At 38.2% G+C, this 72,089-nt stretch overlaps 2 protein-coding genes across 3 annotated transcripts; one reads left to right on the plus strand and one right to left on the minus strand.

The window, feature by feature from the left end:
• Nucleotides 1–33,155: 33,155 nt before the first annotated feature.
• PLK2 (polo like kinase 2) lies at nucleotides 33,156–39,190 on the minus strand. 2 transcript variants are annotated; one of them, XM_036848026.1, is made up of 14 exons: nucleotides 38,788–39,190; nucleotides 38,083–38,190; nucleotides 37,826–37,942; nucleotides 37,496–37,625; nucleotides 37,178–37,265; nucleotides 36,607–36,702; nucleotides 36,299–36,497; nucleotides 36,051–36,198; nucleotides 35,595–35,692; nucleotides 35,165–35,294; nucleotides 34,692–34,932; nucleotides 34,441–34,570; nucleotides 34,071–34,181; nucleotides 33,156–33,935 (listed from the first exon to the last, which is right to left on the minus strand). In XM_036848026.1, the coding sequence occupies exons 1-14, from the start codon at nucleotides 39,055–39,057 to the stop codon at nucleotides 33,744–33,746; spliced, it is 2,058 nt and encodes a 685-aa protein (XP_036703921.1). In that variant the 5' UTR covers nucleotides 39,058–39,190; the 3' UTR covers nucleotides 33,156–33,743. The 2 variants fall into 2 exon arrangements, with proteins under 2 accessions (XP_036703921.1, XP_036703922.1); XM_036848027.1 differs by lacking the exon at nucleotides 34,071–34,181 and having other exon boundaries at nucleotides 33,261–33,935.
• LOC118892949 (1,2-dihydroxy-3-keto-5-methylthiopentene dioxygenase-like) lies at nucleotides 38,197–46,563 on the plus strand. Its single transcript, XM_036848028.1, has 2 exons — nucleotides 38,197–38,374; nucleotides 45,961–46,563. The coding sequence occupies exon 2, from the start codon at nucleotides 46,015–46,017 to the stop codon at nucleotides 46,510–46,512; it is 498 nt and encodes a 165-aa protein (XP_036703923.1). The 5' UTR covers nucleotides 38,197–38,374; nucleotides 45,961–46,014; the 3' UTR covers nucleotides 46,513–46,563.
• The last annotated feature ends 25,526 nt before the right edge of the window (nucleotides 46,564–72,089 follow it).

Genomic DNA, 72,089 nt, shown 5'->3' on the forward strand with positions numbered 1-72,089 from the left:
TCCCAAGCTCCAGCACCACCACCCCCCCCCCCCCCACACACACACTCTACTTCCCATGCTTGGTAGGCTTATGGCACTGCTTTAAGCTGGCACAGTTTGAACTCTGAGGTGGCCCTACCTACAGCCACGCCTCCATCTCTCCAGCTCTCTTGGCTTCCACTGACACGGCTCCCTCCTGGTTTCCCACTGTTGGCAGTCCCTGAGAGCTTCACCACCTGTTGCTTCTTCTTCTAACTCGGACCAGAGTCCATTCATGACGGTCTCCGCAGTTACTGCTTTTGAGTGCACCATCACGCTCCCTGCCACCTCTGTCACCAGGAACTCTCACATTGGTCTCGCTCCTTTCTTCAACAGTGCTACTCGTCTTTCTTTCTCTTCTAAATGTCCCTGTCCTGGTCCCTGTCTTTTCACCTTCTTCATATTGCCTGCAGAGAGATCTGATCAAGTCACCCTCCTGGAATCAGACAGAACCGAGCCCTGCATACTTAATTACTACATTTCACCTCTCCCTGCCTCTCCCCGCTTATCTCTCCGAGCAGCGGCCATGCCCAACCGCTTGCAGTACTGACACTCAGTGGTCCTCTCACCTCCACTTTTGCACTTCAGCTGTTCCTTCTACCTCAAAGCCCCTTTATCCCATTCACACTCCCTGCTGAATGCCTACTAAATATTTGAGGACTAAGTCAAGTGTTATTTTTTCCATAGCTTTCTTGGACTTTCAGCTTCTTCCTTTTCTTACTGACTTTTTTGCCCGTCCCACCTTACTGCCTGTGTCTTAGGACACTGTGATAATTCTATCAAAACACCTATAAGATTTTATTATATTAATTTGTCCACTTGTCATTTTTTCTCCTATAAGCCCCTTGAAAGTCAGCTCCCAAAACTCAGTCAGTGAAGGCAAAACGGAGACATTTAGTACATTGAAAGGAAAAAAAAAAAAAAAAAGAAGAAGAAGACAGACTAGGGAAAGGAAATGTCCTGTTTATGTCGCAAAATATCATATAAGGTTTTCACGTGTTGCATGAAGACAGAGTGACTTTGTGAATTGCATTTGTTATCTCAGAGTTTGGGGGTGACTACTAAATTCCTGCAAAGATTTTGATAGTAGTAAGGGATGAGTGCAAATATTCTGGGGTTTTTTTATTACAAAATTTAAAAATAGAAAATTCTAAAAGTGAAATAATGCTGGAGTTTTAAAAACAACAAATTCAGAAAGAAATAAGGAAAGGACTGTTTCTCTAACTTGAAAAAAAAACCTGAGAAAACAAGTTCTAATTAAAAATCAGGATATCTGCCTTTAACCTCTTTATGGTGACCAGCTTTTATTATTGCTGTATCAAAATGGAATTCAAGACACATTGGATGGCATCACTGAAAATAATGCTAGAGAATTTACTCGAAAAAAATGAAAGTTTGGATTTAAAGATCCCATGTTAAAAGGAAAACGGTATTTATTTGACTAGTGTTTACTAGGTATCTATTCTAGATGCTAGTGACACAACTGTGAGAAACAGTAAACATAGTTCCAGTTCTTGCCATCATGGAGCTAACAGTCTAGTAGAGAAGAGACTTCAACCAAATGTTACTTAATATATATATGTCTGTTACTACATGCTAGGCACTCTTCTAAGAAATTTACAAAGTTTATTTTATTTAATCCTCTTAACAAATCTTTACAGAAATTTTTATTATAACTCCTATATTTTATTATACAACTGAGGCATAGGAGTTAAGAAAGTTCCCCTGAGTCACATAAGCAGTAAGCAGCAGAACCAGGATTTAAAGCCAGGCAGCCTGGTCTAAGAATTTGTGCTTGTAAATATCTTGCTATGTTTTACCATCTATACAGGGAATGATCAATTACAAAAAAGAAAAACCAACCCAAAATGTATTTTGGTGTTTATTACAAGCCTGAGTCAAGGGTATAGAATCAATTTACTCTTTTTCAAGACCCAAGACCTAATTAAAACTATACCACCATCATATTTCCTCTCTGAACTCTTAAGTGAACCATCTGTTGAAGCAACATTTACTGACTGCCTGGTATATGCTAAACACTATACTAGATGGTGGAAACACAGAAGAAAGATAGTCATTGCCTAAAAATGTACAGGGAGGTGGGGAAGTTTGGGTGAGAGAATAACAATACACAACAGTCAACTGTTACATGCTAATACAAATCTGCTTTCTCTTAGGCCTCAGATTTCTTTTTCACTAAGACCCTAACCAGTGACTCTGCTGATAATATGGTGGAAATAAGGGAGTCGGAACAGACTATTGCAATAAAACATAATCAGTTCTGTCCTAGCGTGTACACTGCCAGTTAAAGAGCAGAGAAGTGCGACATTACCTAGTGGGATGAATCAGGGAGGGCTATGAAGAGCAGGTAAGGATTCAAACAGTCTTAAAAGAATAAGTTAAATTACTCAAGAGGGAAGTGGGAAACCAAAATTGTTTCCAGGTTTTGTCTAAAAATACACAGTCTGATCTGTTAGCTTACCTGGTAGATTCAGACATCGTATTAGGTGCAGATACAACCACAATCTTCATGTATCATTTTTTGAGATGATGGTTAGAGAGACCACTTCACCAGAGGCAATGCAACATAGTGGTTAAGAGCTTTGATTTTAGATTCATATAGATGAGGTTTTGAGTCTCACTGTCTTTTTTTGGCTGTACGACTATGAATAAAGTTAACTTTGCTTTTTGAGGTTCTTATCTGTGAAAACTTAATTATAAGAGCAACATGTACTTCATAAGGGTTTCATACCATAATGCAAGTAAAATGTTTAGTGAATTTATAGGGTATTTGAGAATTATGCTCATCTAGATATTTATCAAAGGTCAAAGTTTTCAAAGATCTTTAGTTACTACATGAATCTTTTTCATCAACGAAAGAATTGGAGAAACGTAAGACCACACTTTTAAATATGAAAAGAAGGCCCCATTCCCCCATTGGGTTTTGTAAATATTTAATATATTCTAATCACAACATGTTTTACCTTTCTGTTTGAACTTGACTGCCTAGTCTTTCAGGCTTTTCCTTTTCTTTTTGTGATAATGGGACTTAGGTCCTAACTGTCATGGAATAGTCCCCCATATCAGAATGCGATCTTGGCCAAGTTCTACAAACTTGTAAAGCTCAGTTTGTGTCCTGATGCCTGTGGACCTTAAAGCTTACCCTCACTAAGTGAATTAATATTCATATAAATAAGTGTAACTCAAATCCAGAAAAAAATTTAGACTTGGGAAAATTCAAAACATAACAAAGGATTTGTTGTTTTGAAGCGTTTTAATATTTGGCCATGCTGTCAATATATTAATGAATGTAATGTCTTTATCAGGATCCTTTCTTTCATGATGATAATGAAGATGATGATTCACTCATCCTCTACCAGCTCTTTTGAAAATTTATTAAGCTTATTCTGTAGGTAGTAGCATTGAAGGTTGGCAGGGAAAATTCAGAATGTGTATAGAATTCCAGCAGCTAAATAGAGGTTTATATATTATCTCTATATTAATACATGCCTTATTAATTCAAGTTTCACTTTGCAAGTGAAATGTATTTTAGAAATTAAATTAGCAAGGGATGTGAAAACGATCTTTTTTATATGTTTTTGTCTCCATCTCATAATTAGATCATAATTCTACCTCCAGGTTATCAATCTGATCTAAAAGACCTAAGAAAGGAAGATTTTTGCATTATTTTGGTCAGTCACACGTTTGTGCTCAGTTCAGTGGCAGTACTCTTGAAGACTGAAGCTAAATTGCTTTACCTGCCTATCTTGCTTTCTAATGAACGTTGTAATATGACTTTCAAAATTGCATGTTTTGCAACCATACATTTTCATGCACTTCAACTGCATCTTTCAATGTATAGCAGTACATTAAATAAATTTATGATTTATCTTTTTTGATATTTTTAATTTATAAAAATTTATATATTTGGATTTATAAAAAATTATGATTAAGTAAATTTCTGATTATAATGATAACTTGCGTGATTCACTCTCACAGCTGTAGTACCTTTTAAAGTTGATAAAGACTTCCCTTCTTTAGTTGCCAATCATGAAAAGGAACAAAGTTGCCAAAATTAACTAATTTTGAAGAAGAGAGCGCTAAATCACACATTGAAATAACATCAAAAGGATGAGAATTTTTTTTTTTTTTGATCTCCCATGACTCCCCCTAGTATTCTGTCTTTGATGAAATAACTAGCAGGGGAATATAACTTACAATTTGAATCATAATGAAACTTTTCTTGTTTCTTAAGATATTCTCTCATCTTTCTCTTTTAAAGTAATGGTTACTTCTTATTACAGATCAGGCAATACTTCCTCAGGAACTTTTAAATGAAACAGAGGATCTATTGTCTGGTTTGACCTCTAAATTATGTCTCTGACAAAATGTCACACAATTAAGTGGTCTCTTTCTGAGAAGATGTAAGCTGTCATTTTGGGTGACAGTCACATGAATTCCATTACCATATGCGAATGGGGTGCTAGAATCATAGGGTCCAGGCTGGGTCATCTAGAGAGGGAAATAATGTATTCAGAGTGATCAGGAAGCTGCCCCAAAGGGTGTCAATGAAAGACTACATTAGTATATAAAGAAACTGCTAGAAAATAGTGCCCAAAGTGCTGAAATTGCCTCTCTGTGGGATTTCCCAGACTGATGATGTCATTTTGGTATATCATTCAGTCTTACCACATTCTCTTTTAAGTACGCCATGGTGAATTTTACAATAATTAATGAATAAGGCATATCTAGTATTAGGGTAAAATTTTACTTTCTAGTCCAGTAGGATCACTTATTGCCAGAAAACTCAAATTGTAAAGCATACCTTAAAAGTAGCACCCACTGAACACAGCAAGATAATATTTCCCCACCTCCTTGTGTAGGTGCATGTGGCCTTGTAAGCTGATTTATGGCCTATAAAGTGTGAGCAGAAATGATGTGTGCCATTTAGAGGTTAAAACTTTAAAGATGTGGTACACCGGCAATGTCTCTCTTCACCATTTGCCAAGAACAAAGACTAGGGGAATCCACAAATGAAAGAAGTCTGGGCTCCTGCATCGGACTTCCTACCCAACTGGAAAAATAGAATTGGGAATTTTTTAACTTAAGCATAAGTTAAATCATTGGAAGGTCTTATGCAGGGGGGAGTTCTGTAATCCCTGTGGCAGAGAGTAGATTGTAAAGAAGATGTGGCAGCCAGTCTCCAAGATGGCCCCTAATGATCCCCACCTCATGGAGTTCACATCCTTGTCTATTCTCCTCCCTCATTGTAACATGATTGATCACTGTGACCAATGGAATATAGTAGAAGTGATGGGATGTCACATCCAAGATTAGGTACTAAAGACCACTGTGTTTCCATCTTGGTCTCTCTCTCTCTATCTAAGATTACTCATTCTGGGGGAAGCCAGCTGCTATGTTCTGTGCAGCTCTGTGGAGAGACTCACATGTTGAGGAAAAAACCACATGAGTGAACCATCTTGGAAGTGGATTCCAACCCCAGTGACGCTTTCACTGGATCCAACCCCAGTGACCATGCTGTTGGTCACTCAAGCCAAACAGCATGAGTGACCCTCAGCCAAAATCACCTAGCTAAAACCTCTCCTGGCTTCCTGACACACACAAACTTGTGATATAATAAATGTTTGTTGTCTTAAACTGCTTAGTTTTAGAGAAATTGATACACAACAATAAATAACTAATATAAGAGGTTAGAGTATAAGCAAGATGATTAGACATGAGGACTATTGCAATGATCCAGCAAGAGATGGTGTGATATTAACAGATTTGGAGATACATGAGAAGATCATTTTTTTGTTTTTTTTTTGTGGTAGGGTGGAGCCTAACCTGATACAGTTTATGTGGAAGAACCTGGAAAATAATCCTATCTCAGTGCAAGATATTGATGTGATTTGAGTGCTGAGAAAGCCAACTGAGGCTTTCCCAAAGTGATAGTAGCAACTTTTGTGATGGCATGGACTGCATTTGTATGCTCCCCCAAAATTCTTATGTTGAAACCCTAATCTCCAATGTGGTGGTATTTGGAGATAAGGCCTTTGCAAGGCAATTAGGTCATGAGGATGGAGCCCTCATGATGGGATTAGTGCTCCTATGAGAAGAGACACAAGAGAGCTTGCTCATCTTCTCTCTTCCTCTCTCTTTCTCTCTCTCTTTTCTATATGAGGATATGGTAAGAAGGCATCTATCTGAAAATGAGGAAGAGGGCTCTCACCAGGAACCAAATTACTGGTCCCCTTGATCTTGGACTTCCCAGCCTCCACCACTGTGAGAAATAAATATCTATTGTTTAAGCCACACGGTCTATGGTATTTTAATTATAGCAGCCCAAACTGACTAAGAGAGATGGAAAGGTGTTTCCTCTGTTTCTTGTACTGAGTAGGCTATTCTTGGAGCGATTTTTCTAATTCTGGGTGATATACTTGCAAAGAGCAATTGAAAAAGAAGACTCATGCACAGGATGTTCCAAAACGGTAGACTGAGGGATGGTAGAATGGAAACATGACAGTGAGAAATGACGAAGGGAAACAGCAGTATCAAGCTTGGGAAAAAAAACTAAGATCGAACATGATGGATATATAAAAATATTTGGAGAAAAATCCAATCCTCACCAATTCTCTTTATCTGAAGCTTTGGAAATTTTACTGAGTGCTTAGTTTCTTAATTATAACTTCTTTCCAACTATTCTATCTTCAGTATGAAAGAGTTAGTGAGAAAATTCTGTCCCCAAGAAGAAGCCAGAATCAATTCACTGAATTGATATTTGTACAATGTCCACAAGACATGGAGAATTATAACTCAAGAGATTAAAAATGTATTAGAGCATTGTACTTTTTGCTCTAAGGAATAGTGGTAATTAAATACATATTTTGTTCTAACATTGTGATCTCATTTTTAATACCCTTCAGCAAGAAATTATGGCAAGTTTTCTCTCATTTCTAGAAATTAAAATTTTTTTTCCTCAGGAGACAAAGGTTTGTTGTTTTGTTTTATACCAGTGTAGACTTGTCTGCTCCAGAGAGCAAGGATTCATTAGTATAGCTCCCAGGAGGTAGACAGGCAGCTCACAGCTTGGTGATGAGAGGGGTCACATAGAAATAAGAAGGGTAGAGTTGAATAAATTGCACTAAGAGTGAATTGGGTAAGAAAATGTTGGAAATATTACCTGCAATAGAAATACAAGTATACTTTTAAAGAAACCCATGAAATTCACTTAACAAATATTAATTTAGCTCCTACAATGTGTCAACCATTTTACCAGGTACAGTAATCCAATGGTGAACAAAAACAAAACAAAATAAAACAAAAAAGCACTCAGTATATTGTCCTTACAAGCAAGTGGGAGAGTCAGATAATTATATGAACAATTATATAAACAGAAGTAAAATGGATGTAAAAATTACAACTTTGCCTAATGCTATAGATGATATAATGGAGAGATGCAAGGTATCATGAGAGCCTAAAACAGGAAGATTTGACTTTATGAAGGAGCTTAGGAAAGGTTTACCTGGAGAAGTGTTGATTAAGGTAAGATCTGAAGAAAGAGAAAGAGTTAACTGGGTTGAAGATGGTAGAAGTCGAGGGCATATCAGGAAAATGGAATGGCTTGTGCAAAGGCCCAGTGGTTGAAAGAAACATGAAAAATATGAAACACTGACCTGAAGCCAGAAGGCCTGTACCCAGCAGAGAAGGGCAAGAGGAAGTAAAGGATGGAGAAGAAGCTCAGGGCTAGACCCTGCAGAGTCTTATGAGTCATCTTAGGAAGTTTTGTCTGCATGCTTGCAGTGGGAAGCAGTTGAGTTTAAGTCTAGAGAGGGGAGAGGAAGGTGACATGATTAGCTTGTCTTCAGGGGAAGGTGTATCTCTGACCACAAAGTAGAGAAGCAGTTGGACAGTGAGAAGAATGGAGCAGAGCAGATCAGTAATTGAGGTGAGAGGTGATTGTAACTTGGAATGGAATAGCTATGGTATGCATGGAAAGAAGTGGATAGGTCTTTGGTAAAGTATTGACAATTCGATGTGTGAGAGAAGGAGGGGTCAAGGATAACTGGGAGCTTTCAGACTCACACAACTGTTTGGATGGGTGGAAGTAGGGGTTAATCACTGAGAAACAGAATACTGAAATAGGCCTAGGAATTAAGCCAGATGATTAAAAGTTCAGTTTTGGATATGCTGAATTTAATCGAATATGAGGCCACCAAGATGACTTTTCACACAGGCAGTTAAATACATGGGTATGGAGCTCAGAAAAGAGGTCAGAGCTAGAGATCACTGCTGTGAGTTACCTGCAAAGATGTCATAATTGAAGCAGGAGTGGAGAAGAGGTAACCTGGGACTGCACGTTAAAGAACTTCAACGTTTAAAGAGAGAAGATGCTGGTAAGGAACACTGAAAGGGAGTGGCCAGGCAGATAGGTGGATAACCAGGCATGTGCTGGGTTTAGGAAGCCAAGGAGAGAGAGCATTTCAAGGATGAAGTTGTCATTGAGTCAACCACTGGTGACAGATCAAATAAAAAGAGAATATGAAGAATAGACTCTCCCATGCTAAACAAGAAAGGTTATTTAAAGCTTCTAGAGGAATTTGCTTCAGCTTTATTAATTCCCTAAGTCTCAGAATTGTAGGAAGGAGGAGGCTTTTTAACCTCTTGATATTGTCATCAAGGACCATATGTCTCATACACCCAAGTTCAGAGAGATGGCACAGTCACACTACTGTTATTCCCAAATGTAGGAAATCACAACTTGTAAATTATGATTTTAAATTAACCAATTATTTAAATTAGGTTTAAGTGGCCTCCATAGCCATCATCCTGATTTCATTTTGAAAATGTAGAGAAACACTAACCTGCTATTTCTACAAGTTCTTTAGTAACATTAATATAGAAATAATTTTTAACAGTTTGAGTAGGAAATGAGGAGAAGGAAGAAAGCTGAAGAAAAGTAGCCTGCAAATATATCATCTTAAGACTCTAAATCATCTATATTTATTTGCTTTTATTTCTTATGAGGTATGGGGATGTATTGCTGTAGCTTAGCATATTCTTGGTACTTAATGCTTACTACACAATTTTTTTAATAGTGGAAAAGAAGAGGTAAATTTGACTCAGACAAGCCAGAATTTATTTTTAAAGTAATATTTTTAAAAATCCATGTTTATTTTCCAAAAGAACACTGGCTTACTCCTTCCAACTAAATGATGAATTATTAATATTTAGGGAAAAATATGATGTTCTTCTGATTACCTAGTACATTTCCTGATTTTCTTCCTTTTCATTTATTATAACAATGTTTGTTTTTTTTTTTTAAAGATATTTACTCTATAGACCAGGGACAGCCTCCCTATGGGGGAAATAGGAAGAGGGGAAGGAGAGCCACCATCAAATGAAAAGCTGCCCAACAGCAAGACAGAGCTGGACACTGCAACAGACATCTCACTCAGTCCTCAGGATGAACTCCTGCGTCTCCCTCATCTTACAGAGACAGAAAGTGAGGTTCTGAAAGGAATGTTCCGCTCCAGAGTGAACAGTTTTCACTCCTCTGAGCTAGTGTCCATACTCCTCACACTATATCATCTGCCCACACAGGGTTGTAAGGCTGCATGAGAGAATATTATGTCCCCTCAGTCACCATATTTACTTGGCTGTGGAAGCCTGAAGATGCATGTCCATTCCAACTTAGACGTAAAGAAGTAATACATTTGGGTTAAAACGTGTGATATTGATTTTTTTTCCTAGGAGCAGATTATAAAATATAGAGAGATAAAACCTCATTGGACATCTGAGAGGAATGGGACATGAAATAAGGGAAGAAAAGAGTATTAAGAAGGACCTAAGGGTACCAAAAGTGTCCTCCTAATTTTGCCTGCAACCAACACAGTTGAAGGCAGAGTAATTGTGTTGTTGATGGAATATTCCTTCCACCTGGCACAATTAGCAAGTTATTACTAATGGATTTGCCCCCTCACATAGTCTCTAAAATAATTTTTCTCCATTTCAGAAGCAACAACTTTAATCAGGAAATACTGAGGACCTTTGCATAAGCTGGCTTTGAAAGAGCTCAAGTTACACAGATAGAACGGCCCAATACACAATCCACTGATGAACTCTCAACTACAATACCTTGATTTTTGCCAAGGTCATGATAAAAAATAAAATTAAGAGATCAGAATAAGTTCATGACCACAGAAAGTCAGTTCTAGCTAGTGTCTTTCTCAGAATTTCCCAAATAGAACCTCTATAAATAGTCGCCCTCTACCCAGAAGAATTTGATTTGGAAATTAACAGCTGCCTCAGTGAAGAATTTTAGCCACACAGGAAAAAAAAGTTTATTAGAGAAGCAGCTGCTAATTGCACTACTGTATTTCCCAAATGTGTGACTGCTTCTGAACTGCAATACACTGCTCTTTCCTGCATACAGCCTGGCTATTCCAAAAGTAGAACATTGCATCCTTAAAGTGACTTCAGTGTAAGTCAGTACAACTACAAGACTGAATACCTGATTCAGTGAAGTGTCTTCAGTGCTCTTGGTTTATTCTACTAGCTAATCTGAACTCAGTACTTTCCTTTACTTTCACGCAGCTTTGTCTGCACATAGAATGAGATATGGAGGCTGAAGGAGACCAGAGCCCATCCTAAGCCATGACAGGTGTCTGGGGAAGAGGCTGTCTTTTGTCTGTGTGGCAGAGGTTGTTGGAAGACCATCACAAAGTTGCTATCCAACCTCTGTAGAAAATTCAACATTTGTTTCAAATGTTTCGCTTTTATTGAAATATTTTAAGTACTTTTAGAAGACATTAAATAGACTACTCAGCTTTTCCTTATTTGAATGATTCTTCTTTCTCCCTCTGTTCCTCAGATTCTAGAGTTTGATCCATTGTAGAGTTCTATGAATATCAACCAATAAATGACTAAAAACTAGGAATAGGATACATTAATACACTTCCTTATTTAATAAATATGTAGTGGGAATCTGTTATGTGCCAGATGCTGTTTTAAATTTCCAGAACTCTGTTTCTAGTCCACATTCATAAATGGCTACAATTTAAGACCATATGTAAGAAGTTCCCCCAAAAAATAGGTATAAAGAAGGTGAAATACTAGTGTAGAGAAGTGGCTGGGATGATGATCAAAGTATTCAAGAAAAGTATAATGCCTATTGTTCATTGTCAAGTTAGAACACCTTCTGTTCTCTTCTGTCTTTCCTCTGCATCTTAGGGGCTGGAAGGCTGAGAGCTGCATTTCCATGAATCCCTTGCTAGTTACATTTTGGGTAAGAGTCTGCCAGTGATAGGCACTTACATAAAACTGTGTAGGTAAAAGAGACACAAAGCCATATTATTGTTCCTTTGACAGTAACAAGTCAGTGTGTGAACTACAGTACAGTTGAGGGATTTTTTTTAGTGACTTTTGGCATTTTCCTAAGAGTCACCTACTTTCATGCTCCAGGCAGCTGTTAACAGTAATGGTAATTTCCTGTGTTTTTTTTTTTTTTTTAATATTTATTTATTTATTTATTTATTTATTTATTTACCTATGGCTGTGTTGGGTCTTCGTTTCTGTGCGAGGGCTTTCTCTAGTTGTGGCAAGTGGGGGACACTCTTCATCGCGGTGCGCGGGCCTCTCACTATTGCGGCCTCTCTTGCGGAGCACAAGCTCCAGACGCGCAGGCTCAGCAGTTGTGGCTCACGGGCCCAGTGGCTCCGCAGCATGTGTGATCTTCCCAGACCAGGGCTCGAACCCGTGTCCCCTGCACTGGCAGGCGGACTCCCAACCACTGCGCCACCAGGGAAGCCCCCCCTGTGGTTTTTTGAACTTCCTGATTCTCTGAATGTTAGCGGCAAACCTAAGAACTAGCCATAGCCTTCCCTGACCTTTATTTCCTGTAGTCCTTCAAGCACTTACATCCTTATATTAAATCCTTACTTACATAAATTTCCTACATATGGCACTCTAGCTGAACCTATACCAGTCAGGAGGGTTTGGGTATGGTTGGCAGAGTGGCAGGTGGTCAGGGGCCAGGATTGTCTGGAGATCAGGACGAGGACAAGTACATCATCTTATCACCATTAGCATCACCATCATCATTACTAGTGTTTACTATGCTTACTATGTGCCAGGTACTGTTCTAGGCACATATTTACTCAATCCTCAAAATGACTAATATAGGTGCTATTATTGTAAAAATGAGAAAATAAGTGCCAAGAGGGGTTAATTAAACCTGTGTAAGGTCACAGAACTACCAAGTGGTGAAACCAGAATTCATCATGTTTGGAAAATGAAGGGTACACGTTAAAAAAAATTGAAGATACGACCAGAGAAATTGAGCCAAAACATTAATGAGTGGTCTTAAATATTGTTGGTAAATTACTAGCTTTGTTAAAACGTTAAAAGTATTGACAGACTTACATAAAGTTGCAAAAAAGCAACAGCGAGATCCTGTATACACTTCTCCCAGTTTCCTTCAAATGATTACATCTTTCCTAATTATAATACAATATCAAAAGCAGGAAATTGACATCGCTACAATGCCATTAACTAAGCTACAGATCTTATTCAGATTTCACCAGTTTATACATACACTTGTATATGTGTGGTCCATGTGTGTTATACATAATGTGATTGAATAAATTACTGTTTTTAAACTCAAAAACTTAACTCCACAATTTTAATATGTCTTAATATATTTTCAAGACAAACAATCTTTGCTTGATACAAACTCAGTGTGAGTGCATAATACTCAGTCTCAGGCTGCCTTGATAGAAACACCATGCCCAGCCTCTTGGTGGTAAGAGCTCTACTATAGTATACACTGATTAGACCCACCCAGTTGTGTTCACCCACACCCGGAGAGACAAGACAAACTGGAGGACTTCCAGAGAAAGGAAAATGGATGTTGAAGGGTGATGATCAAGGTTCTGAAATCCCTGCCATACAAAGAAGGGCTGAGAGAATAGGCACTGTTTATCCACGAGAAGAGGTGATCTAAGAGGATGTGATATCAAGCTGCTCATCCAACCCAGGGTCTCAATTTTACACATGACACTTAGTTAAGCCAAGCACCCACTCATGCATGAACATCCATACTTTTCTCACTTGGAAAGCCCTATTTTCAGAAAGACTTTCATGATTCTTATTAATTAATCCTTTCTTGAATGTATATATAAATATAAGTGTATATATATACACACACATACAGCCTTTACCAAATGACCCACATAATTTAGCCTAGTGATTCTCAAAGTGTGATCCAGGATCAGTAGCCTCAGTAAACTTGGAGATTTGTTAGAAATGTAAATTCTTGAGCCCCACCTCAGACTTACTGAATCAGAAACTCTGGGGTGAAATCTGTATTGTAACAGGCCATCAAGTAAGCTAATGGATGTTAAGGTTCCAAATCTATGATGTAGTCCTTAACTACCTGGGGTGTTGTTGTGTTGAATATGGATATCCTCTTTCCCCAGCTACTGCTCTGTGAGGGAAGGTTCTATGTCCTTTTCTGTGTCTCCCTAATTGTGCCCAGAACAGAGCTAAGCAGTTTACTGATTGATTTAGAAGACTTATTCTATTTTGTTTGGAAAATTGTGTCTGTTTCAACATATATCTGGAGTTGGTTTCTATCCTAGAATAACAGCTTTCTCTGACTTCCTAGCATTTGATATAGTTCACTATCAAAGCCAAGACGATTAAAACTATAATATTCATCAGCAACTGTCAGTGTTATTAATGCATTTTTGACACCAAACTGAGAACATAAAGTTCTACTTTCCATTAAAGCTGTCCTATCATACAGATTTGGTATCTGTACACCCTTGGCTGACCAACAGGGCTAAAATCACAGCTAAAAGAAAGCTAATGTGCCCTTAGCATGCAGCTCTATTAGCTGGCTTCCATATCAAAGCTCAGGTCAGAGAGCCTGGAATGTGTCCTTTTATCCTAGTCTATCCTGTTCTCTGAGAACACTGGAGCTAAATGCTTCCATCATTTCCACAGAAGCATCACATAATCAAGAAGTAAATATTCTTAAGTGACAGAAGACATGGATCCTGCTCTTTTAAGAATCATTTATAGGGTCACCAGAGGGCTTCTGAGATTAGCTCAAGAGGCAATCCTTCTGCCTCCCATCTCTTCCCTGAGTCCACAGGCTATATGCAGTGAGGGCCAGGCACCCAGGATAGGAGACCCTTCGGGGTCTGATTCCAGGTTTCCTAAAGGAGTTCCTGGACTCCTTCACTGGCTGAGGGGGCAAGGGCTGTGGTTCTCAAACTTCTGTGTATTTGAGAATCACCTGGGAACACATGTAAAATGTACCTGGGTCCCTCTGCAGAAATTCTGATTTATTAGTCTGAAGGGAAGCTGGATAATCTAAGTTTTTAGCAAGTGCTCATGGAGACTCTGATTTAGGAGGTCTGTAGTTTACACTTAAACAAATTATGAGGAGAACAGCCCTACTTAAGAGTATTTAGCATCGCCTCATACACCAGGGAGATGGCACAAAGCAGAGGTCTGTTCACCACCTCTTCGCAGTCAGTTGTTAGAACAGCATTAGTGAGAGAGCATGTGCTGCATTTTCATATATATGAATATATGTCATTCAAATATTATTTGTTCACTCAACAAACGTTATCCCATATACTATGTCCAGGTCCTGTGCTAGATACTGAGGGAATGAGAGTCAGTTTCTCCATTCAGAGGAAGACAAATATTAACCGTGTCAATATCAAGGAGTCAAGTACTACAAAGAGAGTACAGCGATCTGAAGAAACAGAATAGAACTAAACTAGTGGCCAGGGCTGAGGGGGTAGGAATGGCTGATGAGGACAAGAGTTTATTCCCTTAAATTAAAATCTCACCTTCAATGAGGCTCATTTTAAGGATATGCAGAAAATCATATCACTATTGGTCTCATCATTTGGAAATAGAGTCTGAAGCAATATAAAGTCTTCTCAATCAACTGGCTAACTAAAATTTCTCAAATTTTATAAAACAACCATTTAAAAATGTGTGTGGACATATATATATATATATATGAATGACTATGCATAGAAAAAAACCTGGAAATGCACAGTGAAACTGTTTTGATCTCTGAATTCTGTGATTACTGGTTATTTCTGTTTTTTCTTTGCCCTTGTCTGTATTTTCCAAATTGTCTATAATAAACTGGTATTATTTTTGTAATCAGAAAAAATATTATTAGAAACAAAACTAAGGCAGATTCTACAATAAAAATGAAAAGCATTCCTATAAGGAAATTATGAAGAAATGTTTTGAGCCAACATACATTTATTAAGCATCTCTTATATAGATACTAACATTCCTAGAACCACAGCTTGTAGATCTTCCACTTCCCAGTGGTGTAATGTTTGTTAGACAAATTACTCTCTCTGTCCCTCAGTTTGTTTATCTGGAAAAGCAGTTCAGTCATTGCGAGAATTAAATTAATTAATGCATGTTATGTGCTTAGAGCAGAATTTGACATTTGAGAGCCCTCAATAAATGTTAGTTATTACTGTTGCTCCTGCTACTCTAAAGCGCTACTGTCTCCCCCATTTGTGAGTCACCAGGCTCTGCTGGAATATGATCAGAGATCAGTATCTCATTACTTCCTAAGATGGCCTTTTAGATTTCTGAATAGCTCTACTTATTGAAAAGGTCTGCTTTACGCTGAGCCAAAATATGCTTTCCTGGAATTTCCACCTACTGGACACTCTTCTTTCCATTACTGCACTGTGTAAAAAGATCGCTTCTCCTCTACATGATATTCCTTCATATACACAGGTTACTGCCATTTCTTCTCTGAGGCTTCTCTTTCTGCTTGGTAAACAGTTCCTCAAATGACATAACAAGAGCAGTAACACCTGCCTTAATATTTTATAAAACTCTATTACATATCTTATGTGAACATCTCAGCACATAGAATAAATATTACCACCATCACCTTTTTATAGGTCAATAAATTCAGGCTTGGAGAAGTAATTGACTCATGCAAGATCACAGCTAGTAGGTGGTGGTAGTGAGAATTAAACACAGGATGCCTCTTAAAAACAAGATGTCCAAGCCTCTCTTCTACATCACGTGTATTTTAAAATGCCATACTTTAAGTATAATGCTCCAATTGTACACAGAAGGATTCTCCTGTGTCTTCAAGTACATCTTTTATTACTGTAGCTTGAGTTTGTTATCAGCCAGAATTCAGCCAGGAAACAAGAAACCAGTCTACAACTTCCAAACACAGAGAACTATAATAGAAGGAATTGGATTCACATATGATAGAAGAGTTGTGAAGCCAAACAGAGGACATGAAGACATCCAAGAGATTCGCCAAAGGAAGAAGCCATTACCACCCCTAGAAGTGGTGTCCAGAGCCAGCTCTGCACAATAGAAGCTGGGAATCAAGATCTAGCATGATTTGAGGGAATGAGAGCCACAAGACACTAGGAATGGGGGAAAAGAAATACTCTGGCTCCTCTCTTTTCATCCTCTAGTTGTCAGTCAGGGCCCAGCATCAGCTGAACGTACCCAGAAGCTAGGGTCCAGGGGAGCTCAGGAAATATAGATCCTGAGTTACAGAACAGAGGTGGGGAAGGGTGAGGACCGGGTCTGAGAACAACCTGGCTATTAGAGGCACATATCGCACTTCTAGTTCATTCTGAGCTTACTGTCAAGGTAAAATCCAGTCATTTTTCACATGAAGCCTTAGTACACTAGTTCTTTTTTGTTTGTTTGTTTGCCTTTGGCAATTGACTTTTTTTTTTAACATCTTTATTGGAGTATAATTGCTTTACAATGGTGTGTTAGTTTCTGCTTTATAACAAAGTGAATCAGCTATACCTATACATATATCCCCATATCTCCTCCCTCTTGGGTCTCCCTCCCACCCTCCCTATCCCACCCCTCTAGGTGGTCACAAAGCACCAAGCTGATCTCCCTGTGCTATGCGGTTGCTTCCCACTAGCTATTTTACATTTGGTAGTGTATACATGTCCATGCCACTCTCTCACTTCGTCCCAGCTTACCCTTCCCCCTCCCCGTGTCCTCAAGTCCATTCTCTACGTCTGCATCTTTATTCCTGGCAATTGACTTATTGAATTTAAGTAAGGTCTTTATTTTTATCTTGCTTAATTTCATCTTCTGACTTTTGGTCAGCCTTTTAGATGCTGTAAACCTCTCGTCCCCGCTAGCCTTCTGTAATCTGGAAATCAATAAATATGATTCAATACCTATATTCAAATTATTATTAAATATTTTGAATGCGGCAGGGCTAAGGCTCGAGATCAACAACTAAGAGCGACCACAGTGGAGCACGTGAGGTACCCACCTTGGGCACAAAATTGGGGCAGGGGGAGTGCCAAAAAACTCAGTAATCAAGATGAACAATATTTTAATGTGATATATTAAAAAATCAAAATTAATGCAAAGTTCCAGGGTAAACAAAATATCAAAATTATAAATAAAAACAGACCTCACAGTGATTAACATTGATCAATTTCTCAGCCACCTGTAAATTCTCCTTTTTATGCTCTAACCTCTCCCACCCTTTTCATCTATTACTGAAGGATAAAATAAAGTATGCTGTTAAGCATCTTTCAAATGCTTTGATACATTATGTTCTTGAATCTAGAACACTAATTTACTAACTGTGTAGAGAAAGAGAAAAAAATTCAAGATCAGATCTGAAGCTGATATAAATTAATGGAACATCACTCTCTAAAGCCATTTTATACTAAATGTATTCCCAATTTGATATCACTTCATACCAAATTCCAAAAATGTGGCCACTCCAACGTTACTTGACAAGAGGTAAAGTGTGGAAAGTGGATGTGGAAAGAGACTGCGTGGTCTTAACTGATCGTGGTTAGACTATTTTGCAAACTTTACAAAATGCATGTTCTTGTGAACACACTGTGCTGCTTCCCAGGCTGTAGAAGGGGCCTTTGCAAGCAAAGTTTTATTAATTTTGTAGTAAATCCAACTCTAAATTTAGACAAAACTCCTAGTAAAATTTCACGCCCGGACAATAAATCACAGTAGACCCTTCCATTGTGCACTGTTACACAGATCTGATTTCTCGCTAGATAGAATCATGTCTTCTGAACAAAATCTCTCCTCGATAGATGAGTAGATTGGAGCATATGGTTTTGAAGATGCTCTCTAATTTGAAAAACTTACTCCATTTCATAAAATAAAAACTGGCTATTTCAGAAATAGTCCAGAACAAAAGAGACAGTCAATTTCCCCAGCATAGGTTTTATAAAAGGAAGTCTGAATATAAAGTACCTTTCTTTTATAAAATGTCTCATTTACAAAAATGTGGTCTCAATTAGGAAGAAGAGCAGTCAGTTTTTTGTTTTTTTTTTTTGTTTTCACTAAAAAAGACAAATATCCTGGTGTTGTTTAATCAAGAAACCAGAAAAGAGAAAAGTCGCTGTGCACTAAAACTCCAAAAGGTGGCCTAGATTTTGGTACTTGCTAAAGAGGAGCTTGTCTAAAAATAAGCCCAAGTGTCTGGATAAGCTTGAGGATTTTAGAGAAATGATTCCAAAATGCTAATATGAATGCTAAAAACTCAAATCCATAAATGGCTTTGTTAATAGTTTAAAATTAATTGCCTTCTGAAAATAGTATCATTGCTTTTCAAATAAGCAGAGAATGGCAAATCCCCACAATGAACATCATAGTCAATGTGTTCAGAGGTATGAGAGAGTGGTAGAAAATCTGAGCAAAATGATTGATGGGTAAGGAAGAGATATTTTGGGCCTTTAATCTTGAGATGGTAAATACCCATTTTAGAACAAGGCACAGTCGGACTCAGCTAATCTAAGTACACTGTTTTAATCACTCTGTTAAAACCACCCACAAACAAGAGGACAGGTCTTCATCACTCACATCATAATAACTTCTCAAATCTCTTCAAATTTGTAAAACTGCCAGTTGACTCTAATAAAATTACAATCAGCATAATACCCTATGGCTTGATACTTAAACGCTGAATTTGATTATTTTAATTGATGTGGATTTTTTAACTCAATGTTTAAAAGACAATTTGAAATATTAAGATTCGATAGTTTAGAAGCATGTATTTCACCTAAAACCCACAGAAAAAAAATAATGTAAAACCTACGTCATATTATCAAGAGTGTGGTGTTATTTTGACAATGATCTAATTTTTTGGGTAGCTTATAAACAATAGTTCTTTAGTTGTTGTTTATTCTAATGAATGTTATCTATTTTAGATACATTGCACAGTTTTTGATTTGGCAATATTATGTCCATTAGTCAATCTTAATTGTTTTCAGGAACATCTTTAAATCTTATCAGATTCAGTATAAATAAAATTGGATTTCATCCCTTCTCTATGGAATTGTACCTTTCAACCAGTAAATCAGTAATTGTTTGTAGCTAAACTGTACTCCTATCTTTAAATCCTAGAACCACCACTGTAGCTAAAGATGGGAAAAAATATAAAATATACTGAGTTCTGCATTAGAAAATACCATCTGATGGTTTTGAAGTTGACCCAAATGAAGGGAAAAATAGATGTTGTACAAATTATTTGTAGCAACTTGATTCCATGTGCTCTTGTTTATGCAAAAGATGTCAAGAAAACCCCTACAACACCCACTCAGTTCAGCTTTCACATTGTGATCAGGAACCAGTTCTTGTCTGTAAGATATTCAATAATTTGTGGATAGAACAAAATTTATATTAGCATATTCATCTTTATACTTTGAAATAAGTTTTGGCACTCATTGCTCATGAATAGAAAAAAAATGTTATGCAGTGAAATCCTCTAAGGCAATTAGCATAACACAGGGTTTATTTCTTCAACCAAAACCTTCTACTACTAAGGGCTTTTTTGGAAATCGAACTTAATGCTTCAAAGTACCTATGTGAAAAGAAGATGAAATTTAATTTTTGAAGCTTGTTTTTTTTTTTTATTTCACAGATTGCCCCTAGAGACAATGCAGCAGATACAATTCAGAAAATATAAAATAATTCTCTGCTTTATTTATGCTGGTAGAAATGTCTAGATTCTCATTCTGACCACAATTCATCTTTTCTCCTGTGTTCATGAAAAAGGATTAGGAACCTAACCTGACTTCAACATATGGTAATTTTCCATCTCCTGTGATGTTAATTAATTTAATGGAAATGCTTGATTTTAGAGATAAAATAGGGTCCTCAATGTTGTACAATGTATCATTATTATTTATAGAGCACTTTGCTTTTCAGAGCATTTTCAGGAGTTTTACTAGTCAGTTTTCATTGTATCGCTTACAGTTGTATGATTACTCTCATTTGACACATAGAGAAAATCACAAATAGAGACATGAAAGCTATGGTTTACACTATGCCCAAACTATGCATTTCATTCCATCAGTGCAACTAATCCAGTCATGAAGGAAAAAAGAGCAGCTCAGTCAAGATACTTAGCACTATCTGGACAAAAAAGAAAATCAAACAAAAATAAATACACACATCTGGAGCGATGTCCTAAATGAAATGGTCAGCCAAGATATAAGTTTGTTACATAACTTCTGACCTAGCTCCTATCCAACCCTAGAATTAACTCATGGTGATGAGATAAGATGAGAAGGTGACATTTTTCCTCCTGAAGAGATAAGTAGTTTCCATTCTAGGCATACAAAAAGCTCCTAAAAAGGAGTTTTTCCTATGTTTATTTGAAATTCGTTTATCTCATTTTTTTCACATTAAGAATTAGATTTCCCCAAACTGTGAATATTTTGAAAAAAAAGTGATATCTGATATTTATCGAGTCTTGACTCTGTGCCGGCCACTATTGTGGATTATTTTAACAATCCTTGGAGGGTTCATATTTCTATGACATGGATTTTATGCCTGATTTACAGTGGATGTGATAAAAGTCCAGACAGAGAAGTCAAGGAACTTACCCACAGTCACAGAACTAGTTTTGATAGACCTGGGACTTGGACTCAGGTCTGACCTTAGAACCTGTATACTTTGCCACTCCATCAGTTGAGAGAAAGAAAATCCAGGGCTCAACATGACGTCCATCACTATGATTTGTCCTCACTCTTGATTCCATAGACCCCAGATAGAGGAGATACTGTGAATGTAACCTGAAATCGTTGTTTTCACTAAAACCTCCCAGAAAAGCAATACTTCGATACCCACAGGACAGAGTGCCATACAAAACAGGAGTGTGTGGGCTCTCTCCCCTCTTCTGCACACAACATGCCGTGTGCTCCATGTCTTCAGCCATTGAAGTTTCCGGAATCTGTACTCTCATTTTGGCATCTGGAAGGTTTCAGCATAAGAGCAGGATATTGCTTACAATGGTACCTAGGAGCACTGAGTGGATGGGCCTCCTATGCATTTCTTACAGGGGCTCCAAGAGCAAAAGGAACAAAATGGCCTGTGACTAAAGCAGCTAGAAGAACCCATAGGAGAATGCCAGTGACATAGCGCCAGCAGACACCATAAATAAGTGGTTAGAAAAGTGTTTTACTGGAAGTCGCAGGTTCTGCAATAACAAGGGGAAGTAAAAGCCCAGAAAACTTTCATAACTGTTCATCTCACTCCATTTTTCACCTCTCCACCCTCCACGTCCCTCAAGGCTGGGGCAGCCTAAGAAAATACAAACTGTGAATTTCATCCCTTGACAATGTTCCTTGTACACTAACTCTCTGATAAATAACGTTTTAAACATGTCTCACTCCACTTCGGATGTCCTCGAGTCTCATGTTTTCATTATACGTGGGATCACTGCCCATTATGAGTAGTATTGTGTACTGTGATTAGCAAGGCCTGGGTTTATCTCCTTAATACAGCATATAATTGTCTCTGGCTAAAAAAGAAAATTGACATTGTAATTATACTCAAAGTTAACACATAAGTTTAGGACGTAATCCAAAGAAACAGGTCAACAAAATAGCAGCCATGTAGGTGCCAGAACAGGGCTAGACGGGGCTGTTACCCAAGCCTAATCATTGGTTTTTGTTTGTTTGTTTTGTTTCATGCTTCTGATATTTTTAAGGACCTACAGATGAGTAACATTTATTATTGCTTTTCATGGCTATGACCATTCTCAGAGATTCCTAATAGAAGAAAATACAGGTATGGTCTAAAAGATTTTATATTCAAGGACAAACTAGTAGGCATATTATGGCAGAACATTTTGAAGAGAATGATTATAGCATACATGCACACATGCATATGAGAGCGTGGTTACAGTCATCCTTGATAATCATCAGGGCCTTTGTTCCAGGACCCCCAGGGATACCCAAATCTGCAGATGCTCAAGTTTCATATAAAGTGGCGATCCACCGTTGCTTGAATCCGTGGACGCAAAACCTGTGGATACAAAGGGCCCACTGTATACGTCTCTTGGAAGAGGGATGGGCAGCTCAGTGCTGCCGGTATCAGAGTGGCAGGCTGGCCTTGGTAGACAGCTGAAACAAAGACATCAAAAAAAATAAAAAAGAAGAGAGCCATCTGAGTTTCCAGGAAAGGTTAGGTTAAAATCCAAAGGTTAGGACTCCTCTAACAGGTGTGGCAGTCAGGATCTGGGATTCACTCTAGTTACACACTGGCCGCCCAAGCATTTCCCTTGAATTTGGCTTGGGAAATAAAGAGTGACCCAGCCTTGCTTTGCCGCTAATGGAAGCATGAACTTTGGGTCCTGCATAACTCCACATAGATGTCCTCACAGTATCCTCCCGAGGTCCCTTAATAGAAGAGCTTCTGCCTATCATGGCTTTGCTTATGATACCCATAACGGCAATTAGTAATAATGCCTCATTTTGGTAGAGCACTTTGCATCCTGCTTTTGTCCATTTTACACCTGTTATTCAGTGTGATCCTCACAATAGCTCTGATGTAGAGTGAGGGTGGTATTAGCCTTGATTTGCAGATGAGGACAGACTCAGGGAAGGACTTGGTCTAGGTCCAACAGCTAGTGAGTGGCAAAGCCAGTACTCCTGACTTCAGGCCACTTCCTTTGTCAGAGCCCTGGGCTGCCTCACCAGCTGTGGCCAAGCTTCTGAAAGAGTGAGCCCCAAAGCTGCTGGGAAGATTCATCTTTCAGTTCTGCTTCTCCCAATGGATTCAGGGGCGGTATGGCCTCTTTACAATGTTGGATGAAGTGAACAAAGGGATGAACTTTATTTTATTTGCACTCTCTGTCTTCAGGTTCTATTTACCACTGACTCTGCAACAATGAACAATTTAACTTCTCTGATGATTGATCTCTCTGTCTTTAAAATGGCAAAGGTAATATTTGTCACCCACTGACATTGCTAGAATTAAGGAACCAGAGCTTCTAAAATACAGTGGAAGAGATTATTTCAAAGAGATGCTCTAGAAATATGATATTTACATTCAATACATTTAAATGTGATTTTTTAAACAGAAATTAAGGTTTCACCAAAGAGTCTTGCCACATTGAACTCATCATAATTTGTGTTTTTATTATTCTTATTATTATAATTTCTTTCTTTTTCAGTTTCAGTGACTAGGCAGTAAATGGACTTTCCAGTTTTACAGATTCTGCCATTTTATGGCCCACTGCTAAAGACGGAAATTTCATCATCTTATACACTCCACCCAAGACTTCATTTACTCAGTTTGTTCTAGCTAAGGTGATAAATAAACATTGCTTTTTTTTTTTTGCTATACAGGAGTAACAACATGTTCTTTAAGCGCTGCCTCAGAAAAAAGCATAAGATGATGAATCAGGTTTTACTTCAACACTAAAAGTGTCATTTTGCACCATAATCTAGCAATGTCACAACAGTGTTGCTGGCCCTGGTGACCTGATGGATCACAGTGACAGCCTTCATTAGTCAGGCTGGCATGTCTCCCACTCGGGGAAACTATAGGATGTGTAATCTCTCCAAGGAGAGCTGAGGTATAGCAACCAGACAGCTGAAGGCTTCTTAATGAATGACTCTAACAGTCCAGAGTTACTAGGAATAAAACTATTAAGCCAGAGAGACATCTATGGCTTGCAAATTTAATATGGTGTGTTTGTTCTTGAGAAGCCATTTTTAGATAAGAAGTGCAAACTTTCACACTGAATTGGATTGTCTAAAGCACCTGAACCAACAAAATGCTTTCCATAAAGGTGCTATTGGTTGTTGAAGTTGACCTTGAAATGATACAGAAGCGTTTTTCTGAAAGAACCTGAAATTCACAAATCAGGATTTTCATGAACGATATTATACATTATCTACTATTTCATAGGAACTAATTTTTTTCTAAATTGAGTTAGTGTCATTTAGCTTTTCTATCTGTCTCCTGTTTTCAGGAAGACAATGAATTAATATACTGCTAAAAGTCTTCTAAGAAATAAATACCTGTCTTTTAAAGACCTGTCTTTTAAACATCTAAGTGCTTCATTTAGTCCTGATAACCAGGGTCTGCTACCAAGAAAGCAAAAGGAAAACCAACAAAAAACAAGCAAACAAAATGGTTTATTTCTCAAAAGTTTTTATTTTCTTAAATACAGCTAACCCTAGCTCAAAGTGCTCAAAAATGTTCATCTTCCTCATGACATCTGCCTTATATTTTGGATACTTTGGTTAGGCTTGTGGATTTTGTGTTGTTTTGCTTTAATTTCTAAAGTGAGCAATGCCCTTCCATTAGCTTGTCAGGAAACTGGCCTTTCATTCTTCTCACACCCACTTAAAACAAGCACACAATGTTTGGAAAACAATCCACAGTACCTTTCACAGTGTCCGAAGATTGGAATATGACCAAACGTTGAGAGATTGGAATATGACCAAACGTTGAGATTCTGTCTGCTTTATTGACCTAAAATTTCCTTCATGTTGCCAAGAAACTGGCTCCTGTAGACACTTGTTACACTTTAATATCAGACTGGTACTGTGGCAATGATGCTAGGTAAATAACATCGATATGTCTAATACGTTTTCTGAACACCTCATGGTGCTTCACTGAAAAAAAGTCATCCAAACACATAGAGAACTCAATACCATGTTTGTGTAACTAAAATAAATGATATTTTTTTAAAAAATAAGTTACTTTGGCCAATTTGGTGCTGAACTAATAGAGTGCAAGAACAAGAGCTCGAATCAACTTTCTTTACAAGAATTTGGAGTATTGTGATGTGACCTGCAATATCTGTATTTTTTAAAACACAAATTTTTAGGTTTTCAATAAAAATATTGATATAACCCAAAGACTTTTAAAAAGTGTTTCTTCTGACTGTTAATTCTTGAAATCTTTACATACATGTAATAAAACTTTCATATTTATTGTTGTTATTATGACTCTCAATCTTAATTCCTGTTTTTGTTCTTCTGCCCATTAAAGTAAAAGGATAACTTCAAGAAACCATATAATGTCACTCTTATACCATGAATGCTAAGAGAAAAGCCAATTAGAATCTGGGAAACCCTAATGAAAAATTTAAATTAGCTATGCAGTCCATTCAGTGTAGTATCTACGTCACTAAAACAAACCAGCTGTTATATGCCTGATATAAAGTGCATTCTTACTTTTAATTCCTAGCTAAGCCCATAAAATGTACCAATACAATCGCAATTCTAAATGCGTCACTAAATTGACAATGTTACTAAGTTCAAGGTGAAATTCTTTTGATGTATCTAGGAACTCAGAATACTATTATTTTATAACCTCCTTTCTTAGATAAACAATTATGACATCTTGGTATGTTTAGTTAGTATTGACATTTCAGCTAATATTGACCAAAGAAGCTGGGGTGTCTATATTTAAATTCTTATTTCCGTAAGAGCTTCACCACACTCCAGAGAATATTTTAAATATTTTTAAATCGATGAGATCTATTATTTTCAGAGTACATTTCAAATTCATTCATTTTTCCTGTCAAATTATTTTTCCAGTCTATCCACCTGAATTGAAGGAAATCAATTTTATTTGAAACAAGAACTCCATATTTCTATTTCTGTCCTTCCTCTTTAAAGCCAGGATGAAATCATGTCACTGTTTAATTCAACCATATACCTCTAAGTTGAAATGACAGGTAATTGATTATGAGTCAGAGTCTGTAAAAGATTAGTGATTAGAGAAACCATATCTTTTCCAAATATGTTTCCTTCATTCTCATTTACCAGGTGGTACCTGTGTCATTGACTGTCATTAATATTTTTTACCATCATTGGCATACTGGTCTTAACAAGCAGATAAAGTAAAAAGGCATGTAATGTGTACCAGCATCTAAATAAATTTGTGTAGCCTGGATTCAGTTTTTCTGCTTCTCTGTTTAATGAGGCATAAAAATAAGGTCATAGACACAAACAGTACTGAAAAATTCTAACCTAACTTTCATAGGAAAAGGAATGGAAATCAAAGGTGCAGTAACATGGGAGCGGGTCACGCTAGATGCATCTTAGCTCATGTGGGATAGCAATGAATATTTCATAGGGTAACCATATAATTCATCTTCCAAATCCAGACTCATTTGACTGGGACAAAGTCTGGGTAAGATTTTCCCAGGTAAACAGAGGTGTGTGGTCACCCTCCATGGGTACATGCATCACATCTTTGCAGTACCTGGCTGTTCAGTATTAATGAGAAAAAACCAAATTGGACAATTAATCAATAGCTAAAACAACATGTTCCAAACCATGTAGTGGACATTGAAAGACCCTCTTCATTTGGAATGGAGCTATAAAATTATGCTCCTGGTGCAGTGTGAGATTTATTCAATTAGGGTTCCCTGACTTTTTTTTTTTTAACTGAACTGAGTTTCTATATCCCTTCTGAATATATAACTCCTTTCCTTATCATGCCATTAAAATAAGTCAATTAAATCTTGCCCTTCTACAATGATTTCACAATGAAGTTTAATTAATAAATCTTGCTCTAATGTATTCAGTATGATAGGTCCACATGCTCTGTTCAGTAGGTTCTTCACAGGAGGTGGCATATGAAGGAAGATGCTTTACATCTTTTACAACTGTGCTCTTCAGTGTAAGGAACTATCAACATGCTCTCTTCCAAACCCAAAATATCTTTTGCAAATCATAGTGAACATGGACTAAAATTTATTTTAAAGCATTTCAATGCTATTATTGTAAAGAAACAGAAACGTGCATAAGTCAACTGTAGGCGTCTCCTTATTATCTAGGAATGGAATGTCTGCACTGCAAAGCTGACGTTGTTACCTGGCCATACGGTTGATTTCTGGGCCATAAGTTTCTCCCTCTAGAGGGAAAATTTTCTTACTAAGTAAGACTGTAGAAGATATCTAAGGGCTCTGGAACTGTGATATCAGAGGTGGTGCTAAATTCCCTATTCACCTAAATATTGTCCTACCACCATAAAGATCTATGCTTTCATCCCAACCTATTTGACTGGTTCAAGATCTTTTAAAAGTAAATTTCGGTTACTAAATATGATTACTACATACATTGGCAAACTACATTCCAAGGAACATTGCTTGCGATCTTAAAAGGTTAATCCAAAACAAATAGTGTACTAGGGCAAATAAGTTTGGAGAAACCTTTACACTCTACTCCTCTCTGGAGATTCACAATGCAGGATATAGCATATTCAAGTTCCTGAGAAGTTTTGACTTAAAGAAATGTTTACATTTATTTAATTCAGTATTTCCCCAAATAATTTGCCAGTGAGTACATTTTTCAGGGAATCTTCATGATATTGAAAGAATTTGGTGTTCCTTGGAACACAGTAGAGGAATTATTTTTGAAGATAGTTGAGAAAAGACTATAACAAGAAAAAGCAACAAAGGAGGACTTACAATGTGGGAGATGTTTATGTGACTGGACTTAAATTTTGCCAGTTATCAGAAATTAAATTGCTCTCACTTTGGGGCATTCCTTACTTGATTCCTAGGAGCATGGTGAATGAAGCAATTAATAATTGAAAAGTTCTAACAATATTTAATTAGGTACAAAATATACTCTTTACTGAAGTGTATATCACATATTATATTGTGCATACTCTTATTTACTCTTCAGTAAATGATATCAATATAAAACAAAAGGAAATATTAATAAAGACAATATTAAAAGAGGGAAGAAAACTTCCAATCTGATTTCTTCTCTTATTTTTTGAATGAAAAGAAATAGCTTTTGTTGTAGGTCAAAAATGGTCACATATCATCAATATCATATTGTTCATCTTAATAGATTCCAATACAATTTTTATTATTATCCTTATTTTACAGAAGAGAAAAATAAGAATCAAGCAGTGTCGTGTTCCTGATACTCAGCATGCCATTGGCCCAGTTCAGTCAAGCTTAATATAGCTGATTAAAATTCCAAACTTTTCTTACTACATCATATATTTTTATAATTTGTTCATTGTGGGTTTTGTTTTACCACGAATATTTCTTATTTGAGGAACTGACTTTTTGCCACAAGTTTCGTATTTTAAACAAGAAATATAACTTGCATATTGTGTTTGAGGTTAACTGTAATTTCTTACACATTAGGACTTTGAAAATATATTAGCTTTCATACTTATAGTCAGCTCAATTTGATTTTCACTGCCATTTATGAATACGTTTATAAAAGTCCATTTGCAAAGATATTTTTTCATTCAGTTTAAAAATTCTTATGGCATGTTCGACATGATCCCAGCTTTAAAGGTCATTCGGCTGCTGTTGATTCCAAACAGTACCAAAGAAAGGCATTGCTGATTTTATTTCATTTAGGCCTGTTGCCTGGTTTCTTGCAGTACTAATTTGCTACAGTCCTAAAAAAGAGAATTTGTTCTAACTTGTATGGTTGGATTAAAATATCTGATCATTCAGTATTTCATAGCTGAGATATCTCAGTACATTTATTATTTTCACCTTAACTTGGTAGTGAAGTTATTGTACCTCAATCATTAAAAACAATTTTGCTTTGTATATAATTGTATTATAAAGCTAATCCCTGGGGCAAAATCTATGTATTCTATTCAGTTGAATTCCAAACACTGATGAACCATTATATTAAATTCTAACACTGCATATGGGAGTTTAACATTTTAGTTTGAATTCACTAATATAATTAAATTGTGGCAATTCAAACAAAGGGATACTTTCCATTACTAAAGTTAATACGGCATAAAGAAGTACTAGAAGAAAGCATGAGTCTATTCATATACAGATTAGAATCTCTTGCAAGTCAAGGAAAAACAAAATGGAATCTACAGGTTTCTATTTATAGAAGAGGTTATTCCAAGCCTTGGAAATATACCAACTCTACCATGCACAGAATTGCTATAAAATACCAACATTGATTTCTCCATGTACCTTATGAAAATGTATCTTACTCATTTTTAAGTCATATCTATTTTCATTAGACGAACGTCTCTGTAGTGTAAAAATGTCTGATGATGTTTCAAATCACAGAGGCCTAAAGCAAGAGTGACTCATCTTAAGGTTCCTCACTCTATCTTGTTCCTCCTCTAACCTTCCCCTGCCTGTCATCCTGCTGCCTAGTGACCTAGAGCTCTTAGCACTCATGTCACTTTGGGATTTAAGAGGAAGAGAGGATAGAGGTGGTACAAAATTAATGGAAGAGAAAAGTTAAGAAAAAAGGAAGGTATTGGCCTGTTCAAGCTCAGACCTACCCCTGCCCTCCCCTGCTTCATTCTCCAATAGAAGAATGATTCCTGCAACTACATTCATCAGGGTTCTTTTCCACTAGTGTCCAGTTCACTTGGTCAATGGTAGACTGTAGGGCAAAAGGAAGAAATAATCCAGAATATTTTATCCCTTTTCTTTCCCAACCAGATGTGTACAGGGGTTATCTCAAACAGTGACTACATTCGCTCCATGATTTCAAACTCCTGGTAGGCAGTGACCACCATAATTCTACTTTTCTGCAGAGACCCCAGTTCTGGAGTATTCCCACTTTCTCTCTGGGTCTCTCCAGCCAAGGGCATGGTAGCAGCTTCCTGCTGCTGCTTATCTCTTGGTTGCCTCATCACCTCCCATCTGACTCCCGGGCTCTTCCATCATCTATACAACCAATAGCCTCCAATAAATTCCTTCTCTTTGAAAGTCCTAAAATGACGTGTGCATTCCTGGCTCGCCCACGACTGATACAGAAAGGAAGACTGGAAGGGGCAGAAATGAGTCAGTTATTTTCTTTTCCAGGTAGCCAGGGTTACTGTCATGATGGGTGTGGAAGAAGGCAGGGGAAACAGGACAAGAAAAGGAGCAAATATTTATTGAGCACCTTTGATGTACAAGTGCTTTATTATCATTTAATCTTTGCAGGTGAGGAAACTGAAGCTTAGAGAGGTTAGGTATTTCTTGAGATCTTATTGGTATACATGGTTGAACAGGAATTTGACTTAGGACTGATTCCAAAGCTTTTCACTGCAGTACACTTCCTATCTAGCAAACATAAGGTTACATTAAAAAATAGTTCTTGAAGGGTGGGTTTTTTTTTTTTTTTACTACTTTTATGAAGTAGTTAGTAAATGTCAAATAACTCAGGATCTGAGTCCTGCCATGGTCACACCACACTTAGCTGAAGTTAGCTATTACTATGCACCAAAACTGAAGTTTTACATCTTAAAAGACTGCCTTGTATCTCAGCCTGTAGACTGCCAGGATTGGGGATGGCTAAGTGAGAAACATTCTTGAGGACCGAAGGTGCTCATCATACACATCTGTTATTTGGGAGTTGTTTTTATGGAATCCAGGGTCCTTGATTTTGAAAAGTAGAATTTATTTGGGAATTTTTTTATCTTCTTTCCTTCACTGCAAAGATTTATCAACACTGTTAGGTTTTACATAGATGTCCTCAGTACCAAAAAATAAAAATGATGCTGGGTAGAAGGGATGACAGGGATCCCTTTTTGTGTGCTCTCATCCAAAGCCTGTTTACTCCCAAATCTTGCTCGCTCTTGAGATGTAGACATGTATATCCAACTGTTTGCTGGACCTATTTGAGCATCCTCACACGAGTTTGATTCAAGCTGTCCTAAACTCACTGTATTTCCCTGAATATCAGGCTCTTCCTTCTACATTCCTAATTTATCTCAGTTAATGACCCCACAGTACACTGCCTACCAGCCATTGACTACCAATCATACTAAGGCCCACCTTCTTCCTCAGGCTCCACATTCAATAAAGTGCCAAATCCTATTAAAATCAACTTTCCAAGCCCCTTCCAAATCTACTGTCATTTATTCATTCAATATTTGATTGCCATATGCCACCGTACTGGGGATACTAAAATAAACTATTGGTAGATGGGCCAAAGGAGACACTACCTAACTCTTTATATGCTCCTTTTTATAAAGTCCTTTCTCACCTGGATCACAACATTAGTATCTTTACTGTTGGGGTCATCTTTCTCCATCTTCTTCCCCACCCATCTTGCTTATGTCCCCAGAATGAATTTAATAAAACTGAAATACTAGGTCACTTGCTTCCTTAAAATCTTTCAGTAACTACACATAGCCTTCAGTGCAGCCTAAATGCCTTGTGATGGAACTTGGGGGCACATCAGGTCTGTTTCTTCCAGCCTTTACCTATGATACTTCAGACTTACACATCCACTTCTCCTGTGAACTCTTTCACCCTCGGGCATGTATATATGTTATTCCCACTGCTTATAATACGCTTCCCCATCTCATACCTTTATTTAACCCTCACTCATCTTTCAAAACCCAATAAAAAAGAAATTTCTTCTCTGGAATCTCTTCTCTGAGTCCACCCCACGCCTGTGGCTCCTTCCCCATGATTCCTGTTCTTGGTTCCCACAACACCCAGTGCATATCTTTATCATAATATCACAGCACTTATCAGACTACTAGACAAATGCACTAGACAAATGTCTCCTCCACTCCGCTGTGACTTCCTCAAGGGCAGGGGGAGGTTTGGGCTCACTCAACATCTCCAACGCCAGGCCCTGGATTTGGCACACAGTAGACCCTCAGTACATACAAGAATGGATAAGTACCTAATTTTGAAATGGTGAAGTAATATACAACCTAACACTGTAAAACTCAAAATGAAAACACAATTTTTACTATTTACAAACTCCTACTTCTACCGCTCTGCTCACAAAGATAAAAATAGATTCTACTTTTGCACACAGAGCTGTTAGTGTAATTATCCAGTTTTCTTCAGCTATTACTATCTTCTTCAGCTATTACCATAAACCATTTAACAGAGACTGAAGCTGTACACGCGGCCAGAGAACTCCAGTCAGCAGGAGTTACTCTAGGAACTGTGAAATATCCATAAACAGTTCTCCAGATTTGACTTTTATTAATAAAGCATATCAGGTGCAGTTTGTAGTAATTTTAGAAAACTGTAAAATTACAACCACCATCTCTACACTACTCTGTACAGGATCCTAGTGCAAACAGAGCGTAACACATGAGAGAGTGCTGCTTTTCGCAGGACAATCTTTTCCTTATAGTGGGATTACAATTGAACAAAAAAAGTATTTGCACTTTATACAGGTCACTGTAAGTTCAGAGTAACAGGGAGCAGCTTTGTACACCTGTCAAAGGAGAGAGCCCACTGAAAGAGAAAACTGTCTCAGATTTACCCCTTGGATAATTTGATAGTTTAAAAGATGGGCTTAAAACCAAAGCTTGGTACCCTTACCATTCCTCATCATCCATGCACCAGAAGGAAAATGACTTATTTACAAAGTACTTCTCACTACTGGTGGCAATGGGAGTGTTTAGGTAGGTTTAAGCTGAGTTATACATTTAGGTGGTGCAAGTATTATAAAGTACAGAGTTCTGCCCACATTAAGATAAACTTCCGGTACCTATTGACACTTAATAACAGAGATCTGTTTACACAGGATTACTCTAGCTTTTAGCTCCAAGCTTAACGAGTTTTGGGGAAATATTCCAGAGAGAAATTGGTTTTGTAGTCAGTAGGAGGCTTATATTCTGGTTGTGAAAAGAGTGGTATTTTTGTTATACTCTTCTCTTCTCAAGCTAGATCTACCAGAGAGCATATGACTTCACTTCAGGTATTAAAGACTGACTTCCTAGAAATTATTATTAGCAAGGTTAAAACTCTTAACTTTCTAGCCTGCTTCTACACTCAGTGTCCTGCCAAAGAGTGCCAAGAATCCATGATCGAAGAATGCTGTGATGCAGTGCTGGTGCCATACCAAAGACAGGAGATCACTGCTTCTGCTTTTTCATACTCTTTATTGCCAACAGTCAGTTTAAAATGGTCAACATAAAAAAAACTGATAATAAATACTGCTCTTTGGGCTGTAATAAATAAAAAGTTTATTAACAAGGAATGCACTTTTCCAGCCACAAGTGTCTTCAAAAAAAAAAAAAAAATTTATATATGGCCATAGTTCACAGTTAAGCAGCCAAAAGCTGCTCCAATTACAGCCTTTAAACAACATGGGAGCGTCCTCCCTTCTCCCTCCCCTTCAGGAAGTATATTCACAGTTCCAAGTCCTCTGTCTGAAGTGCTCTCCACAGAGAGAAGTTAAGTCAATGCACCTTTCTGAGAAATTGTCTGAAAAACCTTTTGAAACAGGTACGTCAAGGAAAACTGCATTCGGGTTCGCTCTCAGCTTGTCCAATGTCCAGAACTGTGTGCCTCGGCCTGGTCTGGTCCCACCAGGTCCAGCAGGCCACGGGGGAGTTGTTTTCGTACCACCACCTGTCCACCTTCTTCAACGTGCTGTAGATCATTCTACTGGCTTCCCTGTAGATCTCACAGTGGAAAAGAGGAGCCCCATAGGATCCATTCAAAAAGTCTCTTAGTTGCATCTCTGTAGGAGCATGTTCAGAGCATATTCCATTCGATTTTTTAATTCTAATGAACAGCCAGACATCAGCAGAGTTGTCAGTCTAAACGTGGTAGATATCCTGTCCTCATTGATGTAGGTGAGAAGGTATTCTTCATTTTGGCTACAGATGATTATTTTCGTATGATCATGGTAGAAATTCACCTTTAAAAAGTAGACATAGATATTAGATCTCTCTAAGTATTCGAGATGTGAAGAGTTTTGTCAGTGATTAAATTGGCTAGGTAAAAAGCATTTTTTTAGGACCTAAACATGTGCTTTCCTCAAGGGTTCATTTACCTGAAAGGTGCCATCATTGAAGAGCATCATTAAGGCCTTATCAGATTTTAGCCACTGAAGGAGGTAGAGCCGAGGTCTTCGAACATCAGTAACACTAGGCAGATCTCCACCCTGGGAGAGATTGGGAGACTTAGTGCCTACAGAAACTTTGCAGTGTGTGCACTCAGTTCTTCTAAGCAAATGCCTATCAAACTTAAGCAAGTGCCAGAATGGCCTGGAGATTCCTGGTCCCACCACCCAGAGATTCTGATGCAGTAGATTGAGGGTGGGACATGAGAGGCTGCATGCCTTAAAGCGTTGAGGCTACACAGATGCTACTGCCCTGTGGACCGCACTGCAAACATCACTGCTTGAAAGCCACGGCACTTACGTCCATGAGGTTTTCCTCCATGTAATGAGAGAAGTATTTCAGCACCGTCACTTGACTAATGAATTGTTCAGGGGCATCTGTTGCTGGGAAAACAGAGCATTGGCCAAGCTCTGCATAATAGTGAACTGTCCTAAAGAACAGGAACAATACGGAGAAAAGAAGGAAAAATGGAAGCAGTTAGTCACTATTTTCAGATTTCCTTAGGGCAAAACTAAAGAACTGACAGGGCTTCCTTAACTGAACACGCTTACTTTTTATCTGGAAGCAGGCTCATGTGAGCACCGTTGTTGAAGAGGACGCCTACAGTGTGGTCTGAGAGCTGGTACCCAAAGCCATATTTATTAGAGTAGTCGACCCATTTGGTGACCCACTGAAAGGAAGTGCTCAGCTGCTCTTTGGGGATGCAGTCAGCTTCTGGCATGTTTTCTAGACATCCTCGAAGGACTCTTGCCACTGTGTCTGCGACACTTCCCATGGTACTGTCCTCGAGGCCTGAAAAGTCAGAGAAATTTAGAAAATAATTAACAACAAAACCTCAGGCCATGGTAGGTGCTAAGTCTCCCTTCGCTAAATCTAAGGATGGAGGACTCAAAACTGTTCCAATCCTCTAATTTTGCTTCTCCTATGTTAAATCAGGCCAAAAACCAAACTGGCTTCAGTTACTTAGTATTGAGCACTGGCATTCAGAGCGTCATTATTTAAAATGCAATTGACAACAACTTACATTCACTGCTACTGCTGCAGCTGCCAAGAGTTCCTCTGACTATCATCCGAATAGCATCTCCAATCTGCTGCTTGTTTTCCACTGCGGGTGTTCCAGATCTGGCAACTGTAGTGGTAGGTGGCTGGAGTTCCTAGAAGAGAGAAGAGCCAGGCAATCGTCAAGCATTTAAAATTCATTTGGGGTTGAGAATTCTAGTTTAAGATGAGATTGTGGCAATTAGTAGGAAAGCTTAACAAAAAGCAATGGACACAAGCCAGGTAAAAGATATTTCGGTAACTCAATTGCATGCATTGTTAAACTAAGAGATAAAATCTTCCCTTTTAAAGGGTTGGAAAGAAAACTTTAAGTAAGTATGTGATCCAAGTGATAATTAACAAAGAATGGAAATGATATAAAGTGCTTATAACTATTTTACTCTTCTTTAGCATACCTCATCTGTCCTATGTTTGCTGGGTTGCTGAGTTATCGAAGTCTTTTTCAAATCATGCCTAAGCTTGTAAATTTCTTCATCTTCTTTAGCCACTTTGTCTGTAAATCAAGGAAAAGAATTATGAGCATTATTCTATCCAAACAAGGTAGAAACAGAGCTAGCCATATTTCCTCGTCTGGCATTAATAACCAACTTAAGAGCATCCAAGGCAAAATCATCAGCTTTTACTTTTATCTTTGCCATCAGCTGCAATTATGCAAGAAGCACACTTTAATGCGTATGAAACAAAAAGCTATCAACCACAATTTGCAGTGTGGATTTATTATGCTACAAAAAGTCAAATAGTGTACAAACATACAGGCCAAATTATGTTAATATAAAAGCCTCTTTTAACTAACTTATCAACTTTATATATAATATTGGACACAGAAGAACAAAAGAAGTCTTATAACTTACTATGTGTGTCAATATATCTTGCTTTGTCTTTTTTGCCACCAAAAAGAGCAGCAGCTGCTTTCTTAAAGAAATTCTTAGCTGGGCTTGACAAGTGGAAATCTGGAACTGTATGACAACAGCTAGAAGAGAGTCTGTCTGGAGTGAAGCCCTATGAAGTAAAAGACAAGATCTTCAGTAACCTGCTGGGAAATTAGGATCAAGAGCATGTAATAAAAAGACGCAAAAAAAAAAAAAAAAAATGCACCAACCTGCAAAAAAAAATCATGTCGAATGATGTCATCCAAACTGGGACGATCTTCTGGATTTTTGGACAACATGCTGGCTATTAAGTGCTTAGCAGGAGCCAGCAATGAAGAGGGCATTGTATACCTTGCTTCTCTTATGCACCTGTAAGTTTCTTTCAGGTTTGTAGTTTCAAATGGGGGTCTTCCTAGTAACATTGTATACCTGTATGCAAGGAAACACTTCTTTAGGAACGGTCAAAAAGCAACTCTTTTCGAGTGTTAAAAATCTACATCCAAATTTGCTTTTTGATTATTTTGGTGCATTTACTTACATTACACAGCCTAAGGCCCAAATGTCTGATTCACAGCCGTGTCCTTGTTTGTTGAGGACTTCAGGAGAAAGATAATTTGGGGTACCACATATCGTTCTAGGAAAACAAAACATGAAGATCTCATTAGGAACTATTCTACTGTTTAAACTTAGCTCTCTGGATAAAACCTTGAAAGCACTATGTTGAATTTCTATTTGGAAACCTTTGACTTTTGATTTCTGGCATGTGAACAACTGACATTTGACCAAGTGACTTGGTAATTTTTTTTTAATGTGTGTACAATTTTTTTCAGCCACATGACAAAGTGTTTTAAGCCAACTGAGACCAGGTACAGCAGGGCATAATTATATATTTCAGGTAAATGTAAGACAGATTTGTTTCATTATCAACTTATAGGCATGAGGTACTCTGCCTGGTCCATAGTGGCACTGGATAAGTGTTTCCTTCAATTAACACTGTAGCGGTTTGTAGATTTTAGTATCAACTGGCTTTTGAAACATTAACTGGAAAATAAAAAGGGCATATTTGATCTCCACAAAACCCTAGCAGGATGTATCCTTCTGACTCTTACCTCCTTCTGTGTTCCAAGGGTTCCAGCCTGGCTGCCAAACCAAAGTCCCCAACTTTTAGTTCCATGGCTTCATTAATAAAAAAGTTTCCTAGATGATTAAAAAAAAAAAAGATCTGAATTCCCTTGAAAAGCTGTTCTAACCAAGTACACACACATCCACTCAAGAGGCAGGCAGCCAGTTGCTTAAAGTGAAAGCCATCATTCACAAGCAAGGTAGCACTGGTTAGATCCCAACTAAGAACATTAATATGTAAAAAAAGGGAGAGAGAGAGCACACCTCTCCGACACAAAAGTCAGCATTTGGAGTGAAAGGCTTACCTAGTTTGAGATCTCTGTGCAAGATTTCTTGCTCATGAAGGTACTTCAGTCCAGACACAATCTGCCTGAGGTAGTATCGGACTTCTGGCTCTGTCAACACCTTCCTTGCTTTTAAGATATGAGCCATGGACTGGGAAGAGGAGAAGGAAAAAAGAGAATCTGTCAAACAAAGTTACCAAAATCAGTGGCTTCCTTGTGCAGGATGAGTGATGAAAGTTAATGCTGCAGTGTAATGATTACCTCCACAACGAAATTCCCAGATAAAGCGCAGTGTGAATGCCGTGTCAGTTTGCGGGAAGTAAATGCATTCAAATAGGAGCGAACACTTACCCTTCTACTGCAATATTCCAAAAGAATGTAAATGTTTTCTTTGTCCTCAAAGTAGTGGTAAAACTGCACTACATGCTTGTGATGGAGAATTCTGTGAAGCTCTATTTCTTTGTCGATCTAAAAGAAAAAGCAAGATCAGTCTTATTAGCCTCCCTCACCTCTGAAAAGCCAGTCTTACACATGCAGAAGACATCTTCCTAACAGGGAAGGGCCATCTTGCACACAAAGAAAATACTTTACTCAACAGTCATACACACCTTTTCCCTTTGATGAGGTTTGGCTACTCTGCTGTGAGGAATAATTTTTGCAGCGTAGACTTTGTTGTTTGTCAAATCTGTCATCTCGTAACACTTTGCAAAGCCACCCTGAAAGGAAACAAAGCCGAGACGGAATTGAGTATGGCAGGGACATGGACGGCAGATTTTTTTTTTTTTTTAAGTAAGTAAATGAGAAAGAAAAGCAAAAATATGGGAGAGGAAGGGCGGACAGAAGGATGCGGTCTACTTTTTTTAAAGCTCTTTCACGAAGGGAAAAGCATTCCTGAAAACAGTAAGTTAAAACTGTGCCCCTTCTCCCTTTACAGAGAGGAGCTTTCCGGAGGAGGGGGCTTGGGGTTGGGGAGATGAGAAATAGGGTCTGAAAAGACTTGTCAAGAAAATCCTCTGGGGGGCAGCTCGAGAGAGCTAGGTCCGGTATAGAAAGCCCTCGCTTCTGGCCTCAAGATCAATGTCTTTGGGCGGCGGGACGCAGACTGAGCCGCGGCTAAGGATGTGAAGTCGATCCCGGCGCTGCCAGCGCACAAAAGCCAGAGGAGGGCAGGTGAGCAGCCCACGTCGCGCCGGGATCGGACTCCCGAGACGCCGAGAAGCGGTGGGCGCGGGGACTCGGCGGCCGGCCCGGCCTGGGAGATGCCCGGGCAGACCTCCCTCCCGCCTGGCAGCAGGGCGCCCGCCGCTCGTCACCTTTCCCAGCACTTTGCCTCGGCAGTAGCGCTTCCCCGTCGTGGGGTCGACGATAATCCTCGAGATCTCGGCCCCCGAGTGCGAGTGGTGGTGATGGTGGTGCGGGGCGGCCGGCTGCACCTGCACCTGGGGCTGCGGCGGCTGCGGCTCCTCGGGGGGCGGCTGCGGCCGCTTCTTCTTCGACTCCCCGCCGCAAGCCTTGCCCAGCGCCTGCTCGCACATCTTGGTGCCGGCGGCCGGCTGGTAGGTGATAGTCCGCAAGAGCTCCATGGTCCCCTCGCCGCCCTGCACTGCCCGCTGCCACCTCCGAGGCACGGACACGCGACCGAGCCCGGCCTCTACCCTTGAGCCCCCGCCACAGCCGCCGACCTCCCACGCCCGACGCCTTCGTTCGCTAGTGCGAGTGCAAACGCCCGGAGAAGTCTTATATATGGGCGGAGAAGGGGGCGGAGAATCGAAACGGGATGAGACGTCACGGGCGACGCCCCGCCCACCGGCCTCCAGAGCGCCCGGGACCGAGCGGGAGGTTGCGATGGGCCGCTGGCTTCCAGCTTGCGAGCCGCGTGTCGGCCGCGGGGAGGGCTCACCCCGACGGGGAGGCGGACACAGGCGTCCGCCCGTTCCCGTGACCGCCATCCCATTCTTAGAATGTTCCGAGCTTCTGGGTTTGAAGTAGAAACCCGAGGGCCGACGCCTGGCTCCGCCCCCACCCGCCCCGCGGCCGGCGGCGCAGTGATCAGAGCCCCGCCGGGTGCTGCAGTCCTCGCAGGTTCCCTCCCCTGCACAGCCCTTCCTCACCGCCCTACAACCTGACGCCTCCGGTGTCAAGGTGTGAGTGTGGCCGGAGCCACTGCACAGGCACGTGAGGCTTCCCGGTGGCCACCTGGAGACCTTCTGGGCTGCCGCCGCCCCTGCAGTTTTACCCCGTTAGTTCCTGTCTAGAGGGGCCCTGCGGGGAGGCCGTGCCCCCGAAAGACAAGGGTCCGCGGAACAGGGTGTTCCGAGCTCCCCGCCGCTTCTGAATGAAGCTGACTTCGGCCGGGGCCGGCCGGCTGACCATGGCCAAGTCCCACTTAGGCCCGTGTGGCCTCTGCCCATCACCTTAGAGCAAGCCTTTGTCGGAGGTCGGGCCCTTAACCTTGGAGAGGGAGGCCAGCGCCTTGGGAAGGCCTCGCGTTCAGGATGTCCGAAGACTGGAAGCAAAGGCGCCATCTCGTGGAATGTTCTAGAAGCGCACTTAGTCCGAGTGGGCAGCGGTTAATGACTATATGGGCTTTCTTTGACAGTAAGTGGTTTAAAAGTGCACCTGGTGCTAACTCTGGTTTTACAATCGAAATCATCTATCACTTCTTATTCCGAAGCGGTTATGCGGAATGCGTCGTTTAAATGGCTCATTAAGCCACGTGGCTGCTCTGGTGCTGGGAGAGTCAATCCTAGGCCTTCCAAGTGGAGGGGATTGGTAGCATGAGGGAGGAGCATAGCCAAGTGAGCTAAAACATGGCTTAGTTTCCCATTTCCAGATTTTACGATTCAGACTTGCTAACCTGGGACCCCCATTGTTTCTTGTTCTAATGACAGTAGTGCATTTATGTGCAGGGTACCGTGCTTAGTATTTTGAAAAGCCTTATTTAATTCTACATCCATTCTAAGTAGGAAATATTGTTATTCCCATTTTACAGATGAGGAATTTGGGGTTTAACGAATTTAAGTTAACTATTCTCTCTATATATATTTAGTAGAACATCCAAGTTATGTTAATTAGCAATAGACAGATTTTTAAATCCAAGTTAAGATGTGTTAAACAGTTTTTTGACACTAATTTCCAGTGCTATATAGAATACCAGATTAATAACCCCCCTGGAAGGTACCTAGAAAAGGGTTGGCTCCAGTCCAGATACCATCAGGGTATGTATGGTATCAGTTAATTAAATGTGCACGGTTTCGAAGATTCTGTCTCAAGTATTTCCCACATAATGTAGAAAGGAGTTTCATTGGCATTACAGAGTAGAAAGGGAAAGTCTTCTGTGACTCTTCCTTTTGGATTCTGTAAGCAGTTCAGGGCAAGCCAAGGCATGTTTCTCATAAAGTGAAAGTAGAATTTACCCCATGAGTATCAGGGCTGGAATAAGCGGCGGACCTGGTGGTGGATATGAAGAATTACGCAATCCTCCTCTTTAAAGGTAAACCTAGGGGTGACCTTTGCTCCCCAGATTTATGCAAACTTACTTACTAGCCTGTAGTAGGCTTGCTGGTTTAGAAAATACTACCTAAATTTCCAGAGCTAATTTTATACCTTGTCTTTATTTTCTCGGTTGATAATGAACTTTTTAATCTATATCTGTTTATGACTTTCTATGATAAAAGGACTATGAAGAATAGTCATGATATTTTTCATTATTATTTCCATTCTTTGATTATCATATACTATAGTATATCTCTTTACCAAATGTACTTAAGCATTTGATGGACTGTGGAACATGCCATGTGAAATTCAGGTCTATCCTCCAAAACATTTGAGCATTTAATAAAATATTAACATATATATGTGTTATGGGGCCTTCTGTCCAACTATGAAAATCTGATTTTTTGGTTTGTGGTGCCATCATGTGGACAGAACTAAAATTGTTGTTAGTAGAACAAAAAAGGAAATAAATGTACTTTCCAATAGAGATAAATCTTTAATTACAAAATATTTCTCTGTAGTTCTGTAGATTTAATGTAATTACACATGGAATCCCCATATGACTTTTAGTGAAACTTGACAAGCTGATTGCAAACTTTGAAAGTGTAAGTGATCAAAAATAGCAAACTAACTTAAAGAAGAATTAGAAGGGGGAAGGTCTTTCTTTACCAGTTATCACAACTTATAATTAAGCTAGAGCAATTAAGAAAATTTGGTCCTCTCACAGGGATAGACTGACCAATGGAATAAAGAGCCTAGAACTAGATCCACTTATATATGGAACTTTGGTATATGGCAGAGGAAACATGATGGATCATTGAGGAAAGGAAACTATTCAGTAAATGGAAGTAGAAAATTGATTTTTCCGTATTAAAAAAAAAAATGAAATCCGTATCTTACACTGTATTAGTTTTCTAGGGCTACCCTAACAGAATACCACAGACTGGGTGGCTTAAACAACAGAAATTTACTTTCTCACAGTTCTGGAGGCTACAAGTCCAGGATCAAGGTGTGGACAGGCATGGTTCCTCCTGAGGCCTCTCTCTTTGACTTGCAGATGGCTGCCTTCTCATCGTGTCCTCACGTGATCATTCCTCTGTGAGAGAGCATCCCTGGTGTCCCCTTGTATGTCCAAATGTCCTGTTATAAGGACAGCAGTTAGATTGGATTAGGGCCCACCCAAATGACTTCATTTAACCTTAATCACCTTTTTAAGGCCCTATCTCTAAATACAGTCATATTCTGAGGTACTGGGGACTAGAGTTTCCTTATGAATTTTGAAGGGAAACAATTTTTAGCCCATAACACACACCATGTACAAAAAATCTACTTCAGATGGAGTAAGGACTTAAAGAGTAAGAACAAAACAAAACATCAGTAGGAAATATAAGTAACCAACTTTCAGAGCATAGGGTAGGGAAAGGTTTTTTTATTGAGATCTAGTTGACGTGTAATACTGCATTAATTTTAGGTGTACAGCATTATGATTTGATATATGTATGTGTATATATATGTGTGTGTGTGTGTATATATATATATAGTGAAATGGCTAACACAGTTTACATCACCACATACAGTTACAATATTTTTTCCTTGTGTGATAATAAATTTTAAGATCTACTCTCTCAACAACATTCAAATATACAATACAGTATCATTAGCTAGAGTCACCATGCTTTACATTACATCCCAGGGACTTACTTATCTTATAATAGGAAGTCTGTACCTTTTGACCCCCTTTACCCATTTTGCCTGCCTTCCCTGACTTCTATTAACCACGGATCTGTTCTCTGTATCTCTGAGTTCAATTTTTTTTAGATTTCACATAAAAATGAGAATATACATTGTCTTTCTCTCTTATTTCACTTAACATAAATACCTCAGGGTCCATCCATGTTATTGCAAATGACAGGACTTCCTTCTGTTTTATGGCTAAATCATATTCCATTATGTGTGTGTGTGTATCAAATGTTTTTTTTATCCATTCATCTGTTGATGGACACTTTGTTTCCATACCTTGGCTGTCATTAACAATGCTGCAGTGAACATGGGAATAGCGATATCTCTTCAAGATTATGATTTCCTTTCCTTTGATTATATACCCAGAAGTGGGATTGCTGGATCATATGGTAATTCTATTTTTAATTTTTTGAGGAATCTCCATTCTGTTTTCCATAGTGGTTGCACCAATTTATATTCCCACCAACAGTGCGTAAGGGTTCTCTTTTCTCCACATCCTCACCAACACTTGTTATTTCTTGTCTCTTTAATAATAGCCATCCTAAAGAGGTGTGAGATCATATCTCATTGTAGTTTGGATTTGCCTTTCCTTGATGATTACTGATGTTGAGCATCTTTTCATTTACCTGTTGGCCAGTTGTATGTCTTCTTTGGAAAATATTCAAGTGTTCTGCCCATTTTTTTTTTTATTGAAGCATAGTTGATTTACAATGTTGTGTTAGTTTCTGGTGTACAGCAAAGTGATTCAGTTATATATATACATATATATAATATATTCTTTTTCATATTATTTTCCATTATGGTTTATTAGAGGATATTGAATATATATAATTCCCTGTGCTATATGGTGGAACCTTGTTGTTTACCTATTTTATATGTCAATAGTAGTTTGTATCTGCTAATCCCAAACTCGTAATTTATTCCTCCCCCCCTTTCCCCTTTGGTAACCATAAATTTGTTTCCTATGTCTGTGAGTGTGTTTCTGTCTTGTACATAAGTTCATTTGCATCATATTTTAGATTCCACATATAAGTGATGTCATATGATATTTGTCTTTGTCTGACTTACTTCACTTAGTATGAAAATCTCTAGGTCCATCCATGTTACTGCAAATGGCATTATTTCATTCTTTTTTATGGCTGAGTAGGATTCCATCGTATATACATACCACATCTTCTTTATCCATCATCTGTTGATGGACATTTTGGTTGCTTCCATGTCTTGGCTATTGTAAATAGTGCCTCTGTGAACACGGGGGTGCATGTATCTTTTCGAATTAGAGTGTTCTCTGGACATATGCCCGGGAGTGGGATTGCTGGCTCATATGTCTTCTACCCATTTTTAATTGGATTGCTTATCTCTTTACAATTGAGTTGTATGAGTTATTTATTTATTTTGCATATTAACCCCTTATTAGATATATGATTTGAAAACATTTTCTGTCATTATATAGGTTGCCTTTTCATTTTGTTGATGATTTCCTTTGTTGTGCAGAAGCTTTCTTTGTTTGATGTAGTTCCACTTGTTTATTTTTGCTTTTATTCCCTTTAATTTTGTCGTCAAATCCAAAATATCATAGCCAAGACTAATGTCAAGGAGCTTATCCCCATGTTTTCTTCTGGGAGTTTTATGGTTTCAGATCTTTAATCTATTTTGTGTTGATTTTTGGGTATGGCATAAAGATAATGGTCCAGTTTCATTCTTTTGCGTGCGGCTGTCCAGTTTTCCCAGCACCATTTATTGAAGAGACTATCCTTTATATATGTCCAAAACTATATTATGGGGAAAGGATAGCCTGTTCAATAAAGGCAAAGATTTTCAACATGCAAAATCCACTAACTGTATAACAAGAGATTGATAAATTTGGCTAAATTAAAATTTAGAAATTTGATTCATCAAAAGACACCTTAAAGTTGGAGAATCCCCTGGCAGTCCGGTGGTTAGGGCTCCACACTTCCTCTGCAGGGGCACAGGTTCAATCCCCGGTGGGGGAACTAAGATCCCCCATTACGTGCAGCGCAGCCGAAAAAAAAAAGAGACTTTAAAGTAAAAAGGCTATAATTTGGTAGAGAGATTTGCATGCATATAACTAACAAAGAAATATATAGGGCTCCTACATATATATTGGTAAGAAAAATGACCCAACATAACAATAAGTAAAAGATATAAACAAGCATTTCATAGAAAAGGAACTACTTATAGCCAATAAATGAGTTTCTCACAGTTATTAATAATTAGGGAAATATATATCAAGACCAGTTAAACTCATTCAATAAGTAAAAGTTAGGAAGCCTAAACACATCAAGTGTTGGAAAAGAGGTCAACAATTTGCGTGTACAGTTTTGCTAAGAGAGTGAATTGGTCATTCTTACATCCTACAACCCAGCAAGAGAAATCCTTGCACATATGTACCAGGAGACATATACAAGTATAGTCATGGCAGTACTTCTAGTAATTACAAAAAAAAAAAAAAGAAAAAGAAAAACCACACAAACCAAATGCCCATAAGATAGGAGAATGGATAAATATACAGTGGTACATACACATATGGGATATTATATGAAAATCAATGAATTACACATTTCCATATCAGTATGAATAAATCTTAATGTTTGGTTTTTAAAAGGGCAAGTTAAAGATTACTCTTTTTATAAAATTCAAGAGCTAAATCTACATATTTTGTTTATACATATATATGTATTGATTTAAAATTCTATTTTTAAAAATGTGGAAATGTTAAACAGAACATTTAGAGCAATGATTACCTTGTATGAGGCAAGGGATGTAAGAGAGGGAAAGAACATGCAGGTCCATATAAGTTATTGCCCATGATCAGTTTTTGGATTGGATTATGGGAAAACTCAAACAAGACGTGTATACCTGGGGAGACCAATGATAACTATGTCATGAGCCAAGGAATATGGTTAGTCCAATTATGAGTACCCTAAATCCAGGTTAAAAAAAAAACATACTTCTAACCAGCATGACGTGAGGGAAGTGAAACAATGGGAAGAACATTTCGATATACGTATGCATTGCCAGGAGGCTACAGGGGCTAGGCTGGCCATGGTACGTCTCCACTGAAATATCCTGAGCATCTAAGGATGGTGAAAAGAGACCAAACCTCGTTTTATATTTGTCACAATATATCTAATTGATTGGCTATTTAAATTTAAGGTCTAACTCTTTGAAAAGCAACTTAATGAATATAAAAGAAAAGGTTAATTTTAAGATTTAAATTTAAATATTAGGTCCAGGGTCCAGGTAGCCGTGCCCCCAGCCCAGCCGTGGTGCAATCCTGGTACATGGACGAGTCCGCCGGTGACCCGCTGCAGCTCCACCGCGCAGAGCCCGCGCACCCGGTCCTCCTGGAGCAGCTGCACTGGCTCGGTGTCCTTTACTGGACGCTGAATGCTGACAAAGATGAGAATGATCCAGAATTAGAAAAGATCCGAAAAGAGAGAAACTACTCCTGGATGGACGTGATAACCATATGCAAAGACAAACTACCAAATTATGAAGAAAAGATGAAGATGTTTTACGAGGAGCATTTGTACCTGGATGACGAGATTCGGTACATCCTGGATGGTAGTGGGTACTTTGACGTGAGGGATAAAGAGGACAGGTGGATCCAGATCTTCATGGAGAAAGGAGACATGATCACTCTCCCCGCCAGGATATACCACCGCTTCACGCTGGATGAGAAGAACTACGTGAAGGCCATGCAGCTGCTTGTGGGAGACCCAGCGTGGACGGCGTACAGCTGCCCGGCTGCCCACTTCGAGGCCCGTGGGCAGTATTGAGTTTCTGGCACAGATGGCCTAGCGGTGCCCTGGGGCCTCGTGTACCCGAAGGTCCGGGACATGGTAGCAGCAGAAAATCTGTCCTATTCTCCTTGCTTTTGTGTTGTAGACTTGAGGCTAGGTGAGCTTTCGTCTGCAAGATTGTTTGATCAGAATACATTTTAATGGAAGTAGCTATAGAACCGGTTGGTGCATGGAAGCACCTGTGGAAATCTGGGCAAATCCGTTCATTTTCTCTAATTCAGGACCAGTGGTCAGTGGCCCTGTATCAGCTCGTGCCTTCTGCTGTGACCAAGTGAGTTTCAACTCCCCAAACGCAGCCACTTAGCTGCCCCATCTGGACCTGATTCTTGGACGTTAAGCAGGTACCAAGCGAGGCCATGCCTGCCTTGTGTGGAGGAGTGACAGTGGATGACAGGACTGGGCAGAGAGAAGAAGCTTTTCTCCCAGAACATGGGGGGAAGCTGGGTGGGGGGGGGGGTGCCGTGGGGGATGAGCTGGCGAGTTAACGGGGGCCCTCACTTGATTATGCCACTTTCTTGTTCAAAATAAAGTAGCTGCCTTAACGTTTAAAAATAAATAAATAAATAAATAAATAAATATTAAATATGTTAAATACCTTTTATGTTATGTTCATTTTGACCTACTGGCATTTTGTAAGTGAATAAAACTCTGTGGTAAATCCTGCCAGTAATCTTTGATGAAGGTTTATATTATACATTTATCAAAATAGTTGACCAAACTTTTATTCATTCATCTGTCTCTCTACCTGCCTGCCTACCTAGCTACCCATCCACCTGTTTCCTGGACATGATAATAACAGTGTTTGAGAGCAACTCCCCTTTCCCTTCATTCACTGTTGCACAGACTGAAACTACTAATTTATTGCAATGGACATAGATCTCCCTCTACTGGTACAAAATGATAATGCCAATCAATGCTATAAAGTTTTTAAGGTTGTTTAAAATGCGGCTATTCCTTTAAGTCATACCCACCATTCCATTGCCTTGTGTAGCATCAGCATAAAAAGTAATCTCCCTTTTGAATCTATCATAAAGGGTACACTTCTTTTCTAAAGTCAAATTATCTAAATTTTTATAAATAAAAACAAAGTATTAAGTGAATATAACACAAACAAAAACAAGGTAAAGGTGTTTTAGCTTTTCCTCATTCTTGGAAGTAAAAACCTTTTGTCTCATTGACATCTTAAACAAAAATTACTTTTTCAATTTTATTTTATTTACTTTTTATACAACAGGTTCTTATTAGTTATCCATTTTATACCTATTAGTGTATACATGTCAATCCCAATCCCCCAATTCATCCCACCACCACCCTGGCCCTGGCCACTTTCCCCACTTGGTGTCCATACATTTGTTCTCTACATCTGTGTCTCTATTTCTGCCCTGCAAACCCATTCATCTGTACCATTTTTCTAGGTTCCACATATATGCGTTAATATACGATATTTGTTTTACTCTTTCTAACTTACTTCACTCTGTATGACAGTCTCTAGATCCATCCACGTCTCTACAAATAACTCAATTTTGTTTCTTTTTATGGCTGAGTAATATTCCATTGTATATATGTGCCACATCTTTTTTATCCATTCATCTGTCGATGGACACTTAGGTTGCTTCCATGTCCTGGCTATTGTAAATAGAGCTGCAGTGAACATTGGGGTGCATATGTCTTTTTGAATTATGGTTTTCTCTGGGTATATGCCCAGTAGTGGGATTGCTGGGTCATACGGTAATTATATTTTTAGTTTTTTAAGGCAACTCCATACTGTTCTCCATAGTGGCTGTATCAATTTACATTCCCACCAACAGGGCAAGAGGGTTCCCTTTTCTCCACACCCTCTCCAGCATTTGTTGTTTGTAGATTTTCTGATGATGCCCATTCTAACTGGTGTGAGGTAATACCTCATTGTAGTTTTGATTTGCATTTCTCTAATAATTAGTGATGTTGAGCAGCTTTTCATGTGCTTCTTGACCATGTGTATGTCTTCTTTGGAGAAATGTCTATTTAGGTCTTCTGCCTATTTTTGGATTGGGTTGTTTTTTTAATAGTGAGCTGCATGAGCTGATTATATATTTTGGAGATTAACCCTTTGTCAGTTGCTTCATTTGCAAATAGTTTCTCCTATCCTGAGGGTTGTCTTTTCGTCTTGTTTGTAGTTTCCTTTGCTTTGCAAAAGCTTTTAAGTTTCATTAGGTCCCTGTTGTTTATTTTTGTTTTTATTTCCATTACTCTAGGAGGTGGATCAAAAAAAATCTTGCTGTGATTTATGTCAAAGAATGTTCTTCCTATGTTTTCCTCTAAGAGTTTTAGAGTGTCGACTCTTACATTTAGGTCTCTAATCCATTTTGAGTTTATTTTTGTGTGTGGTGTTAGGGAGTGTTCTAATTTCAGTCTTTTACATGTAGCTGTCCAGTTTTCCCAGCACCACTTATTGAAGAGGCTGTCTTTTCTCCATTGTATATCCTTGCCTCCTTTGTCATAGATTAGTTGACTATAGGTGCGTGGGTTTATCTCTGGGCTTTCTATCCTGTTCCATTGATCTATGTTTCTGTTTTTGTGCCAGTACCATACTGTCTTTTTTTTTTGGCTGTGTTGGGTCTTCGTTTCTGTGTGAGGGCTCTTCTCTAGTTGCGGCAAGCGGGGGCCAGTCTTCATCATGGTGCGCGGGCCTTTCACTGTTGTGGCCTCCCTAGTTGCGGAGCACAGGCTCCAGACACGCAGGCTCAATAGTTGTGGCAAATGGGCCTAGTTGCTCTGCGGCATGTGGGATCTTCCCATAACAGGGCTCGAACCCGTGTCCCCTGCATTGGCAGGCAGATTCTCAATGACTGTACCACCAGGGAAGCCCCATACTGTCTTGATTACTGTAGCTTTGTAGTATAGTCAGAAGTCCAGGAGCCCGATTCCTCCAGCTCCGTTTTTTTTCCTCAAAACTACTTTGGCTATTTGGGGTCCTTTGTGTCTCCATACAAATTTTAAGATTTTTTGTTCTAGTTCCGTAAAAAATGCCATTGGTAATTTGATAGGGATTGCATTGAATCTGTAGATTGCTTTGGGTAGTATAGTCATTTTCACAGTATTGATTCTTCCAATCCAAGAACATGGTATATCTCTCCATCTGTTTGCATCATCTTTCATTTCTTTCATCACTGTCTTATAGTTTTCTCCATACAGGTCTTTTGTCTCCCTAGGCAGGTTTATTCCTAGGTATTTTATTCTTTTTGTTGCAATGGTAAATGGGAGTGTTTCCTTAATTTCTCTTAAAGATTTTTCATCATTAATATATAGGAATGCAAGAGATTTCTGTGCATTAATTTTGTATCCTGCAACTTTACCAAATTCATTGATTAGCTCTAGTAGTTTTCTGGTGGCATCTTTAGGATTCTCTATGTGTAGTATCATGTCATCTGCAAACAGTGACAGCTTCTTTTCCGATTTGGATTCCTTTTATTTCTTTGTCTTCTCTGATTGCCATGGCTAGGACTTCCAAAACTATGTTGAATAATAGTGGTGAGAGTGGGCAACCTTGTCTTGTTCCTGGTTTTAGAGGAAATGCTTTCAGTTTTTCACCATTGAGAAAGATGTTTGCTGTGGGTCTGTCATATATGGCCTTTATTATGTTGAGGTAGGTTCCCTCTATGCCCACTTTCTGGAGAGTTTTTAATCATAAATGGGTGTTGAATTTTGTCAAAAGCTTTTTCTGCATCTATTGAGATGATCATATGGTTTTTTCTTCTTTAATTTGTTAATATGGTATATCACATTGATTGATTTGCATATATTGAAGAATCCTTGCATCCCTGTGATAAATTCCACTTGATCATGGTGTATGATCCTTTTAACGTGCTGTTGGATTCTGTTTGCTAGTATTTTGTTGAGGATTTTTGCATCTATATTCATCAGCGATATAGGTCTGTAATTTTCTTTTTTTGTAGTATCTTTGTCTGGTTTTGGTATCAGGGTGATGGTGGCCTCATAGAATGAGTTGGGAGTGTTCCTTCCTCTGCAATTTTTGGAAAAGTTTGAGAAGGATGGGTGTTAGCTCTTCTCTAAATGTTTGATAGAATTCACCTGTGAATCCATCTGGTCCTGGACTTCTGTTTGTTGGAAGATTTTTAATCACAGTTTCAATTTCATTACTTGTGATTGGTCTGTTCATATTTTCTGTTTCTTCCTGGTTCATTCTTGGAAGGTTATACCTTTCTAAGAATTTGTCCATTTCTTCCAGGTTGTCCATTTTATTGGCATAGAGTTGCTTGTAGTAGTCTCTTAGGATGCTTTGTATTTCTGTGGTGTCTGTTGTAACTTCTCCTTTTTCATTTCTAATTTTATTGATTTGAGTCCTCTCCCTCTTTTTCTTGATGAGTCTGGCTAATGGTTTATCAATTTTGTTTCTCTTCTCAAAGAACCAGCTTTTAGTTTTATTGATCTTTTTTCTTTTTTTTAAACATCTTTATTGAAGTATAATTGCCTTACAATGATGTGTTAGCTTCTGCTTTATAACAAAGTGAATCAGTTATACACATACAATATGTTCCCATATCTCTTCCCTCTTGCATCTCCCTCCCTCCCACCCTCCCCATCCCACCCCCCCAGGCGGTCACAAAGCACCGAGCTGATCTCCCTGTGCTATGCGGCTGCTTCCCACTAGCTATCTATTTTACATCTGGTAGTGTATATATGTCCATGACACTCTCTCACCCTGTCACATCTCACCCCACCCCCTCCCCATATCCTCAAGTCCATTCTCTAGTAGGTCTGTGTCTTTATTCCCGTCTTGCCACTAGGTTCTTCATGGCCTTTTTTTTTTTTCCCTTACATTCCATATATATGTGTTAGCATACTGTATTTGTTTTTCTCTTTCTGACTTACTTCACTCTGTATGACAGACTCTAACTCCATCCACCTCATTACAAATACCTCCATTTCATTTCTTTTTATGGCTGAGTAATATTCCATTGTATATATGTGCCACATCTTCTTTATCCATTCATCCGATGATGGACATTTAGGTTGCTTCCATGTCCTGGCTATTGTAAATAGAGCTGCAATGAACATTTTGGTACATGACTCTTTTTGAACTATGGTTTTCTCAGGGTATATGCCCAGTAGTGGGATTGCTGGGTCGTATGGTAGTTCTACTTGTAGTTTTTTAAGGAACCTCCATACTGTTCTCCATAGTGGCTGTATCAATTTACATTCCCACCAACAGTGCAAGAGTGTTCCCTTTCCTCCACACCCTCTCCAGCATTTATTGTTTCTAGATTTTTTTGATGATGGCCATTCTGACCGGTGTGAGATGATATCTCATTGTAGTTTTGATTTGCATTTCTCTAATGATTAATGATGTTGAGCATTCTTTCATGTGTCTGTAGGCCATCTGTATATCTTCTTTGGAGAAATGTCTATTTAGGTCTTCTGCCCATTTTTGGATTGGGTTGTTCGTTTTTTTGTTATTGAGCTGCATGAGCTGCTTGTAAACCTTGGAGATTAATCCTTTGTCAGTTGCTTCATTTGCAAATATTTTCTCCCATTCTGATGGTTGTCTTTTGGTCTTGTTTATGGTTTCCTTTGCTGTGCAAAAGCTTTTAAGTTTCATTAGGTCCCATTTGTTTATTTGTGTTCTTATTTCCATTTCTCTGGGAGCTGGGTCAAAAAGAATCTTGCTGTGATATATGTCATAGAGTGTTCTGCCTATGTTTTCCTCTAAGAGTTTGATAGTGTCTGGCCTTACACTTAGGTCTTTAATCCATTTTGAGTTTATTTTTGTGCATGGTGTCAGGGAGTGTTCTAATTTCATACTTCTACATGTATCTGTCCAATTTTCCCAGCACCACTTATTGAAGAGGCTGTCTTTTCTCCACTGTATATTCTTGCCTCCTTTATCAAAGATAAGGTGACCATATGTGTGTGGGTTTATCTCTGGGCTTTCTATCCTGTTCCATTGATCTATATTTCTGTTTTCGTGCCAGTACAGTACTGTCTTGATTACTGTAGCTTTGTAATATAGTCTGAAGTCAGGGAGCCTGATTCCCCCAGCTCCATTTTTCGTTCTCAAGATTGCTTTGGCTATTCGGGGTCTTTTGTGTTTCCATAAAAATTGTGAAATTTTTTGTTCTAGCTCTGTGAAAAATGCCAGTGGTAGCTTGATAGGGATTGCATTGAATCTGTAGATTGCTTTGGGTAGTAGAGTCATTTTCACAATGTTGATTCTTCCAATCCAGGAACATGGTATATCTCTCCATCTATTTGTATCATCTTTAATTTCTTTCATCAGTGTCTTATAATTTTCTGCATACAGGTCTTTTGTCTCCTTAGGTAGGTTTATTCCTAGATATTTTATTCTTTTTGTTGCAATGGTAAACGGGAGTGTTTTCTTAATTTCACTTTCAGATTTTTCGTCATTAGTGTATAGAAATGCAAGAGATTCCTGTGCATTAATTTTGTATCCTGCTACTTTACCAAATTCATTGATTAGCTCTAGGAGTTTTCTGGTAGCATCTTTAGGATTCTCTATGTATAGTATCATGTCATCTGCAAATAGTGACAGCTTTACTTCTTCTTTTCCGATTTGGATTCCTTTTATTTCTTTGTCTTCTCTGATTGCTGTGGCTAACACTTCCAAAACTATGTTGAATAATAGCGGTGAGAGTGGGCAACCTTGTCTTGTTCCTGATCTTAGTGGAAATGGTTTCAGTTTTTCACCATTGAGGACAATGTTGGCTGTGGGTTTGTCATATCTGGCCTTTATTATGTTGAGGGAAGTTCCCTCCATGCCTACTTTCTGCAGGGCTTTTATCATAAATGGGTATTGAATTTTGTCGAAAGCTTTCTCTGCATCTATTGCGATGATCATATGGTTTTTCTCCTTCAATTTGTTAATATGGTGTATCACATTGATTGTTTTTCGTATATTGAAGAATCCTTGCATTCCTGGGATAAACCCCACTTGATCATGGTGTATGATCCTTTTAATGTGCTGTTGGATTCTGTTTGCTAGTATTTTGTTGAGAATGTTTGCATCTATGTTCATCAGTGATATTGGCCTGTAGTTTTCTTTCTTTGTGACATCTTTGTCTGGTTTTGGTATCAGGGTGATGGTGGCCTCGTAGAATGAGTTTGGGAGTGTTCCTCCCTCTGCAATATTTTGGAAGAGTTTGAGAAGGATAGGTGTTAGCTCTTCTCTAAATGTTTGATAGAATTCGCCTGTGAAGCCATCTGGTCCTGGGCTTTTGTTTGTTGGAAGGTTTTTAATCACAGTTTCAATTTCAGTGCTTGTGATTGGTCTGTTCATATTTTCTATTTCTTCCTGGTTCAGTCTCGGCAGTTTGTGCATTTCTAAGAATCTGTCCATTTCTTCCAGGTTGTCCATTTTATTGGCATAGAGTTGCTTGTAGTAATCTCTCATGATCTTTTGTATTTCTGCAGTGTCAGTGGTTACTTCTCCTTTTTCATTTCTAATTCTATTGATTTGAGTCTTCTCCCTTTTTCTCTTGATGAGTCTGGCTAATGGTTTAATCAATTTTGTTTATCTTCTCAAAGAACCAGCTTTTAGTTTCATTGATTTTTGCTATTGTTTCCTTCATTTCTTTTTCATTTATTTCTGACCTGATCTTTATAATTTCTTTCCTTCTGCTGGCTTTGGGGTTTTTTTGTTCTTCTTTCTCTAATTGCTTTAGGTGCAAGGTTAGGTTGTTTATTCGAGATGTTTCCTGTTTCTTGAGGTAGGCTTGTATTGCTATAAACTTCCCTCTTATCACTGCTTTTGCTGCGTCCTATAGGTTTTGGGTCGTCGTATCTCCATTGTCATTTTTTTCTAGGTATTTTTTGATTTCCCCTTTGACTTCTTCAGTGATCACTTCGTTATTAAGTAGTGTATTGTGTAGCCTCCATGTGTTTGTATTTTTTACAGATCTTTTCCTGTAATTGATATCTAGTCTCATAGCGTTGTGGTCAGAAAAGATACTTGATACGATTTCAATTTTCTTAAATTTACCAAGGCTTGATTTGTGACCCAAGATATGATCTATCCTGGAGAAGGTTCCATGAGCACTTGAGAAAAATGTGTATTCTGTTGTTTTTGGGTGGAATGTCCTATAAATATCAATTAAGTCCATCTTGTTTAATGTATCATTTAAAGCTTGTGTTTCCTTATTTATTTTCATTTTGGATGATCTCTCCATTGGTGAAAGTGGGGTGTTAAAGTCCCCTACTATGATTGTGTTGCTGTCGATTTCCCCTTTTATGGCTGTTAGTATTTGCCTTATGTATTGAGGTGCTCCTATGTTGGGTGCATAAATATTTACAATTGTTATACCTTCCTCTTGGATCGACCCCTTGATCATTATATAGTGTCCTTCTTTGTCTCTTGTAATAGTCTTTATTTTAAAGTCTATTTTGTCTGATATGAGAATTGATACTCCAGCTTTCTTTTGATTTCCATTTGCATGGAATATCTTTTTCCATCCCCTCACTTTCAGTCTGTATGTGTCTCTAGGTCTGAAGTGGGTCTCTTGTAGACAGCATATATATGGGTCTTGTTTTTGTATCCATTCAGCCAGCCTGCGTCTTTTGGTGGGAGCACTTAGTCCATTTACATTCAAGGTAATTATCGATATGTATGTTCCTATTCCCATTTTCTTAAATGTTTTGGGTTTGTTATTGTAGGTGTTTTCCTTCTCTTGTGTTTCTTGCCTAGAGAAGTTCCTTTAGCATTTGTTGTAAAGCTGGTTTGGTGGTGCTGAACTCTCTCAGCTTTTGCTTGTCTGTAAAGGTTTTAATTTCTCCGTCACATCTGAATGAGATCCTTGCTGGGTAGAGTAATCTTGGTTGTAGGTTTTTCTCCTTCATCACTTTAAGTATATCCTGCCACTCCCTTCTGGCTTGCAGAGTTTCTGCTGAAAGATCAGATGTTAACCTTATGGGGATTCCCTTGTGTGTTATTTGTTGTTTTTCCCTTGCTGCCTTTAATATGTTTTCCTTATATTTAATTTTTGACAGTTTGATTAATATGTGTCTTGGCGTGTTTCTCCTTGGGTTTATCCTGTATGGGACTCTCTGTGCTTCCAGGACTTGATTAACTATTTCCTTTCCCATATTAGGGAAGTTTTCAACTATAATCTCTTCAAATATTTTCTCAGTCCCTTTCTTTTTCTCTTCTTCTTCTGGGACCCCTATAATTTGAACGTTGGTGCGTTTAATGTTGTCCCAGAGGTCTCTGAGACTGTCCTCAGTTCTTTTCATTCTTTTTTCTTTATCCTGCTCTGCAGTAGTTATTTCCACTATTTTATCTTCCAGGTCACTTATCCTTTCTTCTGCCTCAGTTATTCTGCTATTGATCCCATCTAGAGTATTTTAATTTCATTTATTGTGTTTTTCATCATTGCTTGGTTCCTCTTTAGTTCTTCTACGTCCTTGTTAAATGTTTCTTGCATTTGTCTATTCTATTTCCAAGATTTTGGATCATCCTTACTATCATTATTCTGAATTCTTTTTCAGGTAGACTACCTATTTCCTCTTCATTTGTTAAGTCTGGTGTGTTTTGACCCTGCTCCTTCATCTGCTGTGTGTTTTTCTGTCGTCTCATTTTGCTTATCTTACTGTGTTTGGGGTCTCCTTTTCACAGGCTGCAGGTTCGTAGTTCCCGTTGTTTTTGGTATCGGTCCCCAGTGGCTAAGGTTGGTTCAGTGGGTTGTGTAGGCTTCCTGGTGGAGGGAACTAGTGCCTGAGTTCTGGTGGATGAGGCTGGATCTTGTCTTTCTGGTGGGCACGTCCACGTCTGGTGGTGTATTTTGGGGTGTTTGTGGCCTTATTATGATTTTAGGCAGCCTCTCTGCTAATGGATGGGGCTGTGTTCCTGTCTTGCTAGTTGTTTGGCATAGGGTGTCCAGCACTGTAGCTTGCTGGTCGTTGAGTGAAGCTGGGTCTTGATGTTGAGATGGAGATCTCTGAGAGATTTTCGCCATTTGGTATTATGTGGAGCTGGGAGGTCTCTTGTGGACCAGTGTCCTGAAGTTGGCTCTCCCACCTCAGAGGCACGGCCCCGATGCCTGGCTGGAGCACCAAGAGCCTTTCGTCCACACGGCTCAGAGTAAAAGGGAGAAAAAATAGAAAGAAAGAAAGAAAGAAAGAAAGAGGCTATAATATAGTGAAGTAAAACAAAGCTATTATAAAGCAGAGCTATACAGATGAAATCTCACCCAGAAGCATATACATATACACTCACAAAAAAAGGAAAAGGGGAACAATTAATATATCCTGCTCCCAAAGTCCACCTCCTGAATATGGGATGATTCGTTGTCTATTCAGGTATTCAACAGATGCAGGCACATCAAGTTGTTTGTGGAGTTTTAATCTGCTGCTTCTGAGGCTGCTGGGAGAGATTTCCCCTCCTCTTCTCTGTTCGCACAGCTCCTGGGGTTCAGCTTTGGATTTGGACCCGCCTCTGCATGTACGTCACCTGAGGGCGTCCGTTCCCCGCCCAGACAGGACAGGGTTAAAGGAGCAGCTGCCTCGGGGGCTCTGGCTCACTCAGGCCGCGGGGTGGGAGGGGTACAGAGGAGGCAGGGCGAGCCTGCGGCGGCAGAGGCCGGCGTGACGTTGCAGCAGCCTGAGGCGCGCAGTGCGTTCTCCCGGGGAAGTTGTCCCTGGATCACGGGACCCTGGCAGTGGCGGGCTGCACAGGCTCCCGGGAGGGGTGGTTTGGAGAGTGACCTGTGCTCACACACAGGCTTTTTGGAGGCGGCAGCAGCAGCCCCAGTGTCTCACGCCCGTCTCTGGGGTCCGCGCTGATCGCCGCGGCTCGCGCCCGTCTCTGGAGTTCGTTTAGGCAGCGCTCTGAATCCCCTCTCCTTGCGCGCCATGAAACAAAGAGGCAAGAAAAAGTCTCTTGCCTCTTCGGCAGCTGCAGACTTTTTCCCGGACTCCCTCCCAGCTAGCTGTGGTGCGCTAACCCCTTCAGGCTGTGTTCACGCCGCCAACCCCAGTCCTCTCCCTGCGATCCGACCGAAGCTGAGCCTCAGCTCCCAGCCCTGCCCGCCCCGGCGGGTGAGCAGACAAGCCTCTCGGGCTGGTGAGCGCTGCTCGGCGCCGAGCCTCTGTGCGGGAATCTCTCCGCTTTGCCCTCCGCACCCCTGTTGCCACGTTCTCCTCCGTGGCTCCGAAGCTTTCCCCCTCTGCCACCCGCAGTCTCTGCCCGCGAAGGGGCTTCCTAGTGCGTGGAAATCTTTCCTCCTTCACAGCTCCCTCCCACTGATGTAGGTGCCGTCCCTATTCTTTTGTCTCTGTTATTTCTTTTTTCTTTTGCCCTACCCAAGTACGGGGGGAGTTTCTTGCCTTCTTGGAGGTCGGACGTTTTCTGCCAGCGTTCAGTGGGTGTTCTGTAGGAGCAGTTCCATGTGTAGATGTATTTCTACTGTATCTGTGGGAAGGAAGGTGATGTCCGTGTCTTACTCTTCCTCCATCTTCTCTCTATCGCTCAGTTTTATTGATCTTTGCTATTGTTTTCTTTGTTTCTATTTCATTTATTTTTGCTCTGATCTTTATGATTTCTTTCCTTCTGCTAACATTGGGTTTTGTTTGTTCTTCTTTCTCTAGTTCCTTTAGGTGTAAATTTAGTTTGTTTATTTGAGATTTTTCTTGTTTCTTGACGTAGGCTTGTGTTGCTAAAAACTTCCCTCTTAGAACTGCTTTTGCTGCATCCCGTAGGTTTTGGATCGTCGTGTTTTCATTTTAATTTGTCTCTAGGTATTTTTTGATTTCCTCTTTGATTTCTTCAGTGATCTCTTGGTTATTTAGTAAGGTATTGTTTAGCCTCCATGTGTTTGTGTTTCTTACATTTTTTCCCCTATAATTGATTTCTAATCTCATAGTGTTGTGGTCAGAAAAGATGCTTGATATGATTTCAGTTTTCTTAAATTTACTGAGGCTTGATATGTGACCCAAGATGTGATCTATCCTGGAGAATGTTCTGTGTGCATTTGAGAAGAAAGTGTAATCTGCTGTTTTTGGATGGAATGTCCTATAAATATCAATTAAACCTATCTGGTCTATTGTGTCATTTAAAGCTTGTGTTTCTTTATTAATTTTCTGCTTGGATGTCTGTCCCTTGGTGTAAGTGAGGTGTTAAAGTCCCCCACTATTATTGTGTTACTGTTGATTTCCCCTTTTATAGCTGTTAGCAGTTGCCTTATGTATTGAGGTGCTTCTACGTTGGGTGCATATATATTTATAATTGTTATATCTTCTTCTTGGATTGATCCCTTGATCATTATGTAGTGTCCTTCCTTGTCTCTTGTAACATTCTTTATTTTAAAGTTTATTTTATCTGATATGAGTATTGCTACTCCAGCTTTCTTTTGATTTCCATTTGCATGGAATATCTTTTTCCATTCCCTCACTTTCAGTCTGTCTGTGTCCCAGGTCTGAAGTGGGTCTCTTGTAGGCAACATATATATGGGTCTTGTTTTTGTATCCATTCAGCAAGCCTGTGTCTTTTGGTTGAAGCATTTAATCCATTTACATTTAAAGTAATCACTGATATGCATGTTTCTATTACCATTTTCTTAATTGTTATATGTTTGTTTTTCTAGGTCCTTTTCTTCTCTTGTGTTTCCCACTTAGAGAAGTTCCTTTAGCATTTGTTGAAGAGCTGGTTTGGTGGTGCTGAATTCTCTTAGCTTTTGCTTGTCTCTAAAGCTTTTGATTTCTCCTTTGAATATTGTCGGATAGAGTAATCTTGGTTGTAGGTTCTTCCCTTTCATCACTTTAAATATATCATGCCACTCCCTTCTGGCTTGTAGAGTTTCTGCTGAGAAATCATCTGTTAACCTTATGGGAGTTCCCTTGTATGTTATTTGTCATTTTTCCCTTGTTGCTTTCAATAATTTTTCTTTGTCTTTAATTTTTGTCAAATTGATTACTGTGTGTCTAAGCATGTTTCTCCTTGGGTTTATCCTGCTTGGGACTCTCTGCGCTTCCTGGACTTGCGTGGCTATTTCCTTTCTCATGTTTTGAAGAACACCTTTCTATGTGAATCCTTGCAGGTTGCTTATCCTCTACACCTGTACTTTTGAGTTTTCTGTTCATTTAAGACCTTTTTTTTTTTCTTCTAGCTTTACTGAGATATAATTGACATACAGCACTGTGTAAGTTAATGTGTACAGCATAGTGATTTGACTTACCTATATCATGAAATGATTATTGCAGTAAGTTTAGTGAGCATTCATCATCTCATACAGATACAAAATTAAAGAAATAGAAAAAAAAGTTTTCCTTGTGGTAAGAACTCAGGATTTAGTCTTGTTAAAACTTTCATATATAACATATAGCAGTGGTACATTACATCCCTAGTACTTTTTATGTTATAACTGGAAGTTTGTACCTTTTGATTGCCTTCGTCCAATTCCCCTTCCCCTCACCCCCTACCTCTGGTAACCATACATCTGATCACTTTTTCTGTGAGTTTTTTATTTTTGAATTATAATTAACCTTCAACACTATGTTAATTCCTGTTATACAACATATTGATTCTATATTTCCATATGTTTCAAAATGATCACCACAATAAGTCTATAGTCACAATCTTTCATCATACAAAGTTACTACATAGTTATTGGCTATATTCCTCACCCTGTACATTTCATACCTGTGATTCATTTACTTTGCAACTGGAAAGTTTGTACCTCTTAATCTCCCTTACCTATTTCTTTCCTCTGTCGCCCCCCCAAACTCTCCCCACCCCTGGGTCTGGCAACCATGTGTTTGTTCTGTGTATCTATAACTCTGTTTCTGTTTGGTTATATTTGTTCATTTGTTTTGTTTTTTTAGATTCACATATAAGTGAAAGCATATAGTATTTGTCTTTCTCTGTCTCACTTATTTCACTTAGCATAATACCCTCTACATCCATCAATGTTTTTACAAATGGCAAGATTTCATTCCTTTTTATGTCTGAGTAATACTCCATGTGTATATTTATACCACATTTTCTTTATCCATTCATCTATTAATGGGCACTTAGGTTGCTTCTGTATCTTGGCTATGATATGGAATAATAATGCTGCAATGACATAGGGATGCATGTATCCTTTGTATTTAGTGTTTTTGCTTTTGTTTTTGTTTTTTTGGAATTGCTGGATCATATGGTTGTTCTATTTTTAGATTTTTGAGAAACCGCCATACTGTTTTCCATAGTGGTGGTGCCAGTTTACATTCCCAACAGTGCATGAAAGTTCCCCTTCCTCCACATCCTTTTCAACACTTGTTACTTGTTATCTTTTTGATAATAGCCATTCTGACAAATATGAGGTGATATCTCCTTGTGATATGCATTTCCCCAATGATTAGCAATGTTGAGCATCTTTTCATGTGCCTGTTAGCCATCTGTATATCTTCTTTGGAAAAATATCTATTCAGATCCTCTGCCCATTTTTTCAATTGGGTTTTTTTTTTTTTAATGTTGAGCTGTATGAGTTATTTGTATATTTTGGATATTAACCCCTTATCAGATATATCATTTGCATATATTTTCTCCCATTCAGTAGGTGGCATTTTCATTTTGTTGATAGTTTCCTTTGCTTTGCAAAAACTTTTTAGTTTGATGCAGTCTGATTTGTTTATTTTTGCTTTTGTTTCCCTTGCCTGAGGAGCATGGCCAAAAAAAGAGAAAAAAAAGTTACAAGGACCAATGTCAAAGAACATACTGCTTATGTTTTCTTCTAAAAGTTTAATGGTTTCAGGGCCTACATTTAAGTCTTTAATCCATTTTGAATTTATTTTTGTATATGGTGTAAGAGTGGTCCAGTTTCATTCTTTTGCATGTAGCTGTCCAGCTTTCTCAACACCATTTATGGAAGAGGCTGTCTTTTCCCTGCTGTACATTATTCCCTCCTTTGTCATCGATTAATTGCACACGTACATGTGGGTTCAGTTATGGGCTCTCCATTCTGTTCCATTTATCTATGAGCATGTTTTTGTGCCCGTACCATACTGTTTTGATGACTTTAGCTTTGTAGTGTAGTTTGAAGTCAGGAGGCATAATACCTCCAGCTTTGTTCTTCTTTCTCAAAATTGTTTTGGCTATTTGGGTCTTTTGTTTCCATACAGATTTTAGAATTATTTATTTTACTTCTGTGAAAAATGCCATTGGTATTTTGATAAGGATAACATCGAATCTGTAGATTGCCTTGGGTAGTATGGCCATTTTAACAATATTAATTGTTCCAGTTCATGAACACATTGTATCTTTCCATCTGTTTCTGTCATCTTCAGTGTCTTGTAATGTTGTGAGTACAGGTCTTTTATCTCCTTAGTTAGATTTTTTTCCTAGGTATTTTATAATTTTTGATGTGATTGTAAATGGTATTGTTTTCTTAATTTATCTTTCTGATAGTACATTGTTAGTGTATAGAAATGCAACATGCTTATATTTATTAATTTTGTATCCTGCAACTTTACCAAATTCAATGATGAGTTCTAGTAGTTTTTTGGTTGTGTCTTTAGGATTTTCTATGCATAATATCACATCATCTTTAGTGATCTGTCAATGGACAGATCGTCCACGCAGAAAATCAATGGCAAATGACACACTAGGTCAAATGGACTTAATAGATATATGTAGAACATTTCATCCAAAAGCAGCAGAATACACATTTTTTTCAAGTACATATGGAACATTTTCCAGGATAGGTCACATGCTAGGCCACAAAACAAGCCTCAGTAAATTTAAGAAAATTGAAATAACACCTAACATCTTTTCTGACCACAATGCTATGAGGCTAGAAATGAACTACAAGAAGAAAACTGCAAAAAACACAACTATGTAGAGTCTAAACAATGTACTACCAAACAACCAATGGATCATGAAGAAATCAAATAAGAAAAAAAAAATACCTGGAGAAAAATGAAAGCAAAAGCACAGTGATCCAAAATCTATGGGACACAGCAAAAGCAGTTCTAAGAGGGAAGTTTATAATGATACAGTCCTACCTCAGGAAACAAGGCAAATCTCAAATACATTAACTTTACACCTGAAGAAATTAGAAAAAGAAGAATAAATAAAACCCAAAATAGTAAAAGGAAAAAATCATAAATATCAGAGCAGAAATAAATGAAATAGAGACCAAAAAAAATAGAAAAGATCAATGAAACTAAGAGATGGTTCTTTGAAAAGATAAACAAAATTGATAAATCTTTAGCCAGACTAAAGAGGAAAAAAGAGAGAGGGCCCAAATCAATAAAATCAGAAATGAAAAGGAGAAGTTACAACTAACACCACAGAAATACAAAGGATCATAAGAGATTACTATGAACAATTATATGCCAATAAAAAGCAAAACATAGAAGAAATGGACAAATTCCTAGAAATGTACAGGCTCCTAAGACTAAACCAGGAAGAAGTAGATGATATGAACAGACCAATTATCAGTAATGCAATTGAATCTGTAATTAAAAACCACAAAAACTCCCAACAAACAAAAGTCCAGGACCAGATGGCTTCACAGGTGAATTCTACCAAACATTTAGAGAAGAGTTAACACCTACCCTTCTGAAACTATTTCAAAAAATTGCAGAGGAAGGAACACTTGCAAATTCATTCTGTGAGGCCACCATCACCCTGGTACCAAAACCAGACACAGATATCACAAAAAAGGAAAATTACAGGCCAGTATCACTGATGAACATTGACACAGAAATCCTCAACAAAATCTTAGTAACCTGAATTCAACAATTACGTTAAAAGGATCATACACCATGATCAAGTGGGATTTATCCCAGGGATGCAAGGATGATTCAGCATCTGCAAATCAATAAACGTGGTACATCATATTAAGAAACTGAAGAATAAAAGTTATATGTCATCCAAATAGATGCAGAAAAAGCTTTTGACAAATTTTAACATCTATTTATGATAAAAACTCTTAACAAAGTGGGTATAGAGGGAACCTACCTCAACATAATAAAGGCCATATATGACAAGCCAATATGTAAAATCATACTCAGCAGAGAAAAGCTGAGAACATTTCCTCTAAGATCAGGAACAAAACAAGGATGCCCACTCTCTCCACTTTATTCAACATAGTATTGGAAATGCTAGCCAAGACAATCAAATAAGAAAAAGAAATAAAAGTAACCCAAATTGGAAAGAAAGAAGTAACACTGGCACTGTTCACAGATGACATGATACTATACACAGAAAATCCCTAAAGATGCCACCAAAAACTACTAGAGCTTATCAGTGAATTTGGTGAAATTGCAGGACACAAAATTAATATGAAGACCACTTCAAATGTCTGCTTGAAAAATAATAATGGAGAAATTTTTTCCTTATATTGTACAATCCATTTGAATCTAGACTCCTTCAGAGTGTTCATCACAAACTTCACAATGAAATCCCTTTCAACTGGAATTTTATGCATGGATCAACATCACCTACATCCCCTTAACATATTTTCTTGAAAGTAAAGAACCTTCTTTGGTCATTTATTTTAATACTGACATTTTATGATATCACATTTAACTACTTTTAAGACTATTTGATAAAAACCAGTCACTTTGTGCATTAACCTTGAAAATTTATTTTGTTGGGAAATCTATGGGTAATGCAAGTGGGAAATCAAAAACCAGGGGAAAAAAATCTGGCTAGATTTAGTTTTAGTTTCCCATCAAAACCTTCCATACAACACAAAGGCACATGTGAAGATTACTTAGAGCTATTCCAAAATAGTGCTCTTAATGTAGAAGAAAGAGTTAAAGTTATTAAACTTATAAATGTTTATAAACCTATAAACTTATTAAACTTATAATTTATCAAACTCAGGCTTGATAAACAAAGCGTATTTAACACACAATGACAAAGTACACTCCATCTCTTTCAATGGATGGGTGTTAACTAGTTCCACCCCAGTGATTACCCACTTTGGTTGCTGTTGTAGCCCAGGGACTTCCCCCAGGAGGAGTTCCAGTGTCATCAGGAAGGAAGGCACACTTATATAGATGTGAAGCTGTCCTTTGTTTCAAATATCCTTTCCTCAGTGCTTTTTTATCCCTCTCAATAAAGTCTTTTCCATAGGAGGCAGGAAGAGTTACAACTCAAGTTTGTTAAAATGCTTCAGACACAAACCACTCTGGAACAACCAATTAGCATGGGTCACACCCTGTGCTTGCCTTGTCCACCTGAGGCTGACCTTATTATTCTTCTTCCTCCTTGGAACTGAGCTGTTTTCATTAACTGAAGATCTGTTTAAGAAATATTTATACTCCACTTATTAACTATGACACCTCTGGCAAGTTATTTTGAGTCTTTCCCCATCTCGAAACTGGAGATAACATTACCGCTGCCAAATAGGATTATTGTGAGAATTAAATGAAATTTCCATATAAAATGCTTTTGAAGGTGCTTGGAATATATCATGTTCAATAAATATTAACCATGAGGAATTTCCTATAGCAATGACTCTAGCAATTTAGCACTTTTCCTTTGTAATGGGGGAAACCATCTGAAAGGAGAATGGTTAATAAAACCACAAGCTCCATTTTTTTTAGTAAAGCTAGGGAGAAAGATTCCAAAATATTTATAATGTCTGTCAAAAACAACCATAGTTATTCAAAATTTATATTCAAAAATCTATCTTAAATAACAATTAGATCACATAAAAATGCAAACCTAAACTTTAGAATATGTAGGAAAAAATGAGTAAACACTAACTATCAGTACAGCTAAAGCAGTGATTCTTAACTGGGACAGTTTTGTCCCCAGTAAGGGGACCTTTGGCTATATCCAAAGACATTTTTGGTTGTCACAATTGGGGAGGGGGATACTGTTGGCAACTCGTAGGTACAGACTAGTGAAGCTGCTAAACATCCTGTAATGCACAAGAAAGCCTTTCACAGCAAAGAATTACCTGCCCCAAAATGTCAATAGCTCTGAGGTTGGGAAACTCTAAGCTAAAATAATGCTCAGAAGCAAATTTATAGCTTTAAATATTTATACCAAAAAATAAAGAATGAAAATAAATCTATTTAAAAAGTAATCGAATAGATTAACTGTTGGCTAGCCCAAACTCTACCCTTTCCTTGAAAAAAGACAGAGGCAGAGAAACAGAAAATGTACTTAAACAAAATAACCACAGAGGAAATTTAAAGAATAATTGAAGACTATTCTATATAAATAATTTAAATCTAAGATGAGATGTATACTTTCCTAAGAAAATATTTATCAGATATGACCCCAGAAAAAATCAGAAGTTTAAACTGACCAATTTCCACAGAAGAGGTAGAAGAATATTTTGAAGAACTGCTCCCTAAAAAGACATCAGGCCTGGATGGTTTCACAGGGTAATTCTGTGAAACTATTAAAGTTAATATAATTCTAATACTATTTAAGCTGTTCCAGATCATAGAATAAAATAAAAACTTAGAATTTATTATGAAGCAACCATAACATTGACATCAAGACCTGACAAAGAGTATACAAAGAAGACTGCAGATAATCTCACTTATGAATATTTATAGAAGTTTTAAAATAAGATATTAGCAAACAAAAGCCAGCAATGTAGTAACAGAATATTACATCATGATATAGTAAAAGTTTATTCTAAGAATGCAAGGATGCTTCAATATTGAGAATTTAATAGCATTGATCTACAAATAATATGCAATATTAATGATTTATATTAATAGACATAAAGAGAAAATCAAATAGTCATTATCATAAGTGATTAAAAGGCCTTTGACAAAGTCAGGATCTATTCTTAAGAAAACACTCAAATTAAGAATCAGTAGATATTTACCTACAATGATAAAATGTACCTCTCAACTTGAAAGCTAGCATCACGTTTAGTGGGGAAACACTAGATGCACTAGAACTAAAATTAGGAAACTGCAGGGATGCTCATCTTTATCATATTACCTAATACTCTACCAGAAGTACTGGACCTTGTAATTAAAGCAAGATTACAGATACTAAAATGGAAAGGAAATAAAACTATCACTGTATCTAGATGATGTGACTGTATTCCTGGAAAACCCTGGAGAATAAGTTCAAAAAGAATCACTATAAAAAGTAGAATTCAGTAGCAGCGTACAGAAATTGATACTCAGAAATCAGTTAGAAAATGTAGTGGAAGAAAAGATCTTACTTACAAAAGCAACAATAACAATGAAAGGCTAACATATCTAAGAATAAATAAGAAGTACTCAAGACCTATGTGAAGAAAACTCTTGGAAGGATATAGAAGAAGATGTCGACAAATGGAAAGCCATACCATGTTCTTGGAGAGGAAGACTCAGTATATCTTTAAACTGTCTGTTCTCCCTGTATGAAATTATAAATTAAATTCAATCCAAATAGAGTCACTTTTAAAAGAAATCTAGGCTAAAGGATTCTGAAGCTCATATAAAAAATTAGCAAGACTGTCAAGGAAAACACTGAAATAAGGAGCAGTGGGGGCAGGGCATTTGCCTTATCATGTACTAAAATATACCATAAAGTTTCAGTAATTAAAATAATGTGAAACTGGCACTTGAATGGTCAGGTAAATCAGTGAAACATGATTGAAAATCCAGAAATAGTCCCAACATATGTAGTGTCTTAGTATTTTATAAAGGTACCAACTGAAATCAGTGAGGTTTACCTTACTGCTTAGGTGTTTACTAAATGCCAAAGAGTCAACGTGGTAACCACCAGGAATGAACGTAAAAAGGATTCATACTCTATACTTGGCTTAATTCCAAACAGATGAAAGTTTGAAATATAAAATAGCAAATCATAAGACATTATGGCAGAGTTCTTTTATAGGCTTAGAGTTTGGTAGATCTTTTAACTATTACCCACAATCCAGAATCTGTAAAAGAAAAGATCCATTAATGTGACCATATAAAAACAAGAACTTTTTATCTTAAAAAAATAAGTAAAGTCAAAAGATAAATAACAAACTGGAAAAATTATTTTCAACATATACCGAGAAAGGGCTTATCTTCCTGTTGTATAAAGAGCTCTTATAAGTTGATTAATAAAAGACCCATTAGCCAATAGAAAATACATGGTTCTTATATTGGCTTAACTTCACTCATAAGAATAGAAATTGAAATTAAAACTGTAATGAAATACCATTTTCTACCTATGAAATTGGCAAAGTCCTCAAAATTTGTGTGAACATAGAGTATTAGTCAAGTTAAGGAAATAAGCAGTCTCACGTATTCCTGGTGGGAATGCAAATTGGTACAATCTCAGTAAAAGGTAATTTGGCAAAATCTATCAAGATTAAAAATTCATGTACTCTCTTCTAGGAATTTATCCTATGGAGATAATCCCATATATAAAATGATGAATTACAGGCATCAGTAAATAAAGCAGCCTGCTTGCCAAATTTAGTCCAATGTGTGCTTTTGTAAATAAGGTTTTATTGTAAAACAGACATGCCTGTGTGCTTACGTATTGTCTATAGCTGTCTTCATGGTACTCAGCAGAGTTGAGACCACATGGCCTACACAGCCTAAGATGTTTACTATCTGACCCTTTATAGAAGCAGTTTGCCAACCCCTGAGGTATAAGTTTATTCACTGGAGCATTGTTTGAAACAACGAAAAGACTAGAAAAAAACTAAGTACATATCAATAGAGAAATGGTTAAATGTTGATATCTTCATATAATGAAAATGTAGGCAATTGTAAAAACAAAATGAAAAGGCTTTTTAAGTATTGATGTGGTGACATCTCCAAAATAAATATTATGAAAAGCAAATAGGATAGTGTATGGTATAGTAAAGCATGTTCCCTTAGGGTGAAACAGGAAAGGAAAATAATATACTTTTATTTTTTTTTTTTTTTTTTTTTTAATAATAATATACTTTTATAGTCTCAAATGTGAATAGGGCATAAAATTTCTGGAAGGATTAATAGGAAACTAATAACAATAAAGGTTTTCTCCATTTACTTGTTTATATACATTTATTTTTGCAGGTGGGTTATTTACTTTTCTGATCACTTTTTTATAGGTTTTAGTGTTTGGACCAGGAGAGTAGATTACCTATTTTAAAATATGTAAAAATATTTTTATGACAGGATTCAGCTCCTCAAAGAGGGCTTGTTGGTCTACGCTCCCTCTGTTACTGTCAATCATCTGATCAAGATTTCTGATGTGTACCTTGCTTTGTATTATTTAGTTGTTTGGTGGTTATTTTTTCCCCACAGGTGTGAAAGCTCCATGAGGACAAGTTCATTACTATCTTCAGTGCTGTGTTCCCTGTGTCTACAACAGTACATGGTACAGAGTAGGAAATCAATTATTTTTTGGATAAATAAATTTATAATTATAAAACAGTTGAGGAGACTAGACACATGCTAGATTTGGTCTTGCATAAATTACTGAACCTCTCTGTGCCACAGTTAACATGGGGATTACAATATTGTATAAGGTGGTTGTGATTAAATAATCCAATGCCTAGAATGTGTTTAGAGCAGTGCTTGACATATAGGAAGAGATCAATGATGTTAGTTACTATTTAATATTCAGGAGAAAGGAAGGGGCAAGACAAAGAACTAGCAAGGGCAACAGGGATGGACAAAGAGAAGTTTAACCCAAGACCTAGTGGAAAGATCTTCTCTCCAGCATCTGGTTTACTGAAAGGAGTTGAACAAAAATAAATGGAACTAACAAGGAGAAAGAGTGAGCAAATAAGCACTGTTTTTTGTTTGCCTTTTTGGTTTGTTTTTGGCTTGGGTAAGTGGAAAGACAGAGGAGAAGCATCTAGGAGGTTGTTACCACCAGCCAAGGGAGAAGATGTCCCAGCTCTGGACCCAGAACGTGGGGGAAGCTGCAGCTTAGCTGTTCTGAGGGCGGGGAGAGGCTGGTGTGCTTCTCTCAGTGGCTGCCTAGGCAGTCCAAGTGGGACGGGCTTCTTCAGCTCTGCTGCAGGAGGCCAGCCCTGGCAAACAGTCTGGTGCCCGGAGTGGCCGTGTGGGTAGGAAGCGACCCGCTCCTCTTGAGAAGTCCCAAACCCACTTTGTCCAAACACCTCTCTGCAACCGCCTCCCACCATGGCTGCCACATCCACACCTAACTCAGCTTTTGTGAATTCAGGGGTGCAAAGAGCAAGGCTGACTCTGGGGACTCAGTGTGGTGCCTGCAACCCGGGACCTCCAACCACTGGGGTAGGGGCAAAGCCCTGGCAGAGAAGGAGGGATCTGGGCCACTGGCATCTCACTGTGGAGCTGCAGTGACAGGTTGGCAGCACAGAGCATATTTTTGTTTAACATAATTGTGAAAAACGATCAAACATATAGAACTGTAGAAAAAAGGGCACAGTGAATGCCCATACATCCAGCACCAAATTCAGCAGTTGTTTACACATATTCCCCCCACTCTCTTGCATGCCATTTAAAAGTATGTTGTAGATATCATAAAATGAGGAAATTCTCACATATAGCTGTAACACTTTTATTGCACCTTGCAAAATAAACAGTAATCCTTCATATCTAATACCTAGCTCATATTCACATTTTCCCACTTGTTCCGCAGATGCATTTTATAGCTGATTTGGTTCAAACTAAGAGCCAATCAAGGACCACAGACTGCATTCTGTTATGACTCCTAACTCGATAAAGCTGCAAGTCAGTCCTTCTTTTGGCTTTTTGAAGAGACCAGGCTAGATGTCTTGGAAAATGTCTGTTTTCTGGATTTGTTTTATTTTTTTCCTAAAGGTTTCATTTAACATATTCCTTTGTCTGTATTTCCTTTAAACTTGAAGTTAGAAATGCAGACTGATTTAGGCTGGGGCTGAGCATGTTGTAGTAAGAATACGTCCTGGAGACCACTGTATAATGCCCATGTGTCCCATCAGGAGGCACGTGGTGTTGTCCTGCCATTCCTCATAGTCACTCTGCTCTCCGAGTTAAGATGCTGGCAGCCAGATCTCGCCGTTATTAAGCTGCAGGGAATCTGGGGGCAATGTAGGAAAATTTTTCCATCAGCCATTCACCTAATGATTTGATCCCACTTTGATGATTCTTAATAGAACCAGTTACATCATTCATGGTTGCAGAATGGTGATTTTCTGATAGTGTCCGTTCTTTCTACATTTATTAGTTGCTATTCTATAAAAAATATTTTCTCATCACCAGAGGCTCGGAGGATGGGGGCAAGGGGACTTGGATGAAGGTAGTCAAAAGGTATGAACTTCCTGTTATAAGATAAATTAGCAGGGATGTAATACACATGATGACTATAGTTAACACTGCAGTATGATACATAGGAAAGTTAAGAGAGTAGATCCTAAGAGTTCTCATCACAAGGACAATTTTTTTTCTTTTACTTTTGTATCTATATGAGATGATAGATGTTAATTTAACTTACTGTGGTCATTATTTCACAATATATGTAAGTCAAATCATTATGTTGTACAGCTTAAACTTATACAGTGCTCTATGTCAATTATATCCCAGCAAAACTGGAAAAAAGTTTCCTTATCAACTAGGGTTATATTGTTATCCTCAACTGTAAGAAGAGTAAATTAATGCGTTCCCTTTAATTACCAATTTTCAGAATAAGGATTCCAGTGTGGGCAAGGAAGTTTTTGTTTGCATGCTTACTTTTTTTTTTAATACAACTGTGGTCTCATGAATTTTTTATATGTCTCAAGTGTATTAATCAATTATATTCACTTTTTTAAAAAATGCTGGCCCATTCAGACAGTAGAGGTAGGAAATACGTTTTTTTAAATCAGGAGTTTAAATTGACATTTGTCAATTCAAATTTGACTTATAGGGTTTTATCTAATTCTTTAGATTTTATACTTCCTCTCTTAAAATGAAAATTTTATTTTATAGTGGCATAATCATTTATTTGCTTTAGCTCTATAATATACATAAAATGACTTCCAAATAACAATACCAATATTACTATTAACAATAAAACCACTGAATTTGAAGCTCTTTTTGACCTTAGAATATATCTTTCCAAAGGTTTGCAGCAAGAATACAATATTCTAGAGTGATCTAAAGTAATTGTTTCCTCTGTCTGGTTATGTTAAATTCTGATATACAGTTAGTATCTTTCCTTTTAAAATATTTTCAATTTTAGGGATTACTTTTTTTTTAAATGTGTAAAATATTTACATGATTCAAAAGTCAAAATTTCATAAAAGTATACTCCAAGAGGTCTTGCTTCCATTTCTGTTCATTTAATACTGTTTATGTCCCAACCCCCATCCCTAACCAGTAGATATTTTCATTAGTGTTGGGTTTACCTTACAGAGTTTCCTTCTGAAAATATGAGCAGATATGTCTGCCTATCTATATCTACCTATCTACTTATCTATATATATGCATATATATATTGTATTCATATTCAAATACTTTTATTTCTCTTTCTTTCTCACACAAAATGTAGCATACCCAGTCCTCACTCTGAATCTGCATGAGACTCATTGAATCACCCAGCAGCTGGGCAGACAGAAGAGCCTGATGGAAGATTGTGATTTTGCCTTTGTCCAGTGCAAGTTCAAGCCAGAGACAATTAGGTTGTTGGTGATACATTTGAATTTTATCTCAGGCTC

This window comes from Balaenoptera musculus, chromosome 3 (assembly GCF_009873245.2).
Source record: "Balaenoptera musculus isolate JJ_BM4_2016_0621 chromosome 3, mBalMus1.pri.v3, whole genome shotgun sequence".
In the NCBI taxonomy this organism is placed as follows: Eukaryota; Metazoa; Chordata; class Mammalia; order Artiodactyla; family Balaenopteridae; genus Balaenoptera; species Balaenoptera musculus.

What these genes read in the sequence shown, in the direction of transcription:
- PLK2 (XM_036848026.1), bottom strand. Translation starts at nt 39,057, where the DNA reads ATGGAGCTCTTGCGGACTATCACCTACCAGCCGGCCGCCGGCACCAAG. An exon ending in TGGAATATTGCAGTAGAAGG is followed by an intron (nt 37,626 to 37,825) that starts GTAAGTGTTCGC and finishes TCCTCTTCCCAG; the next exon opens with TCCATGGCTCATATCTTAAA. An exon ending in CCCTTGGAACACAGAAGGAG is followed by an intron (nt 36,703 to 37,177) that starts GTAAGAGTCAGA and finishes TTGTTTTCCTAG; the next exon opens with AACGATATGTGGTACCCCAA.
- LOC118892949 (XM_036848028.1), top strand. Translation starts at nt 46,015, where the DNA reads ATGGACGAGTCCGCCGGTGACCCGCTGCAGCTCCACCGCGCAGAGCCC.